Source organism: Pelodiscus sinensis, chromosome 22 (assembly GCF_052426305.1).
Source record: "Pelodiscus sinensis isolate ZL-2025 chromosome 22, ASM5242630v1, whole genome shotgun sequence".
Taxonomy (NCBI): domain Eukaryota; kingdom Metazoa; phylum Chordata; order Testudines; family Trionychidae; genus Pelodiscus; species Pelodiscus sinensis.
The window spans coordinates 14,057,077-14,117,233 of record NC_143073.1 but is presented as its reverse complement, the minus strand read 5'-3'; the positions used below and the strand labels follow the sequence as shown (position 1 = coordinate 14,117,233).

General features: G+C 48.1%; 1 protein-coding gene, 1 long non-coding RNA gene and 1 other non-coding gene across 3 annotated transcripts; all 3 read left to right on the top strand.

Moving 5' to 3' along the window:
* The first annotated feature begins 4,738 nt into the window (after nucleotides 1-4,738).
* LOC102463102 (uncharacterized) lies at nucleotides 4,739-47,669 on the top strand. Its single transcript, XM_089772496.1, is given in 7 exon segments — nucleotides 4,739-5,081; nucleotides 5,395-5,490; nucleotides 6,162-6,288; nucleotides 10,194-10,337; nucleotides 10,645-12,651; nucleotides 46,370-47,486; nucleotides 47,488-47,669. Coding segments are annotated over 7 exon segments (3,687 nt in total). The 5' UTR covers nucleotides 4,739-4,985; the 3' UTR covers nucleotides 47,588-47,669.
* TRNAA-UGC (transfer RNA alanine (anticodon UGC)) lies at nucleotides 26,535-26,606 on the top strand. The gene has a single exon. It is a non-coding gene; the product is annotated as a tRNA-Ala (tRNA).
* LOC102463495 (uncharacterized) lies at nucleotides 29,437-33,523 on the top strand. Its single transcript, XR_012897433.2, has 5 exons — nucleotides 29,437-30,370; nucleotides 30,804-30,889; nucleotides 31,944-32,027; nucleotides 32,884-32,994; nucleotides 33,107-33,523. It is a non-coding gene; the product is annotated as an uncharacterized LOC102463495 (long non-coding RNA).
* Nucleotides 47,670-60,157: the final 12,488 nt, after the last annotated feature.

Below are 60,157 nucleotides of genomic sequence, written 5' to 3'. Positions count from 1 at the left end.
TGGGTATGTGGGAGAGGGAGTGTTTATAAATATGTCAGCTTAAAACAGCCATGAGTGTCCTTAAGCCAGGAGTTTCCAAACTTTGGGTTGCAGCCTGGAAGGGTAAGGCTGCTCGCTGGCCACGAGATGCTTTGTTTATCTAGGCATGAATAGGTACCACTGCTCCCAGCTCCCAGCTCCCAGTGTCTGTGGTTCACCATTCCTGGCCAATGAGAGCTGCAGAAAGTAATGGACCAGCCTGCACCACTTCCCACAGCTCCCATTGGCTGGGAATGATGTACTGTGACTGCCCCAAACAATCCTATTAACTCTTCTGGCAAGAGACAAATGAAGAAATACCAAGACCTTTGCTCAGGGTTTGACACATAAGTGCCCACTCCTTGTGTGCTCCAGGGTTGGCGCACCCATGGGAAAAAAACTAGTGGGTGTTCAGCATCCAACAGCAGGACCCACCAATCAGTTCCTTCCAGTGCCTCCTGCCCATCACTGGGAAGAGTGGGAAGAGGAAGAAGCAGGGGCAGGAGGAAGGAACTGGGCAATAGGGTTGCCAGGTGTCCAATTTTGAACCAGACAGTCCGGTATTTGAGGGTTCTGTCCGGGAAACAAATTGAGTGTAGCGCCCCCTCTCCACCTGGTTACCTTCTTTTAAAGCCAATCTCCTTTCAGGTTTGGATGGATAGGTCTGGGTTCTTCTGGATCCCGCCACCCACTCAATTTTATTCTTTCTGATTGATGTACTTGGCGGTGCCTCCACCCCCCTCATTCCTTCCTAGCAGGGTCACCAGGGCAGCTTGGGAGGAAAATTCTAGCCCAGGATAATCCCCACGTATTTGCCAGATAGTTGGAGACTCCCAGAAAATAACACAAACACATACACTGTAATAAACACAATTATATTAAACAGAAGACAATTATAACAGAACAGGGTAAAACACTATTTTTAGGGTCACCGGTGCCCAGCAACTGTGAGGTTAATGTCCCGTTGGTACGCGTACTTCGTTGGGGCCCTTGATGACGGTTGACCACACAATCCTTCTCTGCAGTGGTTTAGCAGTGGAGCCAAAGGACTCACAAATGGGAGAAGGCAGTAAATCCCTCCACAGTTTAATATGCTGCAGGTAATAAAATCCCCAAACAAATTCCCTGACTTACTAACTAAAAATTGGTGCACTCACACACTCCATGAATGAGCCTCAGGTTGAGAGATGACTCAGTCTCCGCAAAGGGCTGCTCTCTTCTCACAGGGGTCCTCTTCAAGCAGGAACCAGGCTGCTTCGGTCCCAGAATTTCCCGTCACCGCGAAGGGGTGCAGGGCTCAAGATGCAGACCACATAACTGCACCAAAATTTAAAACTATAGCCTCCCAGCCCAGCATTCAGACCCACACAGCAGGCAGCAGCCCTGAACTTGCTGCTAGAGCCAGCTGACCATGCTGTGACTCCTCTCACCCAAGGAGCTGGAGCCAACTCAGCCTGGCTGGGGAAGCCTCCCAGCAAACTCCACAACTGGGAATCAACAGTGGAGACAGGAATCAACAGGAGCTGGGGGATCCTGCCTTCAGGTCCCTAGAGGCTAGTTCTCAGGGGGAACCCTGCATGCAGGCCTGGGGCATCCTAGCTCCCACACAGCCAGTCCTCCCCTTTCCCTGGCTGGCTCCAGACTCCCCTCAACAATGGTCTCTCCTTCCCCCTGGGAGGGGCCCTTCACTCCCCATGGGTTGCCGGGCAGACTCTGGCCCTGGTAGGGAGGGGGAGCCAAGGCAAATTCAGAGTGCCTCTCCCTGAGCTGCCAGCAGACAAGGCCCCGGGAATCCAAGCAATCTCCTTGGGGGTTACATGAGAAAATACTGGACATATAAAATGGCTGGTATTTTCTAATTACGTAAGTTTTATTATTATTAGGAGTATCGTGAGCATGTCTATCAGCCAGGCAGTATGCAGCTATGCGAGGGGGGTGCAGCTGGGGCGGGATGGAATCCCTGGGGCCAGACTCACTCGTGGTTCACCGGAACCGTGCATGGCATGGGCAGCACCCCGGGATCTGCCTGCGCCCAGGTCAGTCCCACTCCCTGCTGGCGGATTTTCTCCCCGCATTTCCCCTGATCCTCTCCCAGCTGGTCCTCCATTCCCCCGATCTTTGCTAGCCAGCCCTCTCCCCCCAACCAGTCCTGCTTCCCGCCTGCCAGTTCTCTCCCGGGCTCCTCCCAATCTCCTCTGGCCAGCTCCACTCCCCTGACTCCCTCCTGGCCAGCCCTGCTTCCTGCTGGTCAGAGCTCCCCCCACCCCTGATCTCCCCTGGCCAGCCCCGCTGCCCCCAACCCTCCCTCTGCAGCCCTGCTTCCCGCCAGCCAGCTCCCCCCCCCCCTTCCCGGCCAGCCCCACTCCCCTCCCGGCCGGTTTCCCTCCGCCCCCATCTGAGATCAAGTGTGTCCAGTATTTTTTTGAAGCCACTTGGTAACCCTACTGGGCAGGAAAATGGGAGTAGGAAGGAGTGGGGCCTTGGATGAAGGGCTGGAGTGGGAATGGGGGTGGGGCTTTGGGCCAGAGCGAGGCTCAAGCACCCCTGGGAAAATGTCTGCACCCATAGCTTGCTGCACACTAGCCCAGAGTTTTACCATGAAAGAATTCTGTCTGAAAAGGTCCTGAAAAGACAGAAATCGAGGCTTGTGAAAGGAATAATGTAACTCAAGTCCTGACATGGCAATAATGTGCTGTGTGATGGGCTGTTTGACAAGAACAACATTTGCTTCTGTTGTTTATAAGAGACAAGCAAGAAAAAAAATCATTTCTAATTTGGTGCCCCTTAAAGCCTGTCGCCCTAGGCAACTAGCTAGTTCGCCTATGAGGTCGAGCTGGCCCTGCCCCCTGCACTGACAATAGGGCTTCTCTGCTCCTCCCCATCCATGGGGCATGGGTCCAAGGGCTGTTAGGTCCAGGGGGAGCACTGTGATGGGCTAAGGAGGTTGGGGTAAGGATCCATGGGTGAAAGGGTTGGTGACAGTGGTCATGGGTGAGGGTGGAAGCCATGTGAGTATGTGGATGTTTGGGGGCATAGTGAGGGTATTGGTAATTGAACAGAACCCGGGATTGGCACTGTAGGGTGGGCGTAGCCTCAGACTATGTGTTTGTGAGAGGGGAAGTATTTTCTTTGGAAGAAGAACTAAGGAGGTGGTGTGGGATTGTCCCAGGTCATGGCATGGAGTCTCAAATGTGTTTTGTGTTGTATTGTTGAAAAGGAACTTCTAGAATAGATAATGAACGTGGTCTGTGTTGCAGCCAGCTCCACCTGGCAGAAGCAAATAGAACCACACAGGCAGCTGGGGGAAGGAAATTGCAGGAAACTGAACAATCTGGGTTTCTTGCTAAATCCTTGGCTTTGCTGAGGGTCAATTCACACATCTCTGGTGCAGAACCCTTTACCAAAGGGCCCAAATAACTCAGCAGCAGTGTTCCCTGTAAGCTGAGGGCTGAGGTGGCTGTCCAGGAGAGAGTCCAATGCTACTCGGCTGATTAGCAGAGCACCCACAGCCTCCCACAGTTAGCAGCATGTGTTTCTACAAGTGGTGCCTTGGTGCCCATAACAAAATATATTCTGCATGTGACTGGAAAAAATTAGAGGGAACATTGCTCAGCAGTGCCAGTGTGGAATGGCTTCTGCAATGCCACCAGCTTATTTCTTGAATCTGGTGTCACAGGTCTAGAGATGGGCTTGGAGCAGAACCTCTCTCTGCTGCTAGAGCTGGGATTTCTGTGCAAGAAGAGCTGGTTTTCTGCAACGCTCTTTCTTCCAACACTGACTTGCTTTTGCATGCGCTTGCAGCCCTGACAAAATGTGAATTCAGCAAAAACGCCTTCACATCTGCCTAATGCGGGATGGAGGTGCCCGTAGCATAGGATTCTACAAAGGTTACAGGAAAAAGCAGGGGAAAGAAGCACTAGTGAATTTATGCATTTTTTCCAGTGAGGCAGCAGCTTGGCATGAATGAACCACCTGTGCCCTTGGCAGAGAGGAGACTCTGTGATAGGCAGGGATGGTGTCTGGAGCCTCTGGTTGCCAGAAGCTGGGATGGGTGACAAGGGAGAGATCACTGGATGATCCCTGTTCTGTTCGGTCCCTCTGGGGCACCTGGCACTGTCCACTGTGGGCAGACAGGACACTGGCTGGATGGACCTTTGGTCTGACCCGTCCGAAGCGGGGCAGATTTGGGAGCAGCCGGAGCCTCTCTCTGCAGTGAGTTCCCAGCGGGTCCTTTCCAGAGCCTCTCTCCGGATCTAGCCCCACCCCCCTCTGCTGGGAGACTTGACCCTGGCCGGTTCCCAGGCGGCACGTGCTCTCCCGGAGCCGGATCGGGCCCCTCCTTATGGGAGCCAGCGCCTGGGGTGTCGGGAGGGGGAGAGCAGAGGGGCGGGGGGGGGGGTCGCTTGTGCAGAGTCACCTCCCTGCTCCCCCCCAGGAGCCGGTTCCAGGCGCTGCAGCCCGGGCGGGGTTTGCAGGGCACAGGAAGGGGCTGGCGCTGGGGGCGGGCGGCGCTGGGAGGAGGCGGCAGGAGCCGGCGGGGGGAGAACAAAGAGCCGAGAGCGGCAGCTCCGAGGCTGGGACCGGCCAGAGGCCGCTGCTGCCCCCCCCAGCGGGGTCCGGGTGGGGACTGACCCTTCCCTGCCCGCCCGCCCGGGCCTGTCCCCGGCCAGAAACCGGCCCGGACTCCGCTGGAGCCGGAGGCGGCCGGTGAGTGAGGGGCCCTGGGGCGGGGCAGGAAAGTGACTCTGCGCCGCCTCCCCCCGTCTCGGCGCCGCGGGGAGGTTCGGGCCAGAAGGGTCCTTCGGCCACCGGCTGAGCTGCCGCGCCAGGCCCGTCCCGCCCCCGCTGCCCGGCTTGTCCGGGAAAGCGCGTCTCGCCCCCCCGCCCCTGCCCGGCCGGGGAGAGGGGAAGCCCCAAGGGCGGGGGAGCGGGCTTGAGGGAAGCGGAGGGAAGAGGCGTCAGGAGACATGGGGGGGTCCCAGCCCGGAGACATAGGGGGGGTCCCAGCCCGGCGCCCACAGCCCCGCAGCACCCCCGGGCAGGGCCACTGTCCTGTGAGCAAGGTAGGAACGGGGGGAGGGGACTCTGCCCCCCCCCCCCGCAGAAGGGCGCTGCTCTGGGGACATTCCCCCCCCCCCCGGCTTCTCTGGGTCTGCTCTTTGCCCGGGTTGGATTCACACTCGGTTCCTGGGGGGCTTGGAGCTGTCTGGGCGGGAGGGGCCAGGTCTGCGCTGTGACAGGGGATGGGGCATGTTCCCAGCCTGGCTGCTCTGGCCCTCCCTGTCTGTGGGGAAGGAACCTGGCCAGGGGACCCTGGTGTGAAATCAACTCAAACCTGCTCTGACACCTGCCCCATCGTCGCTCTCTCCCTGCCAGGCTGCAGACCGACGCCGGACGTCCGCGCTTCGCTCCGACTCAGCCCGTCCTCCCACGGGACAGGGCAGGGACATGGCTGCCACGGAGCCACTACAGGTAGGGACAGTCGGGGAGTTGCTGGGGACGGGGGGCTTTCCAGCTGCAGGGAGAGGGGCAACAGACGATGAAGAGGTGGCCAGTTCTTGGGTGCTCGGGGAGGGGATACACCAGGTGAAGAAAGTGGGGGAGACAGAGTGTCACAAAGTTGCAGGGGCTTGTTAACCTGGGCTGAAGTCTGGGAACAAATCCCTGGGTGGTCAGAGAGAAAACCTCCTAATGTGTGAAACAGGAAGCAAACCCTCTGAACAGGGCTGTGAAAACTGACCAGAGTCCCAGTGTGGAACCCGCCACCTGGTAGCCAGAAGCTGGGGTGATGTGCAAAGGGGACACTCGCTTGGAGGGGAGTAGGGGAAGATGCCCCAGCCGTCCACATGCAGCTGCTGGCAATGAGAGGTGTGTTGGGTTTCCTACCATGGGTCTGTACTGGGACCCTACTGAAGGCTTCATCTCCTGTATCAGTCCTTGGCTAGTAGGGCTAAGAGGAACCAGCCCCCTTTATATCAGTTGGGGGAGATTAGGGGATCTCCCCCTCACACACACATACTCTGATGCTGTGTGTGGTGGGACTTTTGCTTACTGTCTCTCTCCCAGAGCTTCCATGTGATTGGTTCCTCCCCCCATGCCTAGTGGGACAGCAGGTGCTGAGTGTTGGGCTCTTGCTCTTTCAGGGGCCAGTGACCTTCGAGGAGGTGGCTGTGTATTTCACCAGGGCAGAATGGGCTTTGCTGCACCCGACTCAGAGAGCCCTCTACAGAGCCGTCATGCAGGAGAACTACGAGAACGTGACCTCGCTGGGTAAGGAGTCCTGTCCCCCTGGTTCTTAGAAGAGGAAATGCAGAGTTAAGATTCAAGTCATCACCACACAATGTAACCTTAACTCTGCCCTGTCTCAGCATCACCTCAACGTGCCCGTGACACACACACAATACCGCTCTGCACGCCCCACTACAGAATGCTCTGGGAACAGGGCACAGGAGCAGCCCAGCACAAAGTCTAACAGCTTCTCTGTGCTAAGATTATCATTACGCTTATCTCTGCCATAGCAAAGGAAAGCTGTCTACCCCGACTTTCACTCTAATTCTGAACCTCCTGCATACAAACCGTCTCCGCCTTGCCTGTGTCTTTAACCTGAGTTTTCCTTCCGAGCCATTGCCTTCACTTACCCCTTCCTAAGCCTCACAGCCTGGCTCCCAGTCTGTCCTGGCCCCATGTCATTCCCAGAAACAGCCAGTGGAGAGTGGGGCAGAGGTCTCTGTGCACTGCCCCTACCTGCAAACACCCCCCCCCCCCACCAGCTGCTCTCATTGGCTGGGAATGGGAAACTGTGGCCAATGAGAGTAGAGGACAGTGATGCTAACAGAGAGGGAAAGTGCAGGGAGCAACATGACCCCTGCCCTTCTCCCCAGTGGCCCTTGGTCCCTTCTGGGAATGGTGTGAGGCAGAGCAGGCTGGAAACCTGTCTTAGCCTCACTGCTCTGCTAGCCAGGAGCCATCTGTGGTAATTGGGGGGCTGTACCCCAACTCCCAGCACCCTTTTGGAGCCTGCACCCCCTTCCTCTTCCTGAACTCCCTCTGCACCCATAGCCCTGAGCTGTCTCCCAGAGCCAGTACCCCATACCTCCTCCTATGCCCCAAACCTCCTTTGCACCCTAAATCCCAGCTCTGAGCCCCCTCCCAGAGCCAGTACCCCATACCCCTCCTGATCCCCCAACACTCTGCCCCAGCCCAGAGTCCTCTCCTGCCCCACAAGCAGCACGTGAGCCAATTTCCTGTGGCATGCAGGGCGGGAGCTCAGCCCCACCCCTCCGCTCGTGCTTCTGCTCCAGCCTCAGCCAGGCAGCTGCAAGCTGGAGCACTAGCTCCGGCTTTCTACTGGGGGGGGGGGGGGAGGGAGAGGGAAAAGGGCACACACGTCCCTGGGACTGCTCCTGCCCAGCCTGGGCATGCAGCTTCTGAGAGTTAAGGAGTTAACCCCCCCCCCCCCCCCCCCACTTCCTAGCTATAGGTTTCTTGCTTCAGAAGGAGGCTGGGCTGTGCCTACATGGCAGAGCTGGGGCTGGGTGGCTGGCTCACATGGCACACTGGGCTGCTTCCCTCAGGCTGTGTGCAGGGTCGGTGATGGTAACCACAGGTGAGACATTGGACAGATGGGGGTGCTCCAGCACTGAATGAAGCTGATTCCCTAAGTGACCAGCAGGAGGCACCATGGCTCTACCACTTTGCATTAGGGCCCTCACCCCTCCCAGACTTCATTAGTCATCCCCCATCACTCCTCAAAACATTCTTTCTCTGTGATCTCACAGAATCACGACCACAATTGGTGTCTAAGATCTCTGTAGGCAGCAGTCTTGTTGTTTCCTTATACTCCCCATTTGTCTTTTGGATTGCATACATCTTTTGTCATCTTGCATTGTCAGTTCATAGGGCAAGGACTGTGTCTGTATTTTCTGTCTATAGGATGCCAGGTACCACAGTATCCCGGTCCATGACTTGGAACATGAGGAATTACAGTAATGTAAATAATTAGCAACAATAGTTAGGAAGGTGTTAGAGAGCAGGGAGGGTCCAGATGGTGGTAGGCTGGTTCAGGCCAGGTTTGGGGGTAAGGAGCTCCTGTGAGCTGGAATATCGGAGAGGAGTAGGAAGGGGGGAAGCCGTAGAGAAGATGCTGTAGGTCAGGGCTACTCAACACGTGGCCTGTGGGCTGCATGTGGCCCACATCCTGTTTGTTTGCAGCCTGCAGTGCAGTTTGGGTTGACACAGGGCTCGACACATGGCCCATGGGTGGGATCCTTTGATCTTGGCCTCCACTGGGAACACGCTCCACAATGGCAAGTCAATATAATGGTCTTCTGTTGATATGCGGTTTAGTAGTTAAATTCCTGGACTGTCATTGCTCATTAAAAGTGCTGTCATATGGTTGGAAATTGGGTAAATATTGCATTTTATTAGTATCGGCAGAACTGACTTAAATGGGGCCTGTGTGTTGTATAGTCTTGCCTTAATCTTTGTATTCATGTCCATCAGTGTGAAAGAAGCTATTTGCATATATTTTGCATTCATATGCAACCATGATTAAGTTGCTGCCCTTGTCATGTGCTGTGAGTATCACAGTGGCCCCCGGGGCTTCCAAAGTTGTGTAGCTCTGTTGTAGGGCATTGGGCTGCAAGGCAGGGCCAGAAGAAATGGGAGGGAGTTAGGTCAAGCAGCTGAGAAGAACAGTGGTGATTGGTATGAAGGGAGGTGGGGGCTGGAGTAGTGTTTGTTTCAAGAAACAGGGGAGCCAGCAATGGGAGGAAGGGAAACAGACGCACCTGGGAGTCAGCAGCAAGATAACTTGGGACAGTGGGAACATGAGAGAGAAAATAGCTATGACAGCAGGAAATTTGGGGGAAGTTGTAACAAGAAAGGCTGAAGGCAATGGGAGAAGAGTGGAGTTCACAAGGAGTGGGTGCTTCTGGGGCCTCTTGAGGGGCAAGTGTGCTCTGTCCCCCTTTGAGGTGAAATGTGTCTGCTCTTCCAAAAAAATTTGGAAAAGCAGATATGTTTTTTGGCATCCCTGTAAACGTCATTCTATGAGGAAGAAGGGATGTTCCAAAAGAGGGTTTTTTTCCGACATATGGCCCTGTGTAGACTCTAACCCTGCCAGCTGTTGACCCCTTTTCCTTCCCACCCATGGCATTTATGGGGGGGGGCATGCCCCTCTCTCCACGCATCACCCTGGTGCCCTTTAAACTAACCCACATAATTAGTTCAGTAAACACCCCAATAACCAGGTCAACATACAGCCGTGTTTTATTTACATACTAAAAACATCCATCTCATCTAAATATATGTCCATCTTCCACTTGTATAATCCTGTCTCTCTTCTGTCTGTAGCCTGCAACTTAAACCATGCTACCACATGCTGCTTGCATATGAAAAACTATTGGAGATGGCCATGACAGTAGATAACACAATGAGAAATGAATAATAAAATGAAATAATTGTATCTACCACACATGGAGAGTTTTGCTCCCCCATCCTCACCTGCATCAGCCACAATTTCTTCCCTGCAGGCTCCTTGGATCTTAGAATTTGTCCCTCCTGAAGTCACACAGCCCAAATTGTATTTTTCACATTCTCCTTTTCCAGAAGAATTAGTCTGTGGCTCCTGGACTGTACCATTTAATTTGCCAGCTTTCTCCACATAAAGGAATGTTCACGCTCCCACACATTGCACCTCACTAAACTCCCTAATCTCACAAAATGGAGTCTCCTGATAGCTAATACTGCTGCGCTCAGCATTCAGTGATGTCCTTGCCCCTCTTGTTCCTTACTTCACGGAATCCCCCCAGTCCATGCTTATTGCTGTCAACTTCCCTAGGATTTGCTCACTGTCTCGGAACCTCTCTGTCCATAAAGACCTTGTAGGGGGGTGTCTCCAGTATCTGGAGTCTTCATTTTCTGGGACACACCATACCTTTCTCTAGGTTTTAGGAGCCTCTTTGATGATGAGTCTCTGTCTGTGTATGTTCCCAGCAGAGATGTGGGTATTAAATCCCTCGTAAGCAGACTCCCCTGCACCTTTGAGCACCTGCGGAGCTGTCTGTATGAATTTACTGGTGTACAGTAGACTGGATTAACGAATAGAATGCTTTTTATGACAAATTTCCCATGCACTCTCCTGACCTCCCTTCTTTTCTTTCCTCCCTGATCAGGGTTTCCTGTTTTCAAAGCTGATGTGACCTCTGAGCTTGGAGGAAGGGAAAAGCTGTGGGTCCCAGATCTCCAGGGTTCAGAGGAAAGAGAGATACTGAGTGGTCCCTGCACACCAGAGGAACCATTAAACCTCATCAGGATCTGTAAGTGCCTGAAGGAAATGGCTGGGATTCTCCCACAAAAGTTCTCTGAGCTTTCTGAGTTCTGGATCTTTCCCAGGAAAGGTCGCTCATGACTTTCTACAGCTCATGATTGACACCTGGCATAGCTCCCGCCATTCCTGCTGAATGGGTGGTTTGGATGTGGAAGCAGAATTGTTTTTCTCCCCCCTATGTGGGAGAGGTTGGAGGAAATGATGCCCTGATCTTTATTTTCTGTGTCTCAAGCATTTCTTTTAGTTTGCTTGCTGCCCTTCCATCCCTAATTCTGAAGTTTTTCTTTCTATCCCAGTGGGTGATAGGATGCTGGGTGAGAACAAGAACCAGAATCCTCACCAGGAAGATGCTGAGCAAGTTGAAACACATGGGTCATTGCGAAGAGCCAAAGGGAATGTGTCCAGATGCCATGAGCATGGAAAAACCTGTGAAAATCAGCACAGGCCAGAAGGAGAGCAAGGAAACCAAGCAGAGGAGAAAGTGGGTGAGCCCATTAATTGTCAGGGAACTAACAAGGAATGCAAGAAAACCACATCCTGGCAGAAAATCCTCAGGGAAAAGAGAAAAAATGCATGTACTAAACGTGGGAAAAACTTCAGTTACTACTCAGCCCTTATGCAACGTGAGATAATGCACACAAAAGATAGACCCTATGAATGTAGTGAATGTGGAAAAAGCTTCACTCAGTGCTCAGTCCTTATTAAACATCAGAAAATACACAGTGGACAGAGACCTTATGAATGTGGTGAGTGTGGGGAAAGCTTCATTTTCAACTCAGCCCTTACTACGCATCAGAGAATCCACACAGGAGAAAGACCATATGAATGTGGTGAATGTGGAAAAACCTTTGCTCGGAGATCAAATCTTACTATGCATCAGAAAATCCACAAGAAAGAGAGACCCTATGAATGTTGTGAGTGTGGGAAAAGGTTCACTCAACGATCAAACCTTACTACGCATCATAAAATTCACATAAAAGAGAGACCCTATGAATGCAGTGAGTGTGGGAAAAACTTCACTGATCCCTCAGCCCTAATTAAACACCAGAAAATACACAACGGAGAGAGACCCTATGGATGCAGTGAGTGTGGGAAAAGCTTCACTCATACCTCAGCCCTTGTTAGACATCAGAGAACCCACACAGGTGAGAGGCCCTATGCATGCTGTGAGTGTGGGAAAACTTTCACTCAGAACTCAGTCCTCATTGCACATCAGAGAATCCATACGGGAGAGAGACCCTATGAATGTGGTGAGTGTGGGAAAGGCTTCACTCGGAGCTCAAACCTTACTACACATCAGAAAATTCACATGCAAGAGAGACCCTATGAATGCAGTGACTGTGGGAAACGCTTCACTCAGCGCTCAAACCTTACTACACATCAGAAAATCCACATGAAGGAGAGACCCTATGAATGTGTTGCATGTGGGAAAAGCTTTACCCATCCCTCAGCCTTAATTAAGCATCAGAGAATACACAGAGGAGAGAGACCTTATGGATGCAGTGAGTGTGGGAAAACCTTTACGCAGCGATCAAACCTTATTACACATCAGAGGATCCATACAGGTGAGCGTCCCTATCAGTGCAGTGAGTGTGGAAAAAGCTTCACTCAGAGCACAGTTCTTATTACACATCAGAGAATCCATACAGGAGAAAGACCGTATGAATGCGGTGAGTGTGGGAAAACTTTTGCTCGGAACTCAAACCTTACTACACATCAAAAAATCCACATGAAAGAGAAGCCTTATGAATGCAGTGACTGTGGGAAAGGTTTTACTCAGCGCTCTAACCTTATTACACATCAAAAAATCCACATAAAGGAGAGACCCTATGAATGCTATGAGTGTGGAAAAAGCTTTACTCATCCCCCAGCCCTTTTTAGACATCAGAGAACACACAGAGGAGGGAGACTCTATGAATGCAGTGTCTGTGGGAAAACCTTTAGTGATAGCTCTACTCTTAGTATACATCAGAGAATCCATACAGGCGAACGACCCTATGAATGCAGTGAGTGTAGGAAAACCTTCACTGTTATGTCATCCCTTATCTCTCATCAAAGAGTCCACACAGGAGACAGACCTTATGAATGCACTGAGTGTGGGAAAAGCTTCAATCATACCTCGGCCCTTATTAGGCATCAGCGAATACATAGAGGAGAAAGACCCTATCAGTGCTGTGAGTGTGGGAAAACTTTCACTCAGAGCTCAAACCTTATTTCCCATCAGAGGATCCACACAGGAGAGAGGCCCTATGAATGCAGTGAATGTGGGAAAAGCTTCACACAAAGCTCATGCCTTGTCTATCATCAGAGAATCTGTAAGGGAGACCAACATCGTAAAAGCTTTGTCAATTCTTAAGTCAAAACATGTCAATTCTTAAGTTTTTTGACAATTCCCAGGTAAGTGGTTGTTTACATCTTTTGCACACTATAGTCCCTGAGCTTCCCACAGATGAATTGCCTGTTTTTTCTTTTGGAAGCTCACTCTTCTTTGTTGTGAGTCCTGTGTCTCCTTCTATCAACTCTATTTTCCTATGAGTCATGGGAGTATGGATCTTTACTGCCATGAATATCTGTCACCTCAGAGGGTGAAGATAGGAGATGTCTTCAACCAGCTATATCAAGGTAAAACCTACTTGGGTCTTATCACTGTGGTTTCTATGAATTTAGCTAGGTGGAGTTAGCTTGCCTGATGTAAAAAGACAACTATTCTGGAGGTAAAGACACAGAGCATGTGTAGTGGCTTGGGTTATCTAGTATGTTTCCTACTGACCTGACTTCAGTTGCATCACATTTCCTGGTCTAAATGAACCTGGAGCATCACATTTATACTCTTCCTCTCACTCCAAAGTCATTGTTATATTCATCTAGTTCCTCTCTGAGGACATATTGTCTCATTCCCAATTGTTCTTGTGTTACCTCTGGATTGTGCTGAACAGCAGTTATTTTGTTCACCATTTTTCACATTTAAAATATATTTAAATATAATAAAGAGCAGGAATGGTGTCAGGAAAATAAATGTCATTTCATGCTCTCTGATGCTGGAAGGAGATGGGGTGTGATGGGAGAATTCTCCTTTCCCCCTCAGAATTGTTAGATTGTATCTGAGTCATGCAGAGTTTACCTCCTTCGTTTCCCAAAGCATCCGATGAGATCATGTTCTTACCTGTCTGTGCTTGGGAATGGTACTTGGATGTCTTTGATTCAAAATCAGACTCATTAGGGTGGGAGATGAAAGTGTCACAGACCTGGAAGGGATTTCAGATGGATCCCAAGCTCAGTGTGGTCATTCAGAGTTTAGATCCCAGTTTCCCTCTATTGGCACAACCTCGTCCGGGAAAGTTAACTCCTCTCCATTATGAAGATTCTAAAACTTTTGTAAACAACACTGAGACAGCGCCGAGTGAAGCAGGTTTCAATGGATCAGAGGAGACTGCAATGGAAGAATCTGTCATCCTGATTCTGGGTCATCAGATGCAGCCTGCTTTGGAATTTTACTTTATATGAAAATGACTGTGTCATTTACCTTTCTGTGATCTGGGTTTTCTATCTGTTTTGAAAGCTATTTGGTCATATAACTGGATATTAGTTTTGTTTGATAAAATGTAGCTCAGATGTACTGGGAATGTTCAGATTAATAATCATTTGCTAAAAAACCTGTTACTTTGTTCCCCCCCATGCCTGCATGATGACATGGAGAAAAGTCAGCAGTTCAGTCAACAGGAGAGAATAGTCCAAACTATTGGACTTAGTAGTAGTATTTCTAAATTTCCATTCTGAAATTGTGAATAGCAGCAGACCTCAAACTGCAACTAATTGGAGGAAGTGCACATGCCCACTGTATATTTTAATTATTGAATTAATTATTGTCTCAGATGATCTGGGGAGATAATTCCACAGTAAGTGACTGGGAACTAGGCAAAATGACCATCTATTTGGATGCAAAAACATGTTTTGCCTAGTCCCTACAGGGAGGCTAGGTCTACACTACAGAGTTTTTGCGCAAAAACTTGCGGAGCTTCCACACCTCAAGTGCATTTTTGCTTAAGTAAAATGAAAGAACACAGAGGTTTTTCTGGTGCAGGTATTCCTCCTTCTACAAGGAAGAATTCTTGCACAAACAGGTGTGTGTGGACAGGCAAGAGGGGTTTTTTTGTGCAAAAAGAGGCAATCAAAAAAAGCACAGGTGCCCTGGTGGCCATTCTGTAAATAGCAATCAGAGTTTCCTTTCAAGAGAGCGTCCTTGCTGTCTGGATGCTCTCTTGAGCAAAAGCGCATCACTTTTTCAATGCACTTTTGCAGTGTGGACGTGCTCTTGTGCAAGAAGTTTTTGCGGGAGATCTCTTCTGCAAAAAGCTTCTTGCACAAGAAGTCTGTAGTATAGACATTGTCAGAGTTACTCTGTGGAGATCTCTTAAAATAATCCTAAAATTTGAAAAATGCTGTCTGTAACTATTCAGATGTGAAGAAAACAGAAGTGACGCTTTGGCTGAAATCACCCTTAAAACTGTGTATAAATGAAATGAGAGTTGAACATGAGATGGCTGCAGAAAAGACTAGAAACCTCATCTTTGTTAACTTACAGAGTTTCTGGTCCAGATTTGTATCTAATCCCTAACCACAACTCTGCTCAAGAATTCATTGGTGAAAATGACGTTTGAAAGAAAACTAACACATATGAGAAGATTTTGTGGTGTTTGGATAGGTTATTGTTACCAATGAAAGTGAAATTAAACATGAAATTATAACGAATGATATGATAAACTGAATTATACTAGAAAAATAAAACTTTCATTTCTTATATTATAGGAAATAGTGGCTAATCCTGGAAAGATAATTTGATGTAATTTACCCCCTTTAGTGTAAGTAGTTTTGATAGAAAACCTCTCTCCAAAGATTAGGAGTGATGTGTGAGAGAAAGAGTGTATAATAGTGATGCAGTATAGTTTTTAATTATTTGTATTTCAAATGGAACTTATTCTGACTAACTTCAAAGTCAGTTTCTATTAAGAGGAAAAGTACTTGAGAGGTATAAAGTTGTGTAACCTTTTACACAGTTGGTCCATAAGGTTCGTTGAGATCCCCACTTCTCCTATTCACAAGGGAAAGATGTGACATCTGTCACAAGATGCCTCCATTTAATTTTAATAATGATGATGATAAATGTATGATGCAGTTTTTCTGTTACAAATTTTTGCATCTAGTTATGAAGTTCTGAGACCCCTTTTCACTTTTTTGGAACACGACCATTTCACACTCAGACCAGGCTATGAAAACCTCCTCAAAACTGGCCTTTTTTTTTCTTTTTGATATTTTAGGGGTTCATGCAGTTATAGTGAATGTGATCTGGCATAGCAGATATTTTTAAAGAAAACTTCTAGGATAAAGCAGCTGACATTAGGCCAAAGTTTGCCTCATTCCTGTTTGGGCCACATCATATGCAAGATATACTTTTACACCTGATTTGCCCAGAGGACTCAGGGGAAGCACCATAAAGCAGGAAATCTAGAATCATCAATCATAAATATCAGGGAAAAGGCTGAAGTACATGCTGTTCAGGGCTGGTCTGTGCTGAAAAGCTGTAACATCATAGCCGCATCTCTCACAGATGTTAAAAAATCCACCTCGCTGAGAGAAGTACATTACTTGATATAAGCCCCAGTGTAGAAGTGCTAGTCATCAGAAGAATACTTCCAATATTCTGGGAAGGAAGTTGTGACATCAATGCCTGCTTTGACCACGTCTCCCTATAAGTAAGCAAGCTGTAGTGTGGAATGTTGGCCCACGTACTTGATCTTCTGGTTCCTGAGCTGTAACTAGCTCTTAATAGGCTGAGAAAAATGGAGAGTTCCAAACTTCTGTCATATTGTTCCTTTCTCTTTGTTTTGTTTTTAACGGGGAGATGTCCTGACCTTTCTGTTACTATCAGTGTGTGACAGTGTAGCTCAGTGCATGTCTGACAGAAGTTCACGGGTGTCAACTGCCAAAGAAGTCACCGTTCTTCACATCCAACTCTTGTCTCAGACCTGACAAACTCACCACACTTAATTCACTGCTTCTAGGATATTTACCAGGAAGGGTAGCCTATGAGATATCTACTGACAGCTTGTTAAGTATCGATATTCGTGACCCCTGCTGGATGTGTGTATGGGTAATATTTATGGTATAATGCAACTATTTTGAAAATTATGCTCCCCTGGTCTTGGAGTGAAAGTGAGTCACTCCAATTGTTCGTTTCGGTGACGATGGCCCCATTCAAGTGGAAAGAAATTGTCACCCCTCTCTTGCTAGTCCATTATGTGATACACTGCTCAATTGTCTGCCTTTGCACCAACCCGGAAAAGTCAATGGAAAGGTTCAAAAACAAACTATAGACATTTAAACCATTTGGACACGAAACAGATGATATATCAGTGAGGGGACCATCCTTTCTGTGAATAAAGACAAAAGCCTGATTCAATGTGTAACAGAAGGGAGAAACACACTCCGGGCCCATTCACCCAGGAGACACCTGACATGCAAGGGTGCTTCATGAAAGCCAGGGCCGTGCCTTCTAGGGACTAGCAATCACTGCAATAGACTGAACTGTGGGGTGAGAATCTACTTTAGTAATTAGGAAAATAACTACCAGCAAGTGTAGGCCACACTGTGTGATGTTGGTTTTGTCTGTACCCATTTGTTTCTATCACATTATCTTCCTGTTTGAATCTCTGTCCCTCCTTAAATAAATTCCCTTTTGTTTTATGACTGTACCCGAGTGCTGTGTGTGATACAGGAGCAGGGGTCGACGCGAGCAACGTTTGCTCCAGAAGACTGGCTGTGCCTGCAGCTGGAGATTTATGTTGATTTATGCAGCTGGGTTGGCTGACTAGCCTTGTAGGCAGCCCTCTTTTTAACCCACTGGGCTAACAGCAATGTTTCTCTTTCCCCAGCAATGCTGAGAGGTGGGCCTTAGGGAGGAAAGGAGGGAAATTCAAGACTCCTCCTGGGGGAGGAGGGCTGCCAGAGCAGACAGATTGATGAGCTGGGTGTTTAGAATTTGGGGAGGGTGGAGTTGACTTGTGAGTGGTGGAGTTGACCAAATGCCTCATGGAGGTGGTGGGAGGAGCAGGCTGGGCCAAGGCCTGTGAAGAGAAAGCAGCAGGCTTGGGATACTGCTTTCCACTCACCTTTTCCTCAGCAGTGTCTCTTCTACCTCCAACTCTGCCATTTGCATTGTGAGCCTGGCTAGCTTAGCAGTTGAGACTTTTAATCTGAGGGTACAGGGTTCAAGTCCCTGGTCAGGCAGTGAATCTTTCCCTCATCCCATTGACCAGATTAAAAGCCCTGATGGACCATATGTGGCCCATGGCTTGCTGTTTGCCAACCTTGAACTATAGCATTGTGAGGCACGTCTCAGGAGTTTCAAACGCCACTTCTTTAGGATATGCCTACACAGTAAAGTTATTTCGGAATATTGCCCCTATTCCAAAATAATTTCGCGAGCATCTACACAGCCACACTGCTATTTCAAAATGATTTCAAAATAGTGGACAGCTTATTTCGAATTCTGTAAACCTCATTCTATGAGGAATAGTGCCTCTTCCGAAATAGCTATTTTGGAATGGGCACTGTGTAGACAGGGAATAGGGGCTATTTCGAAATAGGGGGCCACCTGCCCTTCCCAGGGTGCCCTGGTGGCCGCTCTAGCCATACACAGGAAAACTATCGCCCATTCCTCCCCTGGAGCCCTTAAAGCTGCAGCCTTTTCAGGCAGGGTTTGTGGCTCCCAGCAGGCCTAACAGCCCTGAGCCACCCTGCAGCTGCCCCTAACTCCATTTCAGCCCAAGATCAGACAGACAGTGCCAGCCAGCATTCAGTCAGCTCCTAGGAGCCTGCCAGGGTCCACAAGCGACGTGTGCCTTCCTGATCTGGTACTTATTGTGGTTTGGGGGCATGAGCCAAACCTCTAGGATCTCTGCACCAGACACAGGAACATGGACGTGTATGGCCACATGGCAGACAGCCTGGGGAGCAAAGGCCACATCTGCACCCAAGAACAGGTGCAGATGAAGGTCAAGGAGCTCCGCCAGGCTTATGCCAGGGACAAGGAGGGCAGCACCCAATCCACAGCAGAGCCTCACATCGGCCTATAATATAATGAGCTGGACCGCATCCTGGGGGTGGGGGAATTGGACAGTCCATTCCCCTCCCTCCTCCCCCCGTAATTATAGATTCTGGGGTGGAAACGCCAGTCATTGTCCTTGCTGGGAGCCCAGAGGACAGCAACAAGGAGGAGAAGGAGGAGGCCCAGGATCTGGACGAGGTCAGCCTGACCATCAGGCTTTCCCAGGGTGCCCCGAGTCCACCCTGCGGACATCTTCCAGGCATTGTCTGAGGCTGGGGAAGGAACATTGTGTGAGTGCCATTACTTTTCTGTCAAGCAGGTGGGGAGGGGGGGAAACTAGGTGCGCCACACTTGGGCCTTGTTGGCCATGGATCACGCAGGGAGCATGGGAGCATGTGCCGTGCCGCTCCTGGGTATGTGGCCCCAGCAGGCTGCAACACATATGGGAAACTTGCTGGCTGTTCCCCTTCATCAAGGAGTGAGGGGAAACAACACAGTTTTGCATTCCTCACTGGCTGGGGAGTGTGGAAGGCAGATGAACCTGGACCTGCCCCAGACAGGGAATATGACTCCTCCCCCAGCTGTGCCCACTGGAGCTGCAACAGCCATGGAGAGGCACTTCTCACCTGGCCCCAAGCTGCTGCAAAGAGAGTTGGGGTAGTCATTTCTCTCCAGGGAAGCCTGCACATGGAACCCCTCACCACTACCCCCAGCCCTGCCCCAGAGCAATGATTTAAATGAAGTTTCAGTGGGAAAGGGGTCAAGGTTGGACATTAGGAAAAACTATTTCACTAGGAGGGGGGTGAAGCACTGGGATGGGTTCCCTAGGGAGGTGGTGGACTCTCCATCCTTAGAAGTTTTTAAGGCCTGGATTGATAAAGCCCTGGCTGGGATGATTTAGTTGGGATTGGTCCTGTTGGAGCAGTGGGCTGGACTAGATGGCCTCCTGTGGTCTCTTCCAACCTCATGATTCTATGAATTCTAATGGGGGACAGCTACATAGGGGGGTCCCTTGCTATGGAGAGCCAGAAGCTGTTTGTAACAGTTCACTCAGTTGCAACCCTCCAGAATGAACAAGTATAATGCAGGGCAAGGAACCTCTGGAAACTATGCAGTTTGTGTAGGTATCGCAGGGACACATCTTCTCTTTCAGCAATCTTTTGTTCATGTTACTAGTGTAGTCCCCTTACGAAAGGGACCTATGACTTTTTCTGGGAGGATTCTGTGTGCTGCAATCTAGCCCTAGAGACTACAACTCCCATGAGACCTTGAGGAAAAAAAGGGGGAAATGGGGCTTGTCCAGGCATGTTGGAATAGATGGCTTTCCATTTTAGGGACAGAGGAGCCAGGCTGCAGTGGAAGAGCCTTATCCAGTCCAGGAGCTGTTTGTGTTGCAACTACAGCCTGGGTCTAAGAGCTTGCGGGGCTTGGATCTAGCAGGCTGCTCCAGGGGCTGCTGATTGTCCTAGATGGGAGAGACTCTGGCTGTGCCTGTGGCTGAGAAGGACTACAGAAACTGGCACACAAGAGGAGGCTGTAAGTAAATGGGCTGTCTTTGGGAAAGTGCTGCCTGGGACAGACCTCAGAGATATAGACTAACTCTAGGTCCAAAGAGTGACAGTGTCCAGCCCAGTGAACCAGAGCTGCTCGCATTTGGTGGAGCTTGCTCCAATAGCAGATTAATTTTGCAACTCGCTGTTTAGCTTGGACTAACACACACAAGACCTGTACAGTGCTGTCTCCACTCCAGCTGCAGACCTTCAGGCGTGCGTATGCAAACAAGTGTCTGGGACTCTGAATCCAGAGGAGCGCACACTCTGGGGTGGGATAAATGGTGACAGTGCAAATGCCAGATAAGTTCCTCTTATTTCTGTGTACTTTGTTAATTGATTTTATTTACTTTTAATTTGTTAAACCCTATTTCTTTAAGTTAAGTAAAGGTGTGTTAATTCTAATTTAATCAATAAAATGTATATTATTTATCATTGTTGTCCTGGAGTTAGATCCCGATTATTACTGGAATAATTTTATTCCTGGAGGCTCCCAAGGCACACCATTAAGTGTATACAGGGCCAGACAGGTGGAGGCACCACCATTGTACATTCTTTATGAGCAAGGGACTGCATCAAGGGGGTGGATCGGGAATCCCCAACTAAACAACATAACCACTGGGGTACTCGGGATCTCCTTTTATGTTAAAAACATCAGGTGCCCAGGCACACCTGTGAGTGTGACCTGCTCCCGAGTAACCTGGGGAGGAAAAATGGGGTTACACTAGTAAAATAACAAACAAGCAAAAATAACTAATAAAAGACAGACTATCTGCTTCTCCTCCATCTTTCCATTCTAGCCATAGCATCTTTTGGGATTGTAATCAGTGCTGCTGAATGAGGGAGTGATGTTCCAAGAAGTTTTACCTGGGTCAGAGTTCACCACAGCTTCTTTGGGGGGGGGGGGGAGGGTGTGAAAACCAACAACCAAGTGCCTGCTATGTCTACTCAAGTTCTTATCAAAACCTTGCCCATGGTTAGGGTAAGTTTGCATAGGAGAATCTTTTACCAAATCTTACAAAATGTCAGCCATGTTTGGGGAAGCCATTTATCATTAACATGCCCAGTTTATTTCTTTAATGGGTGGCACAAGTCTAAGTTAGGAACTAGATACCGAGCAGGGTCAGGCTCTCTAAGCTACCAAAGATGGGGTTTCTCTGGCCATGTCTATGCTAGGAAACTATTTTGAAATTAGTAAATTCGACTTAACTCTCAATTTAACAAATTTGAAATAGCAGGTCCATACCATGGGGAAGCCTCAAAATTAGTCCAAAGTAGGCTTTGTTAATGTGGACATGCTACTTTGGACCTAGAGCCTTAGGAAGCAGCATATCTTAGGAGACAACATATCTCAGCTCCCATTGGCCAATCTCTCAGTTTCCAGGCAATAGCAGCTGAGAATTTTTGCTGGGAGCAGGAGCAGTGTAGGAAGCCTTCTCCCTCTACCCCCAAAACACAATTAAGAAATGATGACATTAGCAAACAATCATTTGTCTCAAAGTTCCCAGTAAATCTGAGAAGCATTCTGTGAATCAAAATTAGTATCCAGTTATATGACCAAAGAACTGTCAGTAATGATAGAAAACACAGATCAAAGAGAGGTACAAGACACTTTGGCTACGTCTACACTGGCATGATTTTCCGGAAATGCTTTTAACGGAAAAGTTTTCCATTAAAAGCATTTTTGGAAAAGCGCATCTAGATTGGCAGGACGCTTTTCCGCAAAAGCCATTTTCGTGATCGGGGCTTTTTTTGCGAAAAAACAAATTTCTGCTGTCTACACTGGCCCTTTTGCGCAAAAGTTTTTCGGAAAAAGACTTTTGCCCGAACGGGAGCAGCATAGTTTTTCCGCAAAAGCACTGACAATCTTACATGAGATCGTCAGTGCTTTTGCGGAAATTCAAGCGGCCAGTGTAGACAGCTGGCAAGTTTTTCCACAAAAGCCGATGATTTTGTGGAAAAACTTGCCAGTCTAGACACAGCCTTTAATTTTCAGATGAAGTGAAATAACAAAGCAGGTTACTTCCGATGATTGAGATCAGGATAAGAGTTTCTCCCATCCCATTCTCCCCTAATCCATTTAAATCTGTTTAATTCAGGGCTCTTGGGTTGTGTCATTTGCAAAGATGTAGGGGATTATAAAAACCCGATCTCTGATATAATTTCCCACCCTGACTCCAACTGCTTGTGTCCCACTCCCACCAGTCAATTTCCACCCCCAACTCCACTCCCTCCTCCCACTTGTCCATGGGACTGAGTGACCTGGAGGCTAGTTAATAACTGGGCAGTGGATGGATCTTTGGGAGGAACCTGCCCTGTTTTTCTTCCCCCGCTCTCCCCCCCCCCCCAGTTCACTCTCCAGCCTTTCACACTGCCTTTGCCCTCCCACCATTTCATCCTTTCCCTCCTTGACACCTCTGCTTCCAGACACACAAAAGGGATTCCCTCACCCTCACCAAGGTCAATGTCCCCTTTAATTTGCCCCATTCGTGTGCGGAATAAATGTTGTTGCCTGCACCACATGTGCGGGTGTGCACCACCAGTAGACACACCTGCTGTGGGCGCTCTGCCAATCATCTGGGCAGCATCTAAGTCTCTGCTGGGCAGCCGCCCAAGCACCCAGCTTACAGGGAACAGCTGCCTGGGGCCCGATCTCTTTCCCTGGTTTTTCTCCCGAGCCTGCAAGGCAGCAGCTTTCTTTGCAGCGCGGCTGAGCCCCGCAGGATCATTAACGCCCAAGGAGCCGACTCGCGGGGTCTGGACGCTCGCAGGGTGCCGGAGCCCAGGGCGCAGAGAGCCCCTTCCCTTCCCTTCCCTTCCCTTCCCTTCCCAGGTCTCTGTCACGTACCTGGAGTCTCCGGCCCAGGGGCGGACACCGGCAGAGCCCCCAGCCTAGCTGGGCAGGGAGGGGTTAACGGGGGCCTCTCCCCAGCTGCTCCTGCCGGGCTCCCAGCCCCTGTCCTGTGCTTTCCCTCCTCGCTCCTCCCCGCTGCCTCCACACGCTGCTCCAGCCCCTTCCCGCAGCCGCGCTCCCCGGGGCAGGACTTTCTCCGGCTGGTACCAGCCCAGCGAGCGGCGGAGAGTCCCAGAGCCGCTGTGTTCCCCGGCACGGCAGCTCTCTCCCTCGCGCGGCCCCATGCCATGCAGCAGGCAGAGGGGGAGGTTTGCCCAGGAAAGCGGATGCCCCCAGGAAGCTGTTAGTCCCTAAGGTGCCTGCCCAGGGTGTCTCCTTACAGGCTCTCTGGAGAGCCCTGCGGCAAGCGGAGCGGAGCGAAGCGAACCGAGCTGACTGCTTGTTACAAGATTTTCTGTGCCATGGAATGGGGGAGAAAAAGCAGCTCACCCCTTGGTTCCGCTGAGCTGTGAACCCACCTCCTGGTAGTCAAAGTGCAAACCATTACAGCAGGGTGGGGAACCTTTTTGGGTGGGGGCCGCTGATTCAGAAAAATCACTGGGGGGGGGGAGGGGGAACACAGGAGTGAGAAGCCAAACAAACAAACCCGCACTGATGTGGCCCTGACTGAGAAGTAGAAAGACACTCCCCACATTTCCCTCCCACACCAGAGCTTAGTGGGGCCCAGGCTAGTAGATTTTGTGTGCTGCAGCCCAGGGGTGGGATGGCGGGCCTGGAGTACCAGCACAGGGTCCCCAGTGCTAGGGATGGGGAAGCCCTGAGGCTCAGGAAATGTGGGTGTTAATTAGAACCCACTGTTTTTTTTACCAGCCGCAGAAATCCAGTTAGCCACTAGGATGGAGAACTGGTGTCACTTCTGAAAATACACTTGGCAGCAGCTCTGCCAAAGGTGGTATAACACTATGGCATTGATCAGGTGCAGCGTGTCCCATGAGACTTGTTCACTAGATGAGGACCCCTGCTGAAGTCACCCTTGCTGCAGCTGGTACCACCGGTTCTCTGCAGCTGGCCCATGTTTATCTGGGAACTAGTCTGAGGCTACCTGTAAATAATCCCATCACACCAAATGCAGCACTCGCCGCTGCGTAGCCAGAAGCACCCACACCTGCCAAGGTAAAAGACCAATCCATCAGAAAGTGGTGCACAGCCTCATGTGGTGCTGGACCTGACACAGTCCCTGTGGGCATCCTGTGCGCTACACTTGCCAGCCATGCACATTTGCATGGGCATGAAGTTTCCCACGGAACAGGCACCATCGCACAATGCAGCCCCCACTCCTGGGTGTCTCCTGAGGAAAGGATGTTTCTGTGCAAAATTCCAAGACTTTTAACAAAAACTCAGGAAGGGAAATAGCCACATGTTGGGACCTAGACAGAAGGAATGAAACATAAACTGCTGTGTATAGGTGCATTGCCTTTGCCCTTTGTGGCTTGTGGTGGTGTATCTGTGTCAATCCCAGGACAGGAGACAACTTTTAAAGGCCCAACTTGATCAGAAGAGATAAACTTGGGGCTACACAAGGCAGCAGAAGAGCTCTGGTTTAGCTCCAGATTTGCCTCTTTCACCAACACAAGCTGGTCCTATAGGCTACCTCTACACAGCAGCGCTATTTTGGGATACTGGAGGTATCCTGAAATAGCTATCCTGTGTCTTAACAGCAAGCCTGTTATTTCATAATATAATGGGCTTGCTATTCCAACGTCCCTGTAAACCTCATTCCACAAGGAGTAAGGGACATTTCGGAACAGCGGGTTATTTCAAAATTTGGTGCTATGTTTCAAAATTGACTTGATATAAGCTACACAATTTGCATAGCTTATTTCGAGCTCCACATGCTGTGTAGATACAAGATCTTATCACTTCTTGCTTGGCCACTGAAAAGTGTTTTCTGTCAGCTCCCTTTGGGGAGAAGTTTTCTGTCAGGCGGGAGCAATCATAGTGATTGCGGTACTAATCACTGGAAGGATTTGTCTTAATATTATAAACAGATGAGTCTAAACCTGAACTTCTTGTTTAAGCTGGTTTCCCCATCTCAGTTCCAAATTCTCTTTGAGGAAGGCTTCCAGGATGCCTGCTCACTCCTGCAGAAGAGGCAAGGAGAAAGCCCCTCCCCCTCTCCAAGTGCTGCTCTTGTTGTGTAACTGGGGGAGTTCATTTGTTTGCTGCTGAGACTGCTGCTAGGGAAGGTCTCTGGGCACCAGAGCTCCCTGCTGGTCCAACCCACCACAAATTCCCACTCTACCCCAATCACTGCTGCAGGAGGGTCTTTCCTGCATGACTCCTTCACTTAAGAAGCCTTTTTAGTGCAGTTGGCAGCATATCAATCTCATAATTTAAAGGTCTTGAGTTCAAGCCTTGGAGAGGGCAGTTGCTTTTGTTCCCTGCTTCAGATTTCCTAAGGAAATCCCAAAGCAAGTGATTCGCAATTTAGGCTCGCGAGTGGGCTGCGTGAGTGGCCCTTCTTCATCTCAGTGGGCCACAAGGTTGTCATAACCCAGATGGTCTCTCTGTAGAGAGTTTTGCTAACTGCCTGAGTGCCTAGAGTTTGCAGTTTGTTCCGATCAAACCCTAGCAGCAGTTTGATGCAGTTTGGATGCAGAAGGAGAATCACTTCTCACACCCCTGCTTTATGTGAATGTCAGTAGTGATACCGGCAGGAAAAAAAACGACATGGATGGAGTCCAGCGGAATCTGGCAACCCTGTGCATGGGCAATGGTTAATGTGTCTTATGGGCCACACAGAGAACTCTGATGGGCCGCATGCCATCTGTGGACTGCAGGATGCCCACCACAGTCCCAGAGGAAAGAGACTGTTGCGGGTTGATTTCTGGACACCCTCCTCCCAATCTAACACACACAGAGACCTTTTCCCCAACATGAAATGGATAGATTAACCACATAGCACCATCCTAAAGGGCTGGAGCTGCAGGTACAGCCCTGCACTGAAGATCAGGTTACGACTACACCGCAGTTAAAAACCCCAGTTAAAAATTTGTGTCTGGCTGGCTCAGGCTATTTAACTGCAGTATAAATGCTCAAACTCCAGCTCCAACCAGAGCCCTGCATCCCTCCCATCTAGGAAATCCCAGCTGGGATGGAGTTCAGGAAGGGAGCGGGTACTTCTGAGCTCATGGGCTCTTTCTGCTCCTAAACCGCCTCCATTCTCAGTAACTGTCTGAAATATAAGCCACCATCCTGGCAGAGAAAGAAAAGAAGTGGAGAGAGAGAAAAAGAGAAAATCTTCCTTCTCCTACAAGTTGTCCCCATTCCGCCACCCTCCCTAACTCTCATCCCGTCTCACGGGGCTCCCTATATTCTGCAACCACAGAGAGGATGTATGGGGGAGGGGAAATTTGCAGCAAAGAGATTAGGGTCTGTTTCTCTCCCATACTCATTTCCAACTAACATAATGAGGAGTGAGGGAAACTGAAGGAAGAGTCTTTCTCAGATGACACAAACTCCCTATATATGCCAGCCCATGGGAGGGCTACCTGCAGCCCACGGGCCACATCAGCATTCCATGCTCAGCCTATGAAACACTTTGTTTACATTGCCTACAAACAGGGGTGCCAGATTCTGCTGGTTTCTGGAAGAGCATAACAGCAGCATTGTATAGCAGGGGATGTAGCTCAGTGGTAGAGCGCATGCTTTGCATGTATGAGGCCCTGGGTTCAATCCCCAGCATCTCCATGTTCTTTTTGCAAGACCTGCAATTTCTCTAAATTTCAATCCAGAGCAAGTGACTGTGGAAAGGTGGGGTGGCACTTTCTGCTCCTGACCATTTAAGATTCCCAGGGACTTTGCAAGGTGAGGATGAAGGAAAAGGGAAAATCCTCCATTACTGAAGGGAAACCTTCATCTGTGCAGACTGAGGGACAAGGAATTGGAGGAGCCAACAGGGTATGCTTTGCTGATTTACACCCAAGAGGAGACAGTTTCTTGGAAGCAAGTGCAGCAGGCTTGGGATGGTGCTGAGCATGGGTAAGAAAAAAAGGCTGCAGTCCATGAAACATGAGACCAGATAAGCGGAAGGGCAGCTCCAAGGAGACTCCGGGGCAATATTCCTTCCCAAGGCAATTGATTCCCAGGGCTTAGCCACCCTGACAGTTAACCTAAACCTCCCTCGCTGCAACGTCAGCCCATTGTTTCTTGTTGTATCCTCACAGGTTAAGGAGAATAATTTATCTCCCTCCTCCTTGTAACAACCTTAAGTACAGGTGACCCTCGCGCTTACAACCTAATTGGTTCCTGAAGAACCACCGTAAGTCAAGCCGTCATAAGATGAACCCTTATTTCCCATAGGCGCAATGTTATAAATGGCAGTTCCGTTCCCAGAAACCCATTTCATACCCTAAAAATACCAACATTGACTACGGAAATGGAGGAAAAGTAAAATATATGTCTTTACAAACATTTATTCACTTAAAACAAAATTCAGTATGAAAATAAAGGACAGAAAATTCCTTCATCTTCTTCACTTGGAGAGGGAGATGGTTATTGGAGAAAAGCAGAAGGGGAGGGGACTGGAACTGTATCTGGGTCATCTGAATCATCGAAATCTAATCTTCTTGCAAGAGGTGGAGGGCTAGATTGGGGGAGCTTGGTTGAGATTAAGTTAGTTTTTGGGGTGCTTTTCTCAACAGACTGAGGCTTCTTAAAATAGGAAGCCAATGAGGTTTGGACTGAAGATGCCATCTTCTTTTCATATAAAATCTCCCTATAGCAAGCGTAGGCATTCTTAATTGTTGAAATGACCTTTGAACTTCATTCAAAATTAGGATAATCTGTCTCAAAATCTTTTCCGCTAAAAGCATTTCCGGAAAATCATGCCAGTGTAAACGTAGCCAAGGTGAGAGACCACTAGGGAGACTTTAGTAAGGCATTTGATACAGTCTCACATGATATTCTTATCAATAAACTAGGCAAATACAACTTAGATGGGGCTACTATAAGGTGGGTGCATAACTGGCTGGATAACTGTTCTCAGAGAGAATTTTTTTAACGGTTCACAATCCTGCTGGAAAGGCATAATAAGTGGGGTTGCACAGGGGTCTGTTTTGGGACTGGTTCTGTTCACTAGCTTCATCAATGATTTAGATATTGGCATAGAGAGTACGCTTATTAAGTTTGTAGATGATACCAAGCTGGGAGGGGTTGCAACTGCTTTGGCGGATAGGGTCATAATTCAAAATGATCTGGACAAACTGGAGAAATGGTCTGAGGTAAATAGGATGAAGTTTAATAAGGACAAATGTGCGTACATCCAGCATATATTTGAGAAAGTTGTAATCATGTCCATACAAGACAGTACGAAATCTTTTATAGAGTGAACCAAGGATAATACCTTATCCTAGGCATTTGCCTTAATACATATGAGTCCTTGATTTTGCAGTGAGTACAATGCATAAAGTAAATCCCATTTGTCTGTATTAGCTCCCCCTTGACCAGAGGATGTGAAAGGCTCTGACAGCGTGTCGGTGGAGGTGGGGGGGGAGAGGGTCCTTGACTCTGCATCCCTATCCGCAACCAGACATGACTGTCAACCAGCCAGTAGAGTAAAAGGTTTTATTGGTTCTCATAGCATAGGATCGATGTTAGTACAGGCACCAAGAGCAGACAGCCTTATTCCTCTTGGGGAAAGGAAGGCCCTTCAGCCCCCCTTTCCTGCTCTAAGTCTCTGCACTCATCCTTGCCCAGCACAGACTGCCCCAACTCCCAGTCCTAGTTCCCAGCCTCGTGACAGCCCCCACCTAAATCCTTTGTCTCTCTTCCTGGGGAAAAAAAAACAGGACTGTGTAGCACTTTAAAGACTAACAAGATGGTTTATTAGGTGATGAGCTTTTGTGGGCCAGACCCACTTCCTCAGATCAAATAGTGGAAGAAAATTGTCACAACCATATATACCAAAGGATACAATTTAAAAAATGAACACATATGAAAAGGACAAATCACATTTCAGAACAGAAGGGGGATGGGGGGGAAGGAGGGGGAGGTAAATGTCTGTGAGCTAATGATATTAGAGGTGATAATTGGGGAAGCTATTACCTCTAATATCATTAGCTCACAGACATTTACCTCCCTCCCCTCCTTCATCCCCCTTCTGTTCTGAAATTTGATTTGTCCTTTTCATATGTGTTCATTTTTTGTAATTGTATGCTTTGGTATATATGGTTGTGACAATTTTCTTCCAATATTTGATCTGAGGAAGTGGGTCTGGCCCACAAAACCTATTAAACCATCTTGTTAGTCTTTAAAGTGCTACACTGTCCTGTTTTTTGTTTCAGCTGCACCAGACTAACACGGCTACATTTCTACCACTATTCCTGGGAAAAAGTTATCTTTTCAGTCTGGGCCCAATACACATCTGGAGTGAGTCAACAGGAATCACACATAACACAATACAACCAGGCAGAAACACAGGATTACAAAAGTAGACAGCACCCCCACTACGTCACAAAGGCCCCTCCGGACCAGTGACAGGTGCATGCGTATCAAAGTCTGATCAAGTGAACCCCATCCATGTGGATTAGCTCCCCCTGGACCAGAGGGTGCGAAAGGCCCCTCTGGCCCAGTGAGGCCTGCATGGGTAGCAGAAACTGAGATAAGCCAAAACTGACGTACCAGTTACGTGTCAGTAACTGCTACCGGGAGCACATTTGGCGATCAGCTGCTTCTGACGCTACAACCCCATGGCACACGCTAGTCTCCACTTCCTGGGGCTGTGCTCCTAAGGCACCAGGCCTCTACTTCCCTAGCCCCGGCAGCGCTGCCCTCGCTGAGCTGCGAAGGGACACGCCTGTAGCATCAAAAGGGTCCTTATTAAACTGCGTGTCTGCACAGAACTTCCTCGCAGCGCCGATGTGACACCGGCCGTGCGGATGGCGACCCGCTGGAATTGTGCTGCTCTGTGCCTTTAAATCAGTCACTTCCTTGGAATTGTTTTCACGCCTCTTTTCCCTGCAAGAATTCGTGCCGGTCTCCACCCAGCGTCATCCAGATGCATTGCCCTGAGGGAGCCAGATATACAACCCCCCCCTCCTCTCCCGGCCCACGGGCTTGTGAAATAAAAACCATCGCGGGCACAGCGGAGGCCCAACCGCGTCCAGACCTAGAAGGCGCCTTTAGCTCGCTTCGGAGACGCAGTAACAGCTGACGCCTCCCTATTTAAAAGCCACGAGGCCTTAGCACTCGAATCACGATTTTAAATAGGAGAGGGCAGAGGAATGCTGTTCATTCAAGCAAGCGCCTCACCCCCGCAGACTGTCATGTGCCCCGCCCCCGTGCCCCCTCCCCACACACACTCCGCCCGGGCTTGATTCCCCGCGTGTCCCAACCCCCCGCAGGGGCAGGGCCAAGCCCGGGGAGGAGCCGCCCCTTCCGCCCCCTCCCAGCCCGGCAGCCCTTTGCGCCCGCAGTGGAGCCGTGGCGGGGACCTGGAGCTCCGCGCGGGGGCGGTGCGAGCAGCGCTCGGGGGGCACAGACACGCGTGGGGCGGACACGCTGCGGGCGGCGAGGGGCCCGGGCGGGGAAGGGGAACTGATGGTTGAAGCGGGGCGGGGAACTGCTTGGGGCTGGCAGGTGGGGGGTGAGTGGGGTTTGGAGCTGGGGAAATTGGGGCAGTGTCTGAAGCTGGTGGCTGGGGAGCTGGGAGGGGGTAGGGATGTGTGGCAATGGGCGGGGACAGAGGGCAGGGGTTGGGCTGCTCCCCTGTCACTTCCACAGGGCTTCAGGGTTTTCTCTGGAAACCCTGGTCCCCCTGGCACCATTGCTAAGGTTCAGCGAGACCTGCACAATGCCAGCCGGGGCATCACGAGGCAGGACGTGCATGTGGCAGCGGGGAGGTTTGCCTTCAGCACTTTGTAAACTCTCCTACCCTGCGTCTTTCAGGAGGCAGAGCCGGAGCATCGGGCCTCTGGCTGCTTCTCTCTCTTTTGCACAAAGCCGAGGTGCAGCGGCAAAGCCAGGAGCTGCCGGTAGGTGCTGGGAGCCTCCTGCCCCCCAGGTTAGCCTTGGATCACAGTGCCCTGACTGCCATGGTGAATGCAGGGCCCAGTCTGCCAGGGGACTGTCCCCACTGGAGGGAGGGTGTAGGAGTGGGTTGAGGGTTGGGAGGCCTAGTGGGATGGGAGGCCAGGCAGAGATACGGTGCAGGAGCAGAATAGAGTCTGGTTGGTAGGGGAAACGCAGGAGCAGGCTGGAGATTAGGGTGGGAGGGTTGGGAAGGAGGTTGTGGGATTTGAGTGCTGGGGGGTGCAGGAGTGGACGTGTTTGGACAGGAGATAGGGTGCGGGATCTGGCCGATGGGGCAATGCTTCCCTCCTCAGCTTCCCAGAGACGCACATAGCTCCTTGTCCCCTGTCACTCCCAGGTACTGCCCGTCCTGCTCCTTTTCGCTATGATTATGGCCAATCAGTCTGGCGGGGAAAAGCCTCCGGGCAGTGCTTTGCTGCACTGCCAGTTCCCCAGCCTGTGGATCAGATCAGAGCCACTGCAGCTTGCCTGACTCCCACCTGCCAGGCTTAGGGCTTTCCCCCACAGCTGGGAACTGATGCTTCAACCCTACAGGAGTGGCGTGGGGGGACATGGGGCAGGCTCCCCGATGCTGGGAATGGGGAGCTCCGAGCCTCAGGGGCTGGATCCAGGCAAGCTGGGGCTGCATGTGGCCTCGAGCCCTAGGTTCCCCACATCTGTTTTAAAAGTAAGTTTCTAGCCCTCCTGGTTACAAAGCAGCCTCCCAGATGGACACAGATACAGTTGTTTTCAAGTCTGCAAATGGCTTGAAATGGAGAGAGGCATGAATGGCCTTGGCCTCTGTTAATCCTATTGGCACGAGGGGTGTAAGAGTTTAACTGGTTAACTGGTTATCCAATAAGCTGCTGCTTATTGGTTACCATTACTGGTTAAACTCTCCATGGAGCTACCAGCAACCTGGGGAAGGGCTGGCATGTAGGAGCCCTGTTGTTAACTGTGTAACTGATAGAATTTTTCTCATTTACATGGTTAATCTTTTTATTCTTTTTTTTATAGATATATATTTTAATTGGCACGCCTGCTAAAATGATGACACTTTGAGGCCAACATTGGGTGTCCCACGGCTGGTTCCTTGAGCAGGTGGACTGAGGAGAGGGTGGGAGGGATGCTTTGGAGGGGTGGGAATTGGGGATTGCTGCAGGGGGGCAGAAGAGAGATGCAAAGGCAGGGAAGCAAGAGGTAACTAAAGGAATGAGAGTGGTAAAGGAAGAAAAAGAAAAGGTAGAAACTGCAAGGGCCATAACAGTGTGTGGGGAAATGGGGCTATTTTTCCAGGCAGTGATTTTGATGGTGACAGTAAAGGACTTAACATCTTAGTTACTATGTTATATTATTTCCCCTAGAAAGGGCAGCATCTCCCTTGCTCTGTATGCCTGGGTGTCCCACTGCAGGCAGCAAGTTGCCTGCTGTGAATAGAGATGGGGCCCAGAGTCCTAAATTGATGCCTTGGGCTACTGACCATCACAGACAGTGGAATATGCCACATGCTGCCAAATGATCGCATGCCTGAGTTACTGCTTCAGCTAAAGGGTTCTGGATTGGGAGGAGGGGGTTTAGAGACCACATTCTTTCCCTGCTGACGTCTTGGATTCTGTGTTTGTCCACCCTGAGTATGAGGGATGTTCCCAGTCTGGTCTCTCTCCTACCTTTCCATGTCATGCCAATGTCCCTTGTGACTGGAATGTCCCATTGGGGGAGGTGTCTCAGTTCCCCCACAGAACTAGAATGTCACAGAGAAAGCTGCAGAATGTGTGTCTGTTCCTGGCCCCGGTGTTTCCCAACATCCTGTCTCTCTGGGCCCATGGCAGGCAGGTGACCTGCCATAACAGTGACCATCTCAGGCAACAAAGCTCAGATCCAGATTTCCTGGAGATTGGGGGTTGCTGGGCTCAGGAACTGGGGATCTGACCCATTTCTCACCCCTCTTCCTTTGCAGGGAGGACGGAACATCTCGCAAGCCGGAGCCGGGGTTTGTGGAGCTGGAGCAGACTCAGCGATTTCTCTCTGGCAAGTGCTCACCTGCAGGATGTGCTGCTGGCATTCAGAGGTGAATGAGAGTCTGGGGGCAGTGTCTCCTCTGGCGAGAGTGACCCTGGGGTGAAGTCAGGGACTCTAGTGATGTCACTGACCCCGGGCTCCATCTCTCACCCCCTGCTCAGCGAGTGGCCCTGTGGGACTGGAGCTGGCTGCAGCAGCTGCGCTATCGGCCTCCATCAGTGTCACCATCACCTAGGCTGGGTCTACCTTAGACCTGGAAGTTCGGGTTAAGATAAGTAAAACTTGTAGCTGGAGTCGGCTTAACTTAATCCGAGTTTGGTGCTGTCTTCGCAGAGGGAGGCTAATAGTAGCAAATGCTCCCATAGGCTTCCCCTACTCCTTGTGACTGCAAGGAGTAGAAGTTGCAGCCAGAGCTGCCCTCAACGTTCCATTTATGGGTCTTAACTAGACCTGCTAAATTGAACGACAGAGGAGCGATCTCCAGCGCGGCAAGTGAAGACGTGCCCCTAGTTTAAAGCAGTTACACAAATAAACCAAGGGGGTTTCCCCAGGAATGTGAGGACCTGTTTTCTCCTCTCTTCTTCCCCTAGAGACACTGCAACTGGAGCTGGGGAGTGACACAGGTACGCGTCTGTTTCTGATAGGCCCCGCGGAGATTTCAGAGAATCATAGAACTGGAAGAGACTTAGAGAGGTCATCGAGTCCATGGCAGGACCACGCACCATCCTAGATCATCCCTGACAGGTGTTTATCTAACCTGCTCTTAAATATCTCCAGTGATGGGGATTGCAGGGGGCTGCTTTGTGATACCGAGTGTCACGAAAGGGGAATCCAATTTTGCTGATGAGCATATTGAATCTCTGAATATCTCACAGCCCATCTGATGACTGAGAAACACTGCCCTGGATTAACCAGTCGCTATGGATGGGAAGAGAGTGTTTCATTGTACATAGAACAAGTCTACACAGCAGCGTGTTGCCAGACCAGATAGGGACCAATCCTGGGAAATACTAATTCCAAAGCTACCCATATTCATTGTCTTTCTCGTGGTTTGGAATCCCAGCTGTAATACCATGCAGACAGAAGCTGTGCCCAGTAACCCTTTCACTGCTGTCTTTATCACAACCAGATTCACTGACACTCCTCTCATGGCCAGCAGAGAAGGGGAGGTGGCAGTGTGTGGTTCCAAAATGGCATTAGCCAAGTCTCTGAGCCAGGAGGGGGCAGAGAAACTAAAGAGAACTAGGAGGGGAGTGAGGAACCAGGCTCCCAGATCTGCTCAGATCCAGTTCCAGTAGCAGCACTGGACAGGTAGAGCCTGGTCCTTACCTGTTTGCAGTCCCCCCTCTGCTAAGGGAAGGTGCTGTGCTCAGGAGCTACATCAGGTTTCAAGGGTCTCCATGGGCTTAGTCCTGGTGCTGGGCTGGGTCTGACTACAGCGGTTCCCAAACTTTGCGGCATCACGCCCCCCTTTTTATTTTTGAGAAACCCTCAAGCCCCCCCTCCCCCAAAAAAGCAGCAAAACGTGGGGTGGGATTGACGGGAAGGGGTGTGTGGCTGGGTCACCTCGCCCCCCCCTGGAATTTCTTCACGCCCTCTCCAAGGGGGCACGCCCCTAGTTTGGGATCCCAATGACTACAGTGACTGAGCATGGTCGCGGCGTGGGAGTCTGGCTGGGCTCTATGGAGAAAGCACTGGTGAGACTCATGATGGGAAATACCTGAGGTCTGTTCTGACCCCACCCTCAGTAGCTCTTCTCACCCTGACAGGCTCTCAGTCAAACAAACAAACAAAACAAAAAACCAGAAGAAGTGGGTCTGCCCCACGAAAGCTCATCACCTAATAAACCATCTTGTTAGTCTGTAAAGTGCAGCATGACTGGGGGGGGGGGAAGGGGGTTGTTTGTTTTACCAAGATCAGACTAACACGGCTCTTTCTCTGTCACTATCCACGTTTCAGTCCATGTTCTTCCTCCCTGACTGGGGAATGGCGGTGGCAGAGCTGGCTCAGGTAGGGCTGCTGAGGAAATGCTGGCGGGTTCCTATACTTTGGAAGAGGGAGTGACTGGGGTCTGTGGCTGGGAGGGTGCAGGGAGTGCACAGGGTGGGGGAGAAAGTGTGAGGGCGGGTTTGGTGGAACAGGAAACAAACTGGCTTGCACTGGGAAAACTTCCCAGAGTCCCCGTCTTGGAGCATGAAACCCCTAAGCAGAGGTTGCTGTGACATATGAAGAAGGCACCGAGCAGCGGGATTTCGAGAAGATGCCCCATCCACTAACATCCAGGTTCCGACAACGGGGAGGGTGAGGCGATACCTAGAAGAGGGGGCTCCATCTCTCAGTCAGCCTCTGGCACTAAGTGTTTGCTCTCGAATTTTCTTTATATGTGCGGAATACATTTTGTTATATGCACAAGACGTGCATATGTGCACCACCAGTAGAAACACAGGCTACTGGGTGTGCACGCTCTGCTGATCAGCTGGGCGGCATTTGAATTTCTCCTGGGTGGCCACCCAAGTATTCAGCTTACAGGGAATACTGCCTGCCAGCTCTATCTACTGGAAGGACCAGGGGCTCTCTGTTACGTCCCCTCACCCTAATGCCTGCTGGATGATCTGAGGAGGCTGAGTGTGGGGCACCTCTGACTTTGTATCCATTTATTTGATCTTCCTCCCCCATGATTAGTGGGGCAGCAGGTGCTGAGTGTTGGGCTCTTGCTCTTTCAGAGGCCGGTGACCTTCGAGGAGGTGGCTGTGTATTTCACCAGGGCCGAGTGGGCTCTGCTGGACCCTGCTCAGAGAGCCCTCTACAGAGCCGTCATGCAGGAGAACTACGAGAACGTGACCTCGCTGGGTAAGGAGTCCTGTCCCTGCAGTTCTAAGAAGGGGGAAAATGCAGAGTTAAGGTTCATGTCACCCCCAGAATGCAGTCTGCCTTCTGCCATGATTCAACGACACCCCAACATGCCAGTGATACTAGCACGATCCCATCCCTGCTACAGAACTCTGTGAAAACATGGCCCAGTCTAAAATCTTCCCTGTGCTAAAGGAAAACTTGTGTTTGGCTCAGGTGGAGAGAGCAGAAGCTTCCAACACCTGGCCTGCACTCAAAGATGGACCCTACACAACACTGACCATCACAGACTTGCAAATGTTACTAGGACTTTGTCCTTTCCCGAGCATTCCTTGTATGTTGTTGCCTTCACAGACCCCACCCTAAGGTCTGGGGACTGCTGGCATGACACCCCTGGATTTCCCACAATGATCTCAGAAAGCGCATACCTTCTGCATCTTTACTGATGCAACCTGCAACTCTCAGCCCTGCCATGAGGCAGACATGGTCTTTCAAGGTTCCCTTAAACTTCCCTTTGTATTGCAAACACAGCTCTGGCAGCCTGTTCCAACTAATCTGTCCCCGTTCCATTCCATTTCCGGCTGAGACAGTGTGCATTGCTGGAGAGCCAACAGATAAAAGTCAGTGTTCCAGTCTGTGGAGCATGTTCTCTTGTCGTGCAATGACCTTACTACATCCCTGAGATCACTGTGTAATATCAGAGGGTCTGAAATAAGCAGTCTATGCCTTAAACCCTAAAGGAAGGTGGGACTAGTGAGTTATTTATAGACGCAGGCCCCCAGCCAGGGCAGAGAAAATACGCTGTCACCATGCCTCAGTTGGTCACAACTAAGAATACCAAATTCAGGACAAACTTCTGAGAAATAGGGCAGATCTCCTCTCCTTTATTCCCCCACTGCCCCGCAAACTGGTGGCTATTTTCCCATAAGCTAGACCATCAAGAAAAGTCAGCTTCTGTTTCACCACATTGGCTAACAAGAAATCGGAAAAGCAGTCGTCTTAGTTAGTCCAGTCTTTGTTTCACCAGCAAAAACACTAGACTTACTGACGCAGGGTTATTTAAATCAACGAAAGGATTCTTCTGAGCCTACAGGAGCAGTCACATGTCCCAGTCAATATATATCTCAGCCCTTACCCAATAATCACACTGGTGTCAATCCTCTAGTGTCTAATATCTAACGTTTTATTTATAGAAAGAACAAGTTTAAATTGGTTAAAGGAATCATATAAGCACAGTGCTTGCGAACTTCACAGAGCTGGCTTGTAGCAGTGATGGAATCAATTCCTGGCTTGTTAAGTCTCTGGTTGAGGAGCTTCCATGAAATGGAGGCAGTCTCTTGGTTTGACTGCACCAATTCAGTGGTGGATTTAGTTAGTGGGGCTCTGTGCTCGGCTTCATTTGTTTGGGCCCTCTTGGGGACCCAGCCAAGAGAAAGAACATTCACTCTTCCTGCCCCTCCCATTTTTCCTTCATCCTCCTCCTATATTATAAGTAATAATAAGGTACCTTGTAGTCTCACTTTTTTTTCACAGACCTCTTTAAAATTGCTGAGGGTCTTGGCGGACCACTTCATGATTTTTTCCAAATATTGTTTATACCATTAGCTAACTATTGTAAAGTGCTTTGGATAAGAGCTCTTTATTTAAAAAAAAAAAAAACATAACCTTTTCTCAGTCCACCTGAATGGAGTTCTTGGAGCACAGTTTGAGAACTTCTGGACTACATGAAAGCTTATATTTGCATTAAGCTAAGGTGAAAAATGTGTAAAAATAAAATGTATAGATGATGTATGAACGGAAAAATAAAAGTTAACTTCCTCTGAAGAAACTTTTTCAATTTGAAAACAAATATTTATTCAGATAGGTTTATTTCTACACTTTTTCTTTACAAAATCGTCAATTAAGTCATCATAAATAATATTTTGTAAAGAAGCACTTTTGATTGTCAATGTTGCTGAACTTATCAAATCTTCCTGACTCATAATTTGCAAATAATTTTTAACTAGTTTCAATACCGAAAAAGAACGTTCACCAGAAGCATTTGCAACAGATATTAAAAATATTTTCAGAATGGTTTCTACATTTGGAAAGTTTGCCTGCAAACCGTCACATATAAGTCTATACAAATCCACTGGTGATGTCAAAGCACAGACTTCACCGTTTTCAATAAAATAAATGAAATGTTTCACTTCATCTTCAAAAAGATTTGTGTCTGTCTTCTCAGTAGAATTCACTTAATTTCTTAGGCTACGTCTACATTGGCCCCTTTTCCGGAAGGGGCATGGTAATTTTTGAAATCGCAATAGGGAAATGCGCGGGGGATTTAAATATCCCCCACGGCATTTAAATAAAAATGTCCGCCGCTTTTTTCCGGCTTTTAGAAAAGCCGGAAAAGAGCGTCTACACTGGCCCCGATCCTCTGGAAAAAAAGCCCTTTTCCAGAGGATCTTATTCCTACTTCAAAGTAGGAATAAGATCCTCCGGAAAAGGGTGCTTTTTCCGGAGGATCGGGGCCAGTGTAGACACTCTTTTCCGGCTTTTCTAAAAGCCGGAAAAAAGCGGCGGACATTTTTATTTAAATGCCGTGGGGGATATTTAAATCCCCCGCGCATTTCCCTATTGCGATTTCAAAAATTACCATGCCCCTTCCGGAAAAGGGGCCAATGTAGACGTAGCCTTACTGTAGTGGCTTTTAGCTTCTTCATCCATACTTCTGTCAAAAATATGCAAAATAAATCTACAGTTTTCTGTAGAGATTCACCTCTATTCTGAAATTGCACTATTATTGCATCACAGATAACATTGATGGTCTCAGTGATGATCTTCTCTTTCCCTTTTAAATTGTTTTCATTGTCTCTAGTTTAATCAAAAAGAAAACTTCCTGTGTTTTTTATGCTTCTGATCAGATATGTGAGAGGAACCTACATTTTCTGTTAATGTTAATGCCTCTGCTTCCACAGACCTGTAGTCATTTCAGACTTCCATGACAAAACTCGTAACTGAGGCTAACAATTGTTCAGCGTTCAATACATTTAGATCAACTTTTTGCAGTGATTTGCTGACTGCAGTAATTCTTTGAAGTAAACAACTCCACAGAATAGTAAAATCATATCAGACTTTTCTGCTAAGGATTTTGCTTCAGTTTTTGCACATGATTTTTCAGAATTTGATGTGGCTATGTCTAAAAATATTCTTTTTATAACATCAGCACTCACTCAAAGCCAAAACAGCAGATCACGTGGTGTCACAAATTCTTTTGACTGTCAAATATTTTCAGTTTGCTTGCTCTAAGCATGATTGTAGCATACTCCACCAATGTGTGGAAATCGAAAAAAAGCATACATGTTTTGAACAAAGTCAAAAAAAGTGTAGCTCCCTCACAAGATGCAGCTGCAGCATTGCAGATTAAATGTAAGGAATGGCTGGAACATGATATGAAAAAAGCAGAGGGGTTTGCATTGTTCAGTCTTGCTTGAATATTTTCCTGCCAAATTTGTAACATTATCAAAGCTCTGCCCACAGCAATATTTGAGGTCCAAATCTAAATTTGCAATGTTTTCCAAAACCATTGTCTCTAGAAATTCAGAAGTGTGAGATTTTAGTGGAATAAAACAAAGAAATTGCTCTACAACCTCATAATTGCTGTTCTCATATCATAAAATTAGTCTTAATTGGTCTATATGACTCACATCTGGTGTTCAATTGACAATTATGGAATAGCACTTGGCATCTTTTATTTCATCAATGAATTGGTTTCTGAGCTGCTCTGCCATTATAGTAATGAATTCATTGTAGGGTTGGTACGTTAAAAAGTTGGTCTTCCTTGAGGCACAACACTGATCATTTTTCAAATATTCATTGAGAAAATTGTCAAATTCACTAAGATATTCAAGGCAGGTTAAAAAAATTATGATTTGACATTGATAATTCATCATGTCCTCTTAGAGTCCCAAAGAAGAGAGTAGTTTCACTGTGGCAACAACATATCTCAGCACTTTCCTCCAAACGGGCACTCCATCTCAAACTGAGCCAATAATGCTGAATCAGTTCTTCCAGATAATTCACATCTTTGAACAACATGGTTTTAATAAGAGTTTTGGAAGTTTCATGATCAGCAATATCTCTTGCAACATTTCTCCCATTAAAGTGCCTCTCAACAAATGTTTTTTTCCTTTATTATGGTCAGGGAATAATTTGCAAATATAACAGTAGACAGCTTTGGTGGTTTCTGAAAAAAATCAACTCATTTCTCATTTCTGTGATCCCATTTTTCTTCTTCCTCAGAAAATGGGACTCACAAAGACCTCTACATTGCTTTCATCTTCTAACCTCATACTTTTTTCTCAAAATTTCCATATTACCTATGTTTTTCAGTTTATTTACTAAGAAATATTCTATTATAGCCAATGAAATAGATTTTGGCCATAATTCCAGGTCTACAGGGTAGGTTTCTTCCTTACTTTGACAAAATGACCAATATTTTATAGTTCCATTATCACTTCAGAGTCCTCGTGTTCAACTTTTGCAGTCATTGTGGTATCCCACGACTTAGCACGTGATCAGATAATTGAGATGCTTCCTCACTCATGCTTTTTGATGAATGTTCTCTATTCAATACTTCAAGAATTTTAAAACAAGATGACAAACTGTCTTTTTGCTCAGTTGCGTCTTTTTTGCCACCTTCATTTTTTTGTGGTTTTGACTGCCAGACTCATAGTATCACTTCATAATTGCTTAAAAAACTGACCTTGATTTTTAGGGATATTAAAAATGTCTGAAAGAACAGGCCTGAGTGGGCCTTGGTGTGAACCACCCATTCCCCAATTAGGTTTAGCACCAGTGGCACTGGAACATTTTTAATACTGGGGTTCTGAAAGTCTCTCCTAGGAGCAGCTTCCGACCTGGGTGCAGGCCACAGGCACAGGAACGCAGGGTTCAGACAGAGCTGCTGCCAGAATAGACAGGCCCCATGGCAAGATATGGGGGGATGGGGAGCAGGTCTGGGCCCCAGGAAGGACAGGACCTCAGGGGGAAGGGGCGGAGCTGGGGGCTCAGTGCAGGAGCAGGGCCACCATGGTAGGGCTGGAGAAGATGACTTACTGCAGAGATGCGAAGATCTCCATGGCCACAGAGGACCGCTTCAGATGCCCCAGTGGCCCTGTGCTGGCTGGCCCGGAGAAGTGGGCAGAGACCCACATGTGCTCTACTTGAAGGTGAGGGGGGCACGGTTCCATTGGCCACCTTAGTGCCCCTCTCTGCCCCAGGCTCCCCAACCCCTAGTCACTCTCCCCCTTGCCCACGGGTAGCAGCCACTCTCCAGGGGGCGTCCAACAGCAGTGCCACATAACGAGTGCTAGAGAACTCGGGAGGAGGGGGCTGGAGAACTCCGGAGCCTGCTGCCAGAGCAAAGCGGCACTTTCCTCAAAATGCAGCTTTTTCCTGCTGGCTGTGCAGCTTTTGGGCTCTCTAGTCCCTGGTTGCCGCCCTTCCAGCAGGCAGCTGCAGCTGACCCCCCCACCCCACCCTGCTGCCACTCACCAGGTGTCTGCCAGAAGCACAAACACGGGCTGGAAGGCTTCAGAGGAGCACTGGGTAGCCACACAGCCAGCAGCCAGAGAGAAGTGGCATTTTCCCACTTCAAAGCTCTGCCTTTCTCTGGCCAGCTGTGCTGCTGCCCCATGCTACTCTGAAGCCTTCCGGACCATGTTTGCGTTGCTCACTGCCTCCTGCTGGCTCTCCTGAGGCTGCAGTCTGCAGATGAGCCTCCCTGATCTCCTGCCCTCCCCCGCAACCTCTCTGCAAAGGGACTGGCCCCCCATAGAGCAGCCACCCCCTGCACAGGAGGTTGACACACCTGGTGCCGGACTTCCCAGCCCTGAAGGCCCCATGTCATCGTGGGGACCTCACGCCAGGGCACGTATGTTTCATTGTAAATCCCCCCCCTGCACCCATTAAGAAAAGTCCCTAGTCCAGAGGTTTGAGCGGGAAAGCAGCAAAATGAAGATGTACCCTGTTGTTCTAGTTTGTGGAAAATTACAGGTGCTGAGATGGAGTTTGGAGTTGTATGGCCAAGTCACTGATCTATGCCTGCTTTGCTGAGTCCTAGCAAGGGCCTGGACCCATACTCTAGTTAGAACATTCATAGGAAAGTGCAGTAAGTGTAGATCAGTGTCGGGCATGGTCCATTCTGTGTCAAGTGTTCTTTGACGGGCTGTTCACCTTAAATAGTCCTTAATGTGCTGGTTACATACCTAATGAGTGTTACCCCAAAGCAAACACATTTGAAATATATGTACAGAGCCAATATTCAGACGTAAAAATGATACATGTTGAGTGCAGAAGTCCTCATAGTGCTACTTCTTCTACAGCCAATCGCTAAGACAAATAAGTTTGTTTACATTTATGGGAGACCATGCTGCCTGCTTCTTATTTATAATATCTCCCGAGGATGAGAACTGGCATTCACATGCATGCTTTCTTGGTGATGTCCTAGTTTCTCAGTGACTGAAGATCTTACTAGCCTCTCCTTATCTCCAGCCACCCTACTCTATCTTCCCTGCAGGCTTTTAGTATCTTTGACTCAGTCCCTTCTGATGTCATGTGACCCAATTTTTAATATTCTCTTTCCAGAGAAACTAGAGTTGGTTGTTCCTCAGTTCTAACACCTAATTCCCATCTTTTACACTCTCTTGGAGAATTTTCCTACTCCCTTCAGTTACACCTGACTTGCTAGATTTCCAAATTCCTCACAATGTGCTTTTCTGACTTCTAACATACCAGAGATACCATGCTCAATTCTACTGTTTAGTCCATGGACCCCCAGTAACCTATTTTCATCATTCCCAGCTTCTCTGTGGCTCTTATTTGGACCTCTCTTTCTCAGAAACAAACAGCTAGTACCTTTGTGACTGCAATCTGCCTCTTCTAGCTCATGAAGTCACATTCTCTGTTTTAGAATAGTGATAGAAATGTAGCCGTGTTAGTCTGGTGTAGCTGAAACAAAAAACAGGACTATGTAGCACTTTAAAGACTAACAAGATGGTTTATTAGCTTTCGCGAAGTGGGTCTGGCCCACGAAAGCCCATCACCTAATAAACCATCTTGTTAGTCTTCAAAGTGCTACATAGTCCTGTTTTTTGTCTCTGTTTTAGGATTCCCTTTGAGGATGACAGTCAGGATGTGTGTTTTCCAAGCAGAGAAGGAGCTGGTTAAATCCCTCTTTAAGCAGACTTACTGACATCTGTGGAGTAGCCTGGCTACTTTAAAATGGTCTGGAGTTGGTTTTCTTTTGTTTTGAGACAGATCTGCCAGGAAGCCACCTGTTTTCCTTTCCTCATGTAGACTTTCCAGTTTTCACCCCTGATGGGATCTCCCATATAGAAGAAGTCAAAGAGCCACGCGTCCCCAATCTTCATGATTCAGAGGAAAGAGAGATCCTGAGAGGAGCATGCATGAGTGAGGAATCATTAAATCATTGGAGCGCTTCTCAGTTTGTGAAAGAGACCTTTGGGATTCCTGACAAAGACCCTGTGAGGCCTTTGAGTTCAGGATTGTCTCACACAGGTGTGTATCCTCAGGGCAGATGGTGTTCGTGACTTTCTACCCATTGTGAATGACACCTGGCAGCAGCTCCTCCTTGACTTTCTTCCCCCAAAGTATGTGGCTGAAATATCCAGACAGAATTTTCCCCTTATCCCATGTAAAAGAATTTGGGGGAATTCAGTCCCTATTTTATTTTCATCTCTCCAGCATGCATTTGGTTGGCCAGGATTGTCTCTGAAATGCTCAGGACTGCAATCTGCCTCTAATCTCAAGGAGATTAGAGAGGCTATGAAAATAAAAAAACCTCAATAATAAAGGGGGACTTTGACTAGTTTCCAGATTGGGCAAACATCATGTCAGGATGGGAGGTAGAAATAAAGTTTCTTGACACCATGACATGACTGTTTTTTGGAGCAGTTACTCCTAGAACCCACAAGAGGAGAGGCAAATCTTAATTTAGTTCAAAGCAGAGCCTATGATCCGGTCCAAGAGGTGCTCTATCACCTGCTAATAGCAAATATAATTAAATTTAACATAAAAAAGTGTGTTGGAGAAGACACCAAAGAAGCCCATAACAATAGCATTTCATTTCATAAAGGAGAACTACTCCAAAATGAGGAAATTAAACAGAAATGTAAATGAACCATCTCAAAAGTGAAAATGCTTGAAAATTGCATGGGAACTTTTTAAAAACACTGCAGTAGAGGCTTAAATTAAATGTATATCTCAAACTGTGGGGGAGAGGGGGAAACCCCTTAGTAAGAGAAATGAAAAAGTGCCACTATGGCAAAATCACAAAGTAAAAGAAGCTGTGAGAGGCAAAAAGGTATCCTTTAAAAATTAGAAGTTAAATCTTACTGAGGAAAATAGAAAGGAACATGATCTATGCAAGTGTGCCATTTAGGGAGGGCGGAGGAGCTAAAGCCCCTTGTCTGGGACACTGCTTGCTCTTCTTCTCCTTCTGCTCACTCTCAGGGTATGTCTACACTGCACAGCTATTTCGGGATACTGGAGGCATCCCGAAATAGCTACCCCACATCTTAACATGCCACCTGTTATTTCGAAATATTTTTTGAAATAACGGGCATGCTATTTCGGCATCCCAGTGACCTTCATTCCACAAGGGTTAGGGATGTCTTGAAATAGCATGTTATTTTGATATTTGGCGCTGTGTATTGTGCCAAATTTCGAAATAGCCTTTTTCGAAATTTAATCGAAATAAGATACGCCATTTTTTTTAAACCAAAAGTTTTAGTTCTTTAAAGAGAACCCAGAGCCAAAATGGTTATTTCATTGGACACCTTATCGAGGACAGAAAGAAGGAAACAAGGTCTAAGATGCAGAACAAACTTTAAATGCCTCCCACTTCACTCTAAAATGCACCAAAAGCTGAGAAGTGTCGTCTAGAATTTGATGAAGAAAATACAAGGTAAAATGTACTAGTGTATGGAGGCCCACGACTAGATAGCTCTGATGAATAACAATGGGGAAAGGGCGCTTGACCTTTATTAACTTGTAGTCTTGGCAGAATTCAATCGTTATTTTTTGATAATTTCAATTTTATTTTTTCAGTTTAGTTTCAATTTGTATTGGTTTAAATGTCCAAAATGGTGCAAAATTAAAGGGTTTAGACTTTTTCAGTTTTTATCCACTTAAATTTCAGTTGCAGGAAATAATGCGGGGAGGCCAGACAGTTATTTAATGGCAAGAAATGTTGAGAGTCAAAGCATTAAAGCAGGGTTAGCTAAGATGAGCCTGAGAAAAAGCCAGAATTTAATGAAGAGCCACAGTAATACTTCAGCAGCTCCCTTCCCCTCCCATCTCCTCCCCATGTTGCCCCATGCCTGCAAGTTGCCTTGCCAATCAGCAGCTTCCCATGCCTCCTTCCTGCACAGTGTGCAGAAGACTCTGGGGGGAGGAGCAAAGGTATGGGTGGCTCAGGCAATGGGTACAGGACCTTGGGGGAAGATGTGGAGTGGGGGCAGGGCCTGTGACAGAAGCAAAAGTTGAGCAGTAAGCACATGGAAAGTTGGCACCTGTAGCCCCAGCCCTGGATTCAGTGCCTGTGCAAGGATATTTACTTCTGAAGAGCCCACGTGTGGCTCCGGAGCCAGGTTGACCACCCCAGCATTGTGTCCTTCAGCCAAACTTGGTGTTCTCCAGTGGCCATTGAGGAATGAGGGAGATGGTTTTTGGTGGTTTGAATGCTGATTCTGAACCCTTCCAAGCTTACCAAATGGAACCCACTAAGGCATGTACTTAATTTAAAGTATGTGAGTAGTCTCATTGAAATCCTAGGGCAGGGGTTCTTGAATTGGAGGTTATTACATGGGCTTCACAGGATGACAGCTTTCACCCCCAAACCTAGGGTTTCACCCCCAAACCTAGGGTTTCACCCCCAAACCTAGCTTCCACTCTGCATGTATAACAGGATTAAATAGTTTGAAAAGTGAATTTATAAGGCAGAGTCATACTCAGAAGGTGGCTATATGGCAGGGATTAAAAATACAAAAGTCTGAGGGCCCCCTGCCTTCGGTATTAGAGATTGGCAGAACATGAGCCTGTGGCACCACCTTTTCCACCATTGTCCCTGTGTGGTTTGGTCTCCGATTTTCCATCTCTATTTCTGCCAACAGGTGTTGGGATGCTGAATGAGAAGCAAAAATCTCACCAGGAAGATGGTGAGCAATATGGGGCATTATTGGAAATATCTCCAGAGGATGTGTCCAGGAGTCGTGAGCAGGGAAAAGGTTGTGAGAGTCAGCACAGGTCAGAGAGGAGGCAGGGAAAGAAGCCAAGGGAGAACATGGATACATCTGTTAACAGTTTGGCACCCCACATATACCTCAAGGGAAGCAGAGACCAGCAGACAATCCCCACAGGAGAGATAAACAACACATGCTCTGTGTGTGGGAAAAATTTCAGTAGGCGCTCAGGTCTTATCAAACATTGGAGAATCCACACAGGGGAAAGACCCTATGAATGTTGTGAGTGTGGGAAAACCTTCCTTGACAACTCAGCCCTTACTAAACATCGGAAATTCCATGCAGGAGAGAGACCTCATGAATGCAGTGAGTGTGGGAAAAGCTTCACACAGAGTTCAGACCTTGTTACTCATCAGAGAACCCATACAGGAGAGAAACCCTACAAATGCAGTGTGTGTGGGAAAAGCTTCACATGGAGAGCATCCCTTATTAAACATCAGAGGATCCACACAGGAGAGAGACCCCACGAATGCAGCGAATGTGGGAAGACCTTCACTCAGAGCTCGGGCCTTGTAATACATCAGAGAATCCACACAGGAGTGCGACCCTATGCATGCTCTGAGTGTGGAGAAAATTTCATTGAACGCTCAAGCCTTATTGCACATCAGAGGATCCACACAGGAGAGAAACCTTATGAATGCACTGAGTGTGGGAAAAAATTTAGAAACCGCTCATCTTTCAAGAAACATCAAAAAATGCACATGGGACACAGACCTTATGAATGCCATGAGTGTGGAGAAAGCTTCACTCGCAGCTCAAATCTCATTAAACATCAGAGAATCCACACAGGAGAGAGACCGTATGAGTGCTCTGAGTGCCGGAAAAGATTCCGGGACAGCTCTCTCCTTATGACACATCAGAGAATCCACACAGGAGAGAGACCATATGAATGTGGTGAGTGTGGGAAAAGTTTCATTCACACCTCAGACCTTATTAAACATCGGAGAATCCACACAGGAGAAAGACCTTATGAATGCTGTGAGTGTGGGAAGAGCTTCACTTCCAGTTCAACACTCATGAAACATCAGAGAGTCCACACAGGAGAGAGACCTCATGAATGCTGTGAGTGTGGGAAAAGCTTCACTCAGAGATCATGCCTTATTACGCATCAGAGAATCCACACAGGAGAGCGACCCTATGAATGCTGTGAGTGTGGAAAAGGTTTCACTCACAGCTCAGCCCTTAATAGGCATCAGAAAATCCACACAGGTGAGAAACCCTATGAATGCTGTAAGTGTGGGAAAGGCTTCAGTTATAGCTCCAGCCTTATTACACACCAGAAAATCCATACAGGAGAGAGACCCTATGAATGCTGTGAGTGTGGGAAAAAATTTATTGACCTCTCATCACTAAAGAAACATGAGAAAATCCACATGGGAGACAGACCTTATCAATGCTGTGAGTGTGAGAAAAACTTCCTTCGGAGCTCAGATCTTATTAAACATCAAAGACTCCACACTGCCTAGGACACTACAGGTGCTTTGAGTGGGGGAAACGCTTGTATCCGAACTCAGACTTTGCTTATCTTCAGAGAATTTTCAAGGGAAATAAATATTATAAAACTGTCTCTAGGGCTTAAGGTATTTTTCTTTAATAGTTTTGCCAATTATCTCTGAAAAATTATTTGAGCTATTTGCAAGATGTGGTCTCTCATGTTCCTCAAGTGGGTTGTCAGTGTTATCAGTGATCACCAGTGTGGTGTTCTGATGGGTATCTTGCTCTGCCTAATGCAGATAGCCATTCAGCCGTGTGCATGTGTTCCCTCTGGCAATGTCTATGCTGCCCCCTCTTGCGCAAAAAAATATGCAAATGAGGCAAAGCATGGAAGATTGCCATGTCTCATTTGCATAATTAATGAGGCTCCATTTTTGTGCAAGAGCTGTTCTTTTTTTCAGGAAGAACGGCTCTGGTGCAAGAGGGGTTTTTTGTGCAAAAAGGAGCTATCTACACGGCTCCTTTTCGCACAAAAGCCTCTTGCACAAAAACAGAGCCTCATTAATTATGCAAATGAGGCACTGTGATATTCCACGCTTCTCCTCATTTGCATAATTTTTTGCACAAGAGGGGGCAGTGTAGATATAGCCTCTGTGGGCAGCCATAGCATTGTGCAAACAGCCAGCACAGTAGAACTCATGAGAACCCCCAGTGGCCACACAGCCAAATAAGAGATGAAGGCACCCAGTGCGGTTTATTGTCAAACAAAACAGTCTCCAGCTCCCTGGATCAGATGTCTACAGATCTGCTAGTACATGAGTGCCCCCGACAGTGGCCCAGCTCAGTCAGAGGCAGGACTTTTCACTGCTCCCTAGCAGAGGCAAAGACCGCTCCCCTGAGAGATACCTTTATACATAGATACAGAAAAGTTATGTATACAATTGATACATATATAGGTGCCACTCTCTGATGTGTCTAGGCCAGTGTTTCTCAGCCTTTTTTTTTATAAAGTACCCTTTTTAAAAAATATATATATACCTACAATTTTCAGACACACGATTATTTTTTTCTACCATTGCAACACATTTGTTTAAACAACTTAATCATAACCGGGCAGGCAATGACATTTTTGGGTGTAAAAAATACAAAAATAATAAAGCGCTGTAAAACTTAAAACAAAAATTCAGTTTTCTCCCAAATTTCAATTGTGTTAATGTACCCCCCAGACTTCTCTCAAGTATCCCCAAGGACACTCATACCACTGTTTGAGAAACACTACCCATTATCTTGTGCATGTTGGTTTGATCAAAACATTCCTTTCCTTCATGCTGTCATTCAGGCCTCATCCTTAGGATGTGTCAGTATGTTCTTGTTATACATGGGGGCTACGTCTACACTGGCCCCTTTTCCGGAAGGGGCATGTAAATTTCACTAGTCGTCGTAGGGAAATCCGCGGGGGATTTAAATATCCCCCGCGGCATTTAAATAAAAATGTCCGCCGCTTTTTTCCGGCTTTTAAAAAAGCCGGAAAAGAGCGTCTAGACTGGCCCCGATCCTCCGGAAAAAGTGCCCTTTTCCGGAGGCTCTTATTCCTACTTTGAAGTAAGAATAAGAGCCTCCGGAAAAGGGCACTTTTTCCGGAGGATCGGGGCCAGTCTAGACGCTCTTTTCCGGCTTTTTTAAAAGCCGGAAAAAAACGGCGGACATTTTTATTTAAATGCCGCGGGGGATATTTAAATCCCCCGCGGATTTCCCTACGACGACTAGTGAAATTTACATGCCCCTTCCGGAAAAGGGGCCAGTGTAGACGTAGCCGGGGAGTGTGTTGGTACCAAGTTGTTTCCAAACACAGTATTCTGGTACCACCCTTCTGGAATGTGTTCGCACGACTTGTGCCTAGTACCTCTTAAGTTCAGGCAGTCCCCGACTTACGCGGATCCGACTTATGTCGGATCCGCACTTACGAACGGGGCTTTCTCGCCCCGGAGGTCGAGGTAGCGGATTGCTACCTGCGAGCTCCGGGGCGAGAAAGCCCCGTTCGTAAGCTGCTCCGGTGCCCCTGGTCTGCTGGAAACCGTCTCCAGCAGACCAGGGGCACCAGGCGGGTTCCCGCGCTTCTGAGGCTTTGCCAGAGCAAAGCCTCAGAAGCGCGGGAACCGCTGCTGCTGCCGCTTGAGACCTGGTGCCTGTGGTCTGCTGGGGACGGTCCCCAGCAGACCACAGGCACCGGGACTGAAGCCGCAGCCGCAGATGGGGGGGGTCCCGCGCCTCTGAGACTTTGCCAGAGCAAAGCCTCAGAGGCGCGGCACCCCGCTGCCGCTGCTGCTCTGCTCCCCGTGTCCCTGGTCTGCTGGGGGGGGGGGGGCGCGGATAATGTGCCCCCCCCCCCAGAAGACCAGGCTTTTGTTTTGGACCCTGGAGCAGAGCAGCTGGGGCGCTGCGGATTGGTCCTGCAGCACCCGCTCTGGGCACTACTGGACCAACCCGGCAGCACCCCAGCTGCTCTGCCCCAGGTCCTGATTCAGCCGCTGCTGGTCAGTTTCAGCAGTGGCTGAATCAGGACGCCTGGGGCAGAGCAGCTGGGGTGCTGCTGGGTTGGTCCAGTAGCGCCGAGGGGTGCTACTGGAGCAACCCAGCAGCACCCCAGCTGCTCTGCCCCAGGCGTCCCCAAGTCAGCCGCTGCTGAAACTGACCAGCGCTGACTACAGGAAGCCCGAGGCAGAGTTGCTCTGCCCCAGGCTTCCTGGAATCAGCGCTCATCAGTTTCAGCAGCAGCTGACTTGGGGAAGCTTGGGGATCTTAAGTTGAATCTGTATGTAAGTCAGAACTGGTGGTCAGTTTCAGCAGCGGCTGAATCTGGACGCCAGTTCCGACTTACATACAGATTCAACTTAAGAACAAACCTACAGTCCCTATCTTGTACGTAACCCGGGGACTGCCTGTATGTGTGTTTCTGCAATATCAGCCCTGTGCTTGCCAGATTCTATGAGCAAGGCCTGCCTCTTGCTCACAGCTCAACTTTGCTTTATATTAGCAGTCTTGACTACTTTCACCCAGGCCTCATGCCAGGCCTTTGACACATGGGCTTATATTTCAGGCCCTTCTCTTTCTACAGCCAGCTTTTCTCTTTTTTTTAGCTCACCATTCTTTGGGGGGTGAATCTTGTATTCCTCTCTGTCAGCTCCTTTGTTCTATATGACCTGGGAGCAAGTGTCTCTCCCACCAGTAATGTCCATGAGCTGCAGGTGGGGGAGCCAGAGTTACCCAGGGTTTGTAGAACCCAGACCAGTGGTAACTTAACTGAGTTTTGGTTAAGGCAGAGTTAGAAATAAATTAATGGGGACATAGCTTTTTTGTATGTGAAATGCTTGGTACCAACAAAAGTGCTTTTACCTCTAATTATTTTTATAGGAAGTCTTTGGACTTACAATATTCACCCTAAGTCGAGCAGCATGAATTCATGATCAAAGTTCCCTCTAGTTTTTTTCCGTCAATGGGCTGAATAGATTTTGTTGTGTGTGTCTGTGGATGTGCACTGTCGGTAGAAACACTTGCTGCTGGCCATGGGTGCTCTGTTAAACACCTGGGCAGCATTTGAATTTCACATGGGTGACTGTCTAAGCACATGGCTTACAGGGAACATTGTTCACAATGCTCAGTCCTGCAGTGGAGTAGCTTGTAGTCCCAAGTTACAATTACGACATCATTGTAAGGATACCCCCTTGGACTCCAGGGCTTTCTATCATGGTGTTTCTATGGGTGGGGGCTTCCACATGTTTCTCAGTAAGATAAATAAGGGCCCATATATGGCTTGCCCAGAAGGGCCCAAGGGAAATGAAAATTCATATGGATTATTTCTTGTATTATTGTAACTGGAAGTTTTACCCCACATTGCTCGGGTCCTTAACTCAATTTTTTTTCTTCATTTTAAATCATTGTTCTGGGGTAGGGCTGGGGCTGAGGGTTCAGTACACAGGCTGCCCTGGGAGAGAGGACAATCCCAGCCCTCTCTCACCACAGCAGCTGGGCGCCAGGTGAGAAGCACTTATCCATTGCCACTGCAGCTTCAGTGGGTACAGCTGGGGGAAGGGTGCATGTCTCCCAGCTGGGGGATAGACAGACACACAAACAGACTGTTTCTGATATATTTAGCAGATAGCTGTCTCTTTCTCCACCTCTTCCAAACGGTTTGGAGGAATTAACAATGAAGCCTTCACTCCAGTAACAGGGGAGATTAGGTGTTAAAGCGACAAGGAGTCGCTAGGTATAAAAGCCATGCTAGGTGTTAGAGTGACTTTTGCCCAAAGAAAAGCTTTTTTTGATTTATTTTAATATGGTTAACTTGAATAAAGTAGTTCTACACTAAAAGGACAGGTCAATCTAAGCTACTCAGTTTCAGTTACATTAGTATAGTAACTCAAATGGACATAACTTAGATCTACTTACCACAGGATCTGCATGGGGGAGGGGAGGGGATTTCAGCATTAAAAACTACTGTCAACTCCCCTTAATTCTCTTGTTCTGCTGGGATACCAGAGAAGAGAGTGATCAGCTCTCAATTTAGTGGGACTTTACTAGATTTGCTAAATCTAAATCGACTGCCAGTGGATCAGTTACTGCAGGGTGGATCTGCCCTGTAATGAAGACAGGCCCTTATAGTATATATAAATATATATAAGTATAGTATAATAGCAAACTGTTATTTTTATTATTAAAACATTTTAGTTATAACAATAAAACTTGTATGTTAGAGGTGCTTAAAATCAAAGTTGGCTCTTTCCTTTTTTATGTTTTTGAAATTTTAACTTTTAAATTTTAATTAACAAAACTGCAACTATACGTCTGCATGGCTTTGTCTTTTAGGGCATAAGATTATGCTTAGCTGTCTGGCATTTGGTTTGCATCTATCTATGCCTGTAAATGCAACATGGCTGACTTCAATATTTTTACATTTTGGGGTACATCCACGAACCTTAAATTATGGATAACAACAAGAGTGACTTCAACTAGCTCCATCCAATTAAAATTTCCTGGGCCTGAACTCCAGTGGGATTTTCTATGGCATTCCTTGGCTTCATGTAAAACCACAGCTATTCCTGTGTTATCTCATTTCTACTGCTTCTTCCATAGCAAAATGATTGTTGGAGTCACTGAGGGTGACACAGCAGGGCTTAACTCGAAATAAGCTACACAAATTGAGCTTCGTCAATTGCGTAGCTTATTTCAGAATAGCTTATTTCAAAATTGGGAGTGTCTGCACAGCACTTATTTGGAAATAGAGCACTCTTCCTCTGACTTCCCTTACTCCTCATACAATGAGGGTTACAGGAGTCGGAGTAAGATGTCCTCCAGCTTGACAGTATTTCAACATTATGCCAAAATAACTGCTGGCTGTGTAGAAGCAGACTATGTTATTTTGAAATAATGTTGCTGTGTAGACATAGCCTGAGTTCCCTTTTGGGCACAAATTCCCTCACTCCCATTTATTCTCACAGTGCTGTGGGTTGTGTTGAGTCTCAGTTATTTTGGTACCCCTAAACTAAAGAGCCTTTCATTAGCGCTTCAGGGAGCACCATTGAGGGCTTATCTTTGCACATTTAAAAATCATAAACAATTTCATATTTTGTATTTGAGTATGAGTGGAAATTGTCACAGGACTAAAATACTCACGATTCCAGTGCAATATTACTGTTAATGCAGGGATTTACTGATGCTGACCCTAACATCGCAGTGTGTTCAATCATGTATACAATAGTTTAGTCTTAGGGGGAGCGTAGTCTTCATTTCATTTTTTTTTTCACTATAATAAAATGTACAAAGGGAAGATGGAGTCATTTATTTTCAATAAGCAACACTGGCCAGAACTGTGGACCCTTAGGATATGTCTTCACCATGGGTTGGTTTGACAGGGAGCAATCAATACAGTGGAGTTCGATTTATTGTGTCTAGTCTAAACATGAGAAATTGACCACCGAGAACTCTCCACCAAATGAGCTGAGTAAGTAGAGTTGACAGGAGAGTGTCAACTGTCAGCTTACTGCAGTGAAGATACCACCTCTAGCAAACCTAAGTATGTCAATTTCAGCTACGTTATCCACATATGTCGTGAAAGTGTAGACAAGGCCTCAGGGTGGCGAGCCACCAGCTCCTGCTCTGCCGGTCCTGCCCACCTCTCCAGAGTGGTATGGTCAGGAGTGCAAAGGAGCTGGGGCTGCCATGCTCTGCTTCCCCCACTTCTGCCAATGAGTGCAGGGGGGGCTGGACCCCCACCCACTAATCCCCCCCGTATGTGCCCACAGCATTTGGGGCACACAACTCCTCGTGCCTCCCAATGTGTGGCCCCTGGGTTAGGGAGCTTCTCCTATGGTATACACTGGCAAGTGGAACGAGATGCCTCAGGCCTGCGTACGCCTGGGAAGTATCAGAGAAGGGGAGGGGAAGAGCATGGGGAGGCTAGGAGGAGATCAGGAGGTGATCCTGGCAGTGGGCAAGGTGGGAACATGGGGAGAACTGACTGTGGGACAGGAGGGCTGGGTTGTGTCCAGCTGACTCCCCTTCCCCCACTTTAAAATGCAGGAGAACTGTGAGCCCCAGGAGAGGGGAAACCTTGGGCAGATAGTCACAGACGTGTGTGTCTCTTGGTCCTTTACCAACAGATCTCAGCAGTACCTCTGGGGCCCTGAAGGAAGCAGGTGTGAATGGGGGGCAGGAATCTCCTTGGAAGGTGCTGTGACCGTCTTTCAGCTTCTCCCTCCCAAACCTCTTCCCAGTGGAAGTGTCCTGGACACTTCACCCACAGACGGATGGATGAAAAACACCCTCCACTCATTTGCTTTTCCACAGCCTCTCGTTCTCAGAAGAATTTACCCATTTTTAGTGGCTTGTTGCTTCTGGCCTTGCTTTTACATCAAACAGGCTGAATAAGCAAGGTAGAAAATGTAAGTGGAAGCACAAGGCTGCAGCCTCCTCCCAACAAATGGAGCAAGGGGTTGCTAAGGTAACCGTGCGGCTGGGAGGGAGGGGAAGGTTTAAGGAGAAGACACAAAGTGACCGGGGGCCAGAGGTGATCTCACTCTTTACCCCCCCCCCCAGCTATAAAAGAGGCCATCTCCTTGCCCCAGGCCTAGGGAGAAGGCACAGGTTAGTATAATTTTTGGTGGTGCCCAGAGGGAGTCCAAGTCCCACCCCTGCCATGTAAGGGTGTCTGGGGTGAGGACTCTGGCTCTGGGCTGGGGCTGGGCTGAGGAGTTTTGGTGTGTGGGAGGGACTGAGGTTAGGGGCTCCATCCCCCCCTTCTTTGCTCCTCCCCCTCCTCCCTTTCTCTCCTGCCCCCCATCCCGGCACCACACACACCCAAGCCCCTTGCAGGAAGGACTCCACTTGGAGTTGTTTGGGTGCGGGGGTGCCATGTTCCTCCCCATCTCTTCCTCAGCAGAGCAGCAGTCAGCTGCTCCTTATAGCAGAAAAAATGAGTGGGTGTTGCCAGGTTCCCCCCTCCATCTCCAGACAACTCCAGCAGCCCCACTACTCAATTCCTTCCCTTTTCAACATCTACCAGCCACTGCAATCAGCTGTTTCGGGACTTGCAGGAAGTTCAGGGATGAATGGGGACAGGGAATGCTTAGGGGAGGAGGCAGAAAGAGGCAGGGCTGAGTGGGGACTTGGTGGAAGGGTGACATGGGGGTGGGTGTTTGGGGGAGTGTGTAAGGACCTGGAGCAGGGGGTAGAGCTCATATTGGGAAAGTTGGTGCCCAAGAGGGTTTTTACAGAGAAACACACTTTTCTACTAGCAGAAAAAACTTGTCTCTGGCTGCCTCAGCCACAGCATCAAATTCTCTCTCGTACATCTGCAGCTTCTTCCTGCACCATTTCCGCATCTGGCCCCAGGCGCCCTCTGAGCCTGGTCTAGTCTTAGTTTGGTTCTTACTTCTATGGCCTTGGCCTAAATCCTCCAGCTCCAGCAGCATTCTGGGGGTTGCTTGTGTTTAGGGGTTTGGTGCGTTTGTTTCTCTGGTTGTGGTGGTATTTAGGGATTTACGCAGCTAATCATAGAATCACAGAACTGGAAGAGACCTTGAGAGGTTATCAAATCCAGTCCCCTGTACTTATAGAAGGATGAAGCACCATCTAGATCATTCCTGACAGGGATGTAGATTCCACAACCTCCTCCCCCCCCCCCCCTCCCAGCAATTTATTCCAGTGCTTAACCACCCTGACAGTGAGGAAGTTTTTCCTAATGTCCAACCTAAAGCTCCCTTGCTGCAATTTAAGCCCATTGCTTCTTGTCCTACCATCAGAGGTTCAGGAGAATAGTTTTTTCCCCTTCTTCCTTTGCCACATTGACCTGAATGGGGACTGGAGGGGCTCAGATGTTGCTAGTCAGTGCATGTTTGCTCCCCTTCTGCACAGCATACTCTGCACATGTGGATGGAAATCCTATGCTGGAAGCAACACTGAAGACAAAAACTACATCTGAGAAGAAAGCTCCAGTCTTCAGGGAGAAGTCTGTGCACTAATAACCATAACATCCAGTGTGGTGAGAAAACTGCTTGATTTAAATACTGCCTAATATCATAAGGTTTAAGATTTAGATTGTGCGCTTATCTTTAATGGGCTTTGGTAACTATCTCTGACCTCTTGGGTTGCTCATTTATAACCACGTAAAATCTCTCTGGCTGTGTCTACATTGACATGATTTTGCAAAAACATGCTGTCTGTCTACACTGGCGGGGAGATCTTGTGCAAGAACACTGATGTTCTAATGTGTGAAATCAGTGCTTCTTGTGCAAGAACTATGATGCCCCTGCTCAGGAAAAGTCCTCTTGCACAACTGTTCTTGCGCAAGAGGCCAGTGTAGACAGGCAACATGAATTTCTTGCGCAAGAAAGCCCGATGGCTAAAATGGCCATCAGAACTTTCTTGCGCAAGAGAACGTCTACACTGGCACGGATGCTTTTGCACAAAAGCACATCTCTTGCGCAAAAGCACATGCCAGTGTAGACGCTCTCTTGCACAAATACTTTAATGCAAAAACTCTTGCGTTAAAAGTATTTGCGCAAAATCTTGCCAATGTAGACGTAGCCTCTCTGTGTAGTTCATAAAACTGTGTTATACTTTACCTAGAACAGTGTATTTTGCTTGGAGTGCTTGAGAAATCTCAGCTCAACTCACCAAGGCTGGTACATGCTCTTGCTACATCGAGGGAGGGGCAGGCTGGGTAATAAACTTATACTGGTCAGGTTTCTGACCAGGACAAGGTACTATAGCTCTGGGGTGCAAGGCCAGGGAGCTGGAGAGAATTGGCCGGTACCCCTCTTTGTGTGATTCATCAGTGGATCAGGGAACACACTAGCAATTTAGCAAGGAGTGGGGCTCCACATGCCATTGTGTTGAGTGATAACAGCACCTGGAGGGGTTTGCTGCTTGTCACTATCAAAGCACTGTGAGAGAGAGCCCATGCTGGAGAATGAAGGGGTACAATTACCCCAGCTCTAGGCTGCATGGGATCCTATCACAGTGGCACAGCATACAGGATAAAATGCACCTCTTGTTGATCTGAGGGAGATTTGCATGGGACTGACATGAGATTTTCCTGCTAGAACCAGCAATCCCCATCCCACCCCTCTGATTCCTCCCTCTCCAACAATCCACAATTAGGACCACCTATTCCAATGTTCCCTCTGCTCTTTTCCATCCATATGCAGGATAAATGTATGTGCATGGAGGTGTGTGTGAACGTGAATGTGCACCACCAGTAGAAGCAAAGTGCACCAGTGGATGCTCTGTCAATCAACTGGGAGGCCACACAAGTGCACAACTTCCAGGGAACACTGCCTGTGTCCTGCATACAACAGGGCGGATTATATTACTGAATATCTTCCTATTTTAGAAAGGCTGTGTGTGCAGTGCCTGAAATCCCACATGCTGAGTGAGTCCCTACCCTGATTGCAAAGCCAACTGGTAGTGCTTGAAATGTATTCAAGGAAATGCCAACTGAGGATGCTTTAGACTACTGTTTCTCAACCTTTTTTTATAAAGTACCCCTTTTTAAAATATATGAGTACCCCCAGTACCTACAGTTTTCAGACACACACAATATTTTCTACCATTGCAACACATTTGTTTAAACTTAATTGTAGTCAGGTGGATGATGAAATTTTGGGGTGTAAAAAGTACAAAAATAATAAAAGTGCTGTAAAACTTAAAACAAAAAAATTCAGTTTTCTCCGAATTTCAGTTGTGTTTACGTGCCCCCTAGACTTCTCTCAAGTACCCCTAAGGGTACTTGTACCACTGGTTGAGAAACACTACTTTAGACTACTGCAAATTTAAAATCTACCATTTTGCAAAGGTTTCAAATGACCACTGATATAGGGTGAAATTTGGAAATATTAAAGAAGGCGCTGGTGGGAGTAATCTGCTCTATATTTGAGAGAGTTTGTCTAGGTGTCTATTTGTTCAAGAACTCCTCCTAAACGGTGAGAACTAGGACCAACAAATTCAGAATACAGTTTCCTCTTAGCACAATTCAAAGCAAGTTAAGGGCTTGGTGGTGCCAGGAAAACAGGATGAGCCCGGCTGGAAAAGGCAAAGGTTTCCTGATTTCACAGACTGTTTCACCAACTTAAAAAAATCAGAGTAGACTCCTTGGCTGCATCTAGACTGGCAAGTTTTTCCAGAAAAACTTACCAGCTGTCTACACTGGCTGCTTGAATTTGCGCAAGAACACTGATGATGTAATGTAAGATTGTCAGTGTTCTTGTACAAATACTATGATGCTCCTGCTCAGGGATAAGCCCTCTTGCGCAAATGCTTTTGGGCAAGAGGGCCAGTGTAGACAGGTAAAAACTGTTTTGCGCAAAAAAGCCCCAATGGCACTTTTGCGCAAAAAGTGCTTTTGCGCAAAAGCATCCGTGCCAATCTAGACGCTCTTTTCCGCAAATGCTTTTAACGGAAAAATGTTTCCATTAAAAGCATTTGCGGAAAATCATGCCAGTCTAGATGCAGCCCTTACGTTTACCCTTAAGGAAACAGCACTTTTAACACATGGCTTTGGCGTCTGTATCCCTGCTTCAAGGAACTTGCTAATAAGGTCTTCCTCCTGCAAGCATAACAGAAAACCGGGGGTGGCCACTTTTTACTTTAGTTGGAACCCATTTTTTTTTTAGTAATGTTTTTGCAGACCAAAAATATAAACGCATATAAAAAAATTAAAAATGAATAAATTTTCAGTGTTTCACCCGGCTGCATCCTCCGCCCAGCCTGGGCCAGGGCTTGGGGGACCCAGCGCCGCATGGGTACTCCAGGAGGCGGGGGCAGGAGCAGATTGAGGGTAGGGTATCTGGCTAGGAGGGAGGGTGCAAGGAGGAGTAGGGTTGCCAGGTGTCCAGTTCTGTACCGGACAGTCTGGTATTTGAGGGTTCTGTCTGGGAAGCAATTGAGAAAATATCGGACATATAAAATGTCTGGTATTTTCTAATTAGGTAAGTTTTATTATTATTATCATTATTATTATGTGTATCGGTCCGTAGCTGCAAACTGCCTGGCTGGTAGATGTGTTCACGCTGCGTGAGTGTGTCTACCAGTCAGGCAGTTCGCAACGACTCGAGGGTGGGTTTGGGGGGGAGGGGCAAAATGGAATCTCCAGAGCTGGACTCACTCGTGTGCCCAGGTCTGCATGTGCCCGGGTCAGTCCCGCTTCCTGCCAGTTGATTTGCTCCCCCCAATCTCTCCCGTCCAGCCCTGCTTCTGGCGGCTGGTACTCCCGTCCTCTTCCTCCTGATCTCCCCCAGCCAGCCCCCCCACCCCCGCTCACCGCTGGATAGCCCCGCTGCCCCCAACCCTGCTTCCCAGTGGCCGGTTTCCCTCACACACTCACATACCTCCTCCCAGCCCGCCCTGCCCCGCTCCCCTCCCAGCAGCCAAGCTGAGGCCTGGTTTTTTTTTCCGGCGGCCCGGTACTGGGCCGCGGCCCATAATTTGGGAAATGCTGTATTAGAAGCAAGAGGAAGACCAAGAACAGGGTAGGTCCATTGCTCAATGAAAAGGGAGAAACAGTAGCAGGAAACTTGGAAATGGCAGACGTGCCTAATGACTTCTTTGGTTTTCACTAAAAAAACTGATGGTGACAGGATGCCTAACATTGTAAATACTAGGGAAAACTGGGTAGGTTTATAAGTTAAAATAAAAAAGAACTAGTTAAAAATTATTGAGAAAAGTTAGATATCTTCAAGTCACCTGGGCCTTGTGAAATGCATCCTAGAATACTCAAGGAGTTGATAGAGGAGGTATCTGAGCCTTTAGCTATCATCTTTAAAAGTCAGGAGAGATTCCAGAAGACTGGAAAAGTGCAAATATAGTGCCCATCTGTAAAAAAGGAAGTAAGAACAACACAGAAAACTACAGACCAGTCAGTTTAATTTCTGTGCCAGGGAAGATAATGGAGCAAGAAATTAAGGATTTCATCTGCAAACATCTGGAAGAAAATAAGGTGATAGGTAACAGCCAGCATGGATTTGCAAAGAACAAATCACGTCAAACCAATCTGATAGGTTTCTTTGATAAAATAACAAGTTTTGTGGATAAGGGAGAAGCAACAGATGTGCTATACCTAGACTTTAG